This window comes from Cnephaeus nilssonii (assembly GCF_951640355.1).
Source record: "Cnephaeus nilssonii genome assembly, chromosome: 21".
NCBI lineage: Eukaryota > Metazoa > Chordata > Mammalia > Chiroptera > Vespertilionidae > Cnephaeus > Cnephaeus nilssonii.
Genome location: NC_137092.1, coordinates 24,973,168 through 25,033,949, shown reverse-complemented (window position 1 = coordinate 25,033,949; position 60,782 = coordinate 24,973,168). Strand labels below are relative to the sequence as shown.

Below are 60,782 nucleotides of genomic sequence, written 5' to 3'. Positions count from 1 at the left end.
GCTTACAACTACAGCTGTTGGCTATAATTGTGCTGGGAGGGCTCTGCCCTCCAAGCTGGGTCTTGCACGTGGCCACGAGAGGACTGTGCCCTCTCATTAGTCCAAGGCTTGGACCTGTCCAAACACTGTAGCCGCGTCCCACAGTAACAGAGGCTAAGCCCCAGGTAGGATATCTCTAAGTCACATGGCCTTTCTCTCTTCTTAGGGGCTACTTGTCAGGAAGACAGTCTTATGACTTAACAATCTATCCCATTGAGGAGTCCTTTTATGATTGCATGTTCCTTGATTAGTAAGTAATTGGGTCCCTCATGAAGTTCTCTAGTATATGTACTGCCTAGCCCAGTGGTTGGCAAACTCAGTCAATAGAGTGGCAAACCGCATGTGGCTCGAGAGCCGCAGTTTGCCGACCACTGGCCTAGCCCTTTACTCAGCGGAGACAGATAGCCAATCACTAACGATGCATTCTCCCCTTTTTAGATTGTCCTATATTCCCCAGTTCCCTGGTAAGTTAGATGTGAATGTGAGAGAAAGTGACGTACAGCCCCTCCGAGGCCTGGCCCACAAAAACCTTCCATGTGTCTCCCATATCTTTTTCTCCTTCCACCCACTGGAGTGGAGATGATTTCCAGGGTAACCCTTAAAAGTCACATGTTATAAATGGCAGGGCCTCTGGAATGACTGTGTGGAGGCTTTTCCATCCTACCAACTTTCTCCCCATTCAGCACGTTATGGGAACAAGAAAAACATCTATTGTGTTTGAGTTATGTACATTTTTAGGTCTATGTGATATAGTAGTTGATCTAATAGAATTAATACACCTTATTTTCTGGGCACTACTTAATTAAAGCAAGAGATTTGTAGAATATGTGATTGGGTGTGTCAAGACAGGATTATAAATTCACTTCCACAGAAGGTAAAGCTAAGTGATTAGACCTGTCAGTACCTGGCAGTGGCAGGGAGGGTCAATGTGGACAGGAGCAGAGTCCCTTTCTCAGCCACTTGGGTAGATGGCCAATTCAAGATCTTAATTTATTATATTTTAACTAGAGGCCCAGTGCACAAAAATTGTGCATGGGTAGGGTCCCTAGGCCTGGCTGGCGATCAGGGCTGATCTGTGGGGCGACTGGTAGGGTGATCAGGGGGCCCCTGCTGGCACCCACCTTGGCTGGCCTGGTGCCATCTGCTCACTGGCCTCGCCCCTTCCTCCCCCGCTGGTACCCGCCTTGGCCAGCCTGGGGCCTGTGTGCTGTGGGCATCCTGTGTTGAGCATCTGCCCCCTGGTGGTCAGTGCGCATCATAATGACAAGTCGTTCTGCCGTTTGGTCGATTTGCATATTAGGCTTTTATTATATAGTATGTATTGGAAAGTATGGGCAATGTACCACAAACTACTGATTTTACATTTATTTTATAGCCAATAAAAAGACAAAAATATTCATTATAATCCCCACCTTGCTCAGGGTGTTCCAGAAATAAATCCTTCTTCATGCTTAGGAGATAGTACCAGTGAAATCTCACAAAATACTCTCGTGGTTGGAAAGGGCCAGACAGATGCTCAGAAAAAGGACTTAAGGATGCTGACTCTAGGACTCCTTGCTCTTTCTGTGGCATTTTAGTTTCCATGGTTTTGGAACCTACACCCCAGGCTTAGAGTTGAACAAATTAGAAATTGACCACAGGCATCTAAGAATTATTCTTTATTAAAAACATGTTCATGAAAAGCCAAGGAATACAGAGGTGAGGCAGTGCCCAAGTCTCCTGAGCCGAGGTGGAAGGGCCTCTGGCTTTTCCAGCAATTCCCACTGGTGTTGTCATGACTCAATGGTCTGTTGCAATAGGCTGTGGAAAGGGGCAGAGGGACAGCTGGAATACAAAGACATGTGCACCACCCAGAGCCGTCCCAGCCTTGCCAAAACCCAAGTGCCCCCAAGGGAGTGTCTTGCAACATAGGTCCTGTTGAGAAAAGAGGTTGCAAACCAGGGGGTGATTGCAATAAACACCACTTGTGATAAACAGATTTGTAAGTTTAAATTTATTTTTTGAATGTCTATCTTCCTCACTAGACAATCAAGTCTATGAGGGCAGAGACTGTCACCACTGTACCCCAGTCCCTGGCATATAGGAGGTACTCAATAAATATATGTCGTAAGGATGGATGGATGGATGGATGGATGGATGGATGGATGGAAGGAAGGAAGGGTGACTTTTATCTAGCTCCAGTGTGAGTAGGAACATTCTTTGAGAGAGAGAGAGAGAGAGAGAGAGAGAGAGAGAGAGAACACACATGGGTGCAAATAATTTTTAATGTTTGAAGTGGGATTGAATTAGGACTAATACATCTTCCAGATAATATTGTACCTCTTTCAATGCCCAAGCTACATTTTTCTATTACTTTGAACCCAAAAGTGAATTCCCAGTGTTTGCTTTGCTAGTAGGAAATGCTGATAGGGTGATACCGTGGCATTGTCAGGAGAACAGATGCCACTCTCAGGTACAGAAGAACTTGAAGGTAGCAGGGCACGGCAGGCATCATTGCTCCAAATGGGCCAGGCTTGCAGCTTCTCACTCCATCGCTGCTCTCCTCTTCTAGCTTGAACTTGGAGTACATGCTTATGTACTGGGTGGTAAGTGGGAGGAACTCTGATCAACAAGAACACTGGACATTAGGAGTCAATAGTATTTTACTGGCCACAGTATGACTGGACTTCACTCTCTGTTCTGACACTGGGAAGAATTTTATGCATGAGCCAAGATAAAATATTTTCCTTTGGTCACATTACTCAAAGAATGAATAAGCTATCACCCAGCAGCACTTGTCCACACTCCAGGACTCAGTTGACGCCTATTCTGAGGCAATCATCTGCCCGTACATTTTGTCCTTCCATCCAGTCTACCCTTGGGATCCAGGTCCTTGATCAGTCTCCTACTCAATGCTATTTGCCTCATTATCCAGCATCAGAAAGCAAATAGTATCACATTGGTGCAATAAGACATTTGTCTGGCCAAGGTCTCAAGGGATGGAATCAGGTTCAGTTGACCTGAGCATGCCTTTCAACATGTTCAGACATCCACATCCCACCCCACCCACTTGAGATAGCTCCTGAGCCCTGAGGTCTGTGTCCCGAGAACCTCAGTTGAGAAATCACTACGGCAGCTTCACTGTTGCTCAAGAGCCTGGGTGTTATAGCAGCCTGGGGGCAGGTTGTCCCGAATGTTCTCCAAGTTTTTTACATCAGCAAGAATCCCATCTATGCTCGTCTCCAGCGAATGGAGTTGGCCTTGCTGGCGACGTGCCCTTTCCTCCAGATCGGACATCAAGGGCCGCAGCTGGTTGTTGATCTGAGTCTTGGCTCTGAAAAGCTTCTGCTCCAATGAAACCAGCCTCTCTTCATCCACACTGCCAGGCTGGTCTATTGGAGGGAATGAAAAAGGAGTTTAACAGAAAAGAGCTGTGGGTTAGATCCCCTTAAGCCCACATGGCCCTTCTGTACCTTTAACTAATTCTTCTTTCACTTGTCCAGAGCTAATAATATGCCATGCATTTATTTTTAAAAGGCTTATTTTAAATTATAAATAATCCAGAAAAAGTGCTGAGAGCACTAGCATAGTTACTGTGTTGTAAACAGTCTAATTCTGAGCTCTCCAGTTAAGCAATATGAAGCTTGGAATTCTCCTTCGATGTTAGAGTCAACAGTTCATGCTCTGAAGAGATAGGGGCTGAAGGTCCTATGGGACTGATCTCATCCTAGGATCAGAATCAACCCCACATTCTGCTTTCTGAACCACCCTTAGGCATTATCTTGCTGTTATCCATTGAAGGACCTGTCGAAACTGGCTGGGCTTCAGGCTTCATGGAGGCCAAGGTATGCTTTACTATTTGGAGGATGGGTTCCAGCTGTTAGGAAATGACGCAAGATTTCCTTCTGGCCTGAAACAGTGGGAATCTAGCTAGATATTGGTTTACTTCCAATATGAAACGTAGTCCCATTTGTTCAGGTATGTTCACCCGTAAGCAATCTAAAAGTGACATCAGCATGAAGGGCACCAGGCCAAACTCATTTGGCTTGAATAGGGTTGAGCAACCCTTGGTCATTTCAAAGTCAAGGTCAGGTGGCCTCACATATCTAAGCAGAGTGACAGTATTCGGTTGCATGGGTTTATTATACCTAGAGCAATTAAAATGCTATTGTTCCAGGACTGAGCAGAGCAAACAGAGTAGAAACAACACATAACAAAAATGGACCAATCCTTCACCTGGGGCAGGAGAGAGTTCACGAATTTCGGGTCGGTCCCTATGACATGCAGAGAATGTTAAGTAAGCGTGGGGATAAAATAACTATGTCCATGGGGAGGCAGCATGAGCTACTCCAAAACAGCAGGAGTGCTGGAGACAAGAGACCTCGGCTTGAATGCTGAGGGATCTGTGGGTCATTATTAACCTCTTTGAGCCTCAGTTTATACCTGTGTGAAATAAAAGAATAAAACCACCTCATAGGACCTTATAAAGACTTAAATGATATCATACCATGAAAGTACCTGGCATTGTGCCTAGCACATAGTAAATGTTTAATAGTTATCTATCTCTCTCTCCCCATTCTCTCATTTTCTCTTTAAAGGCCCCCCTTGGTTTCGTTACCTTTTTCAGAATACTAAACAAAGCTGCTAAAATCTCAACTGGATCGCATTTTTTACCCTTATAGGGTATTTTACTCTTAGGGGCCCTAATGGGATCACAAAGCAGACCCATAAGGATAACAACACAGATAATATTGGTCTCTCAGGGTGATGATGATACTCAGGGTGATTGATCCATTTTTGTTACGGTGTAGTTTCTACTCTATTTAAAGTTGTTCCATGGAACTAACAATGTAGAACTAGGCCTTTTCCAGAATGTGGCTGGTGTCTAATCAAATACCTAGTTGCTTGTCTGCTGTAGTCCAAGCTTGATCAAACAGGCCAAATGAGGGCCTGAAACAGTTCTACCTAAATCTAGAATTTTAATTCAAATCAGATGTCTTTTGGAGGGTTCTATGGAGAAAACTGATTTGTTGCCACACCGTGCCATCTAAACTATTTCATCCTAGAATGTTGCAGTATCTCATGGGCCTACCACCTTTATATTTCTTCTGGGTTATCCACCGGCAGCTCAAGTTGCTGCCGCCGCTTCCATCCAAGTATAACTGTGGTTTGAGGAGGGACACATAGCAGAGTCAGCAAGTGATTATTGACTTCCCAAACAGGGAGAAGCTTCCCCCTCACCACTTCCACTGCTTCAGAGAAGGCTCCATCATCTCTCTCCTCAGTTCCTTCTACAATCTCCTGAGCAGCCTCACTCTGCCTTCTGTCTAACCCGCCTTAACTCTCCTCTACACAGCCACCCAGTGATCTGTCGGAAATACACAGTGATGATGGTATTCCTCTGCTTAGAGCTGTCCACTAGCTTCTCAGAATCAAGGCCAGAGTCCTTAGCAGGACTTGCAAGCCATTCAAATCCTTCCTCCACTATTTACTTTGTGATCCATGAGACATTATTAATCAACCTGAGCTTCAATATACCTTCCCTATAAACATTCAGCTCTTTGACCTAGAGACTTTCACCTCTAAGAGCAAATGTGCTCAGTAACCCATTTTAGAGATGCTAACTAACATAGAGTCCAGAAAATGTACAGTATCTGGGCCTGGACAAAGCTAACTTCCTGATACCCTTAAGGAAAGTTGAGACTCCCATTCATCGGGACTCGTGGTTAGTCTTCTAGAAAAAGGCATGGAGTATGGGGTTGGAAGCTGGGGGTACTCCTACCTATTAGGTGTAGGATGCTGTCCAAGTTGTTAAGTGTATCTTGGATCGTAACTCCAGCATTCTTGGCTCTGTTATTAGCTCCTTGGGCTTCTGTAACCACCTAAGGAAAAACACATACAAACTCGTCTTGAAGGATGTTTTCCATATTGGCAAGTTTAAAGGGATCTCCCTTGGAAAGCTGTGGGAACTCACCATCTGTACGGCGTCCATATCCATGTCAAACTCCCGCTCTTTTCTGGCCAGCTCTCCTTCCACTTCCCTCATCTCACTCTTCAGAGTGGCCAGTCCCTTCTCCATGGCCAAGGCTCCATCTGCTGTCACATTGGCTTCCAAGTTCAGACTCTCTATCTCCTGGGAGAAGAAAAGGAGCCAGGGACGGAAGGAAAAAGAGGGGTGAGGCACAAAAACATTCCAAAGACAACTGCAGAAAAAATACAGCTGCAGCGAGGCCCTGATAGAATGAAGTGAACAAGGAGAGAGATAGACTTGGGGACATACCCTTTCCAAAGCTCTGCCTCAAACAAGTTAGTTTGGGGGTCTGTGCCTGGGGACTATGAGGGTCAACACTGAGACACTGCTTCCCTCGCAGGGCACTGATCACCAAATGGTGAACCCAATAGGAACGAGTTGGGATAACACAGAGGGTGGGAAACTCATCTCATTCTCTGTCATGTTCCTTTGCTGCCTTAGTCTTTTGCATGACTTTATTCCCCAAGAGAGTTGAGTACGGGGTGCAGAGAATGAATGGGCTACAGCTTTGAGTTTTGTTTTCATTTAGGACAAACCTTATCAACATCTTCGTCAATAGCTATTATTAAGCACCAAATTGCAGATGTCTCTGTGCTAGAAGCCATATAAGGGAGGCACATGAACTTGGTCTCTACCCTCAAGGGACCTAAAATTAGAGATTATTTTTACAAGTCATCAAGTGCTCCAAGAGTAAGGCCAGTCCAAATATCAAGAGTTCCCTCCGGGCTGTCTAGAGTTGCATTGGCTTTGTAGAAGTCATCCTTAAGTAACAACGATGAAGCTCTCTTCCAGCTGAGAAGCACTCCTAGTGGAGCATTTAATGTATGGGTTGTAAGTGTCACTAATCTGTCTCTCCCCATTACTAAAAGCTCCTGGGAGAGAAGGACTGGGTCTTTCTCATCTCCATATTCCCAGCCAAGCACAGCCTGGCCCACAGTGGGAGAAAAGAGAAAAATAAATAAGTGGAGCTTACATAGAACACAGAGACAAGGAACCTAGAACTCTAGAATGTCATAATCTTGAGTCAAAACACTGATGATCATTGTTATGAGTTGAATTGTGTGTGTCCCCCGCCCAAAAGAAGTCCTAGCCCCCAGTACCTCACAATATGAACTTATTTGAAATAGGGTTGTTGCAGATATAACTGGTTAAGATGAGGTCATATAGGAGTGAGCCCCCTAATCCAATATGACTGGTGTCCTTACAAGAAGAGTCAGAGACTTCTAGGAAGAAGAATCCCATGTGATGATAGAGGTAAGGACTGGAGCGATGCTGGTACAAACCAAGCAACACTAAGATTGACAGCTCTGTGGGAGAATACATTTGTGTTGTTTTAGGCCATCCTGTTTGTAGTACTTTGTTACAGCAGCTCTGGGAAACTAATGTAATAGTCTATATAAAAACAATCTTGGAACCTACAACCAAGATTACTCTACCCAGCAAAGCTATCATTCAGAATTGAACGTCAGATGAAGAGCTTCACAGACAAGAAAAAGCTAAAGGAGTTCATCACCACCAAACCAGGATTACATGAAATGCTGAAGGGTATTCTTTAAGAAGAGTAAGAAGAAAAAAAAGGTAAAGGTAAAAATTATGAACAACAAAAAAACATCAAATACATACCTACCAACAAGTGAATCTAAAAATCAAGTGAATAAAAAAATCTGAAGAACAGAATGGACTGGTGAATATAATAGAATCAGGGACATAGAAAGGGAGGCGACAGACAATTCTCAGGGGGAAGGGGGTCTGAGGGGTGCAGGAAGAGATTGGACAAAAATCTTACACCTATGGATGAAGACAGTGGCGGGGGGGGGGTAAGGGTATGGAGTGGGGTGGGGGAATCAGGTGGAGGGGAGCTAAGGTGGGGGGGAGAGGAACACCTGTAATAATCATCTGAACAATAAAGATTTATAAAAAAATAAATTAATTAAAAAAAACGAGAAAAAAAAAACAATCTTGGGTGGTTTTTTTCATGGTGTTGTCCAAAAAGGGAGTTGAAAATAGAAGATTCTAGCACTCAGTCAATGATGGACTGTGAGTCAACCAACAAAAGGGGTGCCCAGGTGGATCTGGAGCCACCATGGACCACAACAGGACTCTGAGCCCTGGAGGTCAAAAGGGTCCTTGAATGCTCTGGAATGCTCTTTCCCATTCCACATGAGCCTTGTGTTTGGAGCTGCTCGTGCTGGCCAGCATCTGGATTTCTCTTTACCTGTTCTATCTTGCTGCTGATCTCGAGGGCCTCCCTGGCTGCGTTCTTTGCCTTCTGGGCGTCAGCAGCGGCACTGCCCAGGGCTGCCTCTGCTTGCTGAGTCTGGTCACTGGCGTCGGTCACCTTCTGGCTGATGTAGGACAGTCTCTTCATGGCCTCTTCGGCTTCTGCTTTTCTGTCTCCAACCTGCAGGTCGAACTCTGAAATGAAGGTAAGGAAACATCGCCATGAAGATGAAAACAAACTTAACAACAACCAACTTACAAATGAAGATGAAAGGGGCTGAAGTTTTAAAGAAAAATCCCAGAAAGAGTGTTATTACTGCCTGGAAACGAGAGGGGTAGGGGGAGTTGTGGCTATTGCTCTTTCTTATCCAGGAGAAAGCATCTTAAAGGAAGCCTTGAAAAGACCACAATTTGTCCATTGTGAAGAGGAAATGACACTCAGCCTACCCGGGTCCCCATCACTGCAAGAATCTTAAGACCCCAAAGCAAATCAGAAGCAGATGGGATCTTTGAAGCCCAAAGTTTCAAGCCAGAGCCTTAAACTCTAAGCTGCCAATGACAGCAGTTGAGGGTTGGATTTTCTGTGAAGAATATCCCAGGTCTTTAGGAATTCTTTTGGTGTGTGTTTTGTTTTGTTGTTTTTTTAGTGAAGAAACCTGAAAGTTAACCAAAGCTCTAAGGCACAAACCTAAATTTCCTGGGACCTGGATGCTGTGACACAGCTTGCCCCATAATCACAACAAATTGACCTATACTGGATCCAACCAGGCTACAACAACAACAACAAAAAGAATGAGAAAGAAAAATATCTGTATGGTAGTGGGATGTTGGATCTGTGAGGGACCTTACAGATCACACAGCTTAACCTTCTTCCTTTAAAGAGAAAGTTGGGCTTTGTGACTTGCTTATGGCCACACAGCCAGCTCAGCCTGGTCATGGGGTCCAGCAGAGATCGGAACTCAAGCCTTGTGACATCTAGCTCAATTCTTTCCCCTGCATCAAATATTAATGAAAAAGTTTTCTTTATAAAGTTATTTATTAAGTGTCTATTAATACTCCCAATGTACCTATCACTTAGAGAGATATATGAGGATTCAAAATAAAGCAAAGTCATGGTTGCACTTTTAAAATGCTCAAGGGACCTGAATCATGAACGACTCACCTCTGAGGTTCTTTAAGATGTTCTCAACTTCATAAAAAGTGGCATTGCCCATACTTAGTGCTTCTTGGGCTCTGCTTTTAGCAAGGTTGGCCCGGGAAAGTAGCTGAGCTGATTGCTGTAAAAAGGCAGATAGAACAAGATTAGCGTAAATGTAACATATACCTGGGAAGTGCATTCCTGCAAGCAAAATCGTTCCAACACATTTCTCTTTGTGACAACAGAGTGCTGTGTGACTCACCTAAGAGTATAGTGGTGCTGGAGCAAACCCCTGCACAATCTGGGACAAAGCAAATACTATAAGCCAAGGACCCAAAAGGATCCCATTCAGAGACAGTCTCAACTCTAGACCATTATCAGAGATAAGAAGTTTTGCAAATCGTTTTAAACTCTGGATACTTCCTGAAGCCAAGATAGCAGACAGAGCTGGACCAAAATTGGACCCACAAGGCCTGGGTCCTATTCCTAGATTTGAGGGCTGATTCAGTGGGTGAAATTGAGCTAATTACATCAAGGTCTCTATATCTTAGTTACTTCCTCTGTATGTAGTGGTACCATGATCTTTTAGAGAGTTTCTATTTTTCCCCCCATATTTATTCACATGGCAGGCATTTAATGCATGTTTGTTGAGTGAGCGCATTAAAAAGATACCTGTCTCTCATTCTTTCCATTCTGTAAGAGCTGCCGGGTTTCTTCTTCCCAGTTTCCCAGATTGCTTTGCACACGCTTGAATTCATCCATATGCTTCGTCACCAGGCTTGAGAGAGAATCAGCTTTTTGTCTGATCCTCTTTGCTTCTTCCTGTGAGCAAAGGAAATGAATAAGTCAACTTTCTGCTCATCAGTTACCACACCAGTCTTCTTAGGACCTGCCATCATTGTTTGAAAACAACAACAACATGGGCCCAAAGTCTAACAGGCACAATGCCAAAGCAGATCTCCCCGCAGGCATCAAACAGGTCTTCTTTCTAAAACTTATCTTTAATTGTAGTTGACATATAATGTTAGTGTCAAGTGTATACCGTAGTGATTCAACCTAAAAAGTGATCACCATAATAAGTCTAGTAATCATCTGTCACCATACACTGCTATGACGATATTCGATTGTGTTCCCTATGATGTACATTACATCCTTATGACTTACTTTATAGCTGGAAGTTTGTACTCCTTAATCTCCTTCCCCTTTTCCACCCATACCACCATCCTCAAAGAGGTTTTGTGTCTGTTTTCGTTATATTTCATGTTTTATCATATATATATATATATATATTTTGTGGGAACCATTGAGAGGGCTTTTCGTGTAGGTAGAAAGCCAAATCTTCTTAATCTAAGTTCGGAATTGATGACAGAAATAACAAAAACTACAAATAACAAGAACACACGTCTTTTGAGTGGCTGGACATAGTATTATAGATTTCACCTAAATATAAGTATCAAATTTTATCTGTAATAATTTCCCACAGTTTTCAACAGTCCCCAAAAGTAGGGAAGAGATATGAAACCTTTATCCATAAATTGGTTCAGAATGTGAGCCGAGGCCTTTTCAAAGACCAAGATTGGGATTAAAGAACAAGGACAAGGGTAATGAGAAAGACACATACTCCTCCTAAATCTAAGCAAGAAAGGTCAGCATTGAGACAAACCTGAATGACTGAACGATATGATGGAACCACCCCCAGAGAAAACAGCACGGCTCGTCTTCTGCTCATCAGCACACAGGCGGGATGTCCTTACCTGCAAGGACTGATCAGTGACTCCCTGGAGCTGAGACATGGAATTGAGAAGGCGGAGACTATGTTGATAAGATTTATCTGCTTCGATGTCAGTCTGAGTGGCCTCCCTGGACAACTGCTGAGCCAGAGACTTCGTTTTCTCCAATCTGCAAAGGGGAAAGATAGAGGAGTTTGTGAGAATTCACTCTTTTTATTAAAAGCAAAAATCCATCGTGTTGTCTTAAAAGTATGTAGTTGGGGTTATCAGGAAAGCCAAATGAGGTTATGTGTCAAATATGTGCTCCTCTACCATCTAAACACAAGCCTTAAAATTGATATAGGTTGGCTAAGGACAATTCAATTCCTTTCCCAATTTTTTTTAACACATATAGGAATCCCTTATTTATTTTTAAATGTATTTTTATTGACTTCAGAGAGGGAGAGTGAGAGATAGAAACATCAATGATGAGAATCATTATCAGCTGCCTCCTGCACGCCCCCTACTGGCAATCGAGCCCACAACCCAGGCAATCGAGCCCACAACCCTTGACGGGAATCGAATCCAGGACCATTCAGTCCGCAGGCCGATGAGCCAAATCAGCTAGGGCGTTTCCCAATTCTTGATAATATAAATATATTGTTGTTATATCCTCCATTCCACTAGGTGGGTTTACTCACATACTCACATCCTTTAAACACTACAGAGGGTGGCCATATCTCCAAGCATGCAATATCTCAATCAAAACACACATTTTACTTAGATTAACCAACTTGTTCTTCTTCCAGCCTTAAAGGTATCTGTTTTGCCCTAAAGTAAGCCTTTCATTCTCTTGTCCCTCTTAATAGTTATATATTTTTTTAAAGAAACATAGTTTGCATTATGTCCCAACATTGCAGATGACATTGGTCCCGTGAGGACCCGCTGAAACATACTTTCCCACAAGCCCTTGCACCACGGAGCCGTCCAGGCTGCCGCTGCCGCCTCCTTCCCGAATAGCCTTGCGCGCCAGTGACAGAGCTTGTTTGGAATAATCTTCGGTTTCCCTTGCCAGCTGTTCCATGTTCCTGGCTGACTCCTCATGGCTGAAAGAATTAAATGAAGAATTTGGGTTTTCATGGCAAGAGCCTCCTTGAGGCCTTTTATTTAAATGAAGGGAGAGGAGCACGGGAACTGGTTTGGCTAGAAATGCCAAACAGAATTGACCCAGTTAGGTGGAATTAGAGGAACTGTCAAGAAACAGGAGGTGTTCTGCAGGAGTGGCCTCGTGTCATCGACTTTTGGGCGATCTTTTCCATTTATGGCATACCCAGGAGAGGCCTGGGGTGGGGCTCGGGATGGCTGGGAGCAGTAGCGAGGGGATAAAATATTGCATTTATAAGCTGTTTTCTGCAGGGGGAAAGCAAACAAAAACCCCAAAACCCTGGGTCTATTTCATTCAGGATGTAACCTTACTCATGTGCTACAACTCTAAACTGGGCCATTAGAGGGGGGACAAAACCAATCAATAAAAGTCCCCCACATGCTTTTGTCCTCCTGTTTCTGGAGAGTGATAAAAACAAACTCCGAGGCAGCTCATGCTACAAAACCCCAAGCCAGCCCCCTGTGCAGACTGAGTTCCATGTGGGATTAGCAGAGCAGTGGGCTCTGGGCAAAGCTCTGCAACATGGCAGCACAGTCAGGCAGGACGGAGGAGCTGCCTGAGGTCATGGGGCCCAGCAGAGCTGCTGATCAGGGGGAAGGCCCCCTCTGCAGACTCAGCGCCCGTCCCCCCACCCAGCCCCCCACCCCAGGCTGGCAGAGACTCGTGCTCCTTGTTCCCAGGCTCGCTGTGGGAGCTTGGGAGTCCCTCAAAGCTGCAGCGTGTTCTTTTCCAAGGGCGGATTCATTTCTTGGGGCCCAAGGACTCACATCTGACACACACCAAAGCCATGTCGTGAGTCACAGAAAAAGCTGGGAACACCCTGACCCCCAACTTCTGCCAAATGACCATGTCTAGTGGCCACCAACATACACGAAAAGGGAAGTGGTTAACAAATGAGCCCAGAGGTCATGAATATGGTGCTTGGGGAGGGAACGCCCTGCAGTGTTGTTCAAGTCTGGCCTGGCAGCGATGGTCAGAAGCAGGGGTCCCTCTCATCATGCTCACCTGGTTGCCAATCTCATGGCCTCCTGAGCCAGACTTTTAAAGTCATTTGGTCCCACGTAGTGGTCTGGGGAAGGGATGTTCTGTGAAAAAGGAAAATGGGTTAAGGCTTTGCCCTTGGCCATGAAGCCTAAGCAAGTTCGCATCTTCCTGTCAGAACCACTTGCCATTAGCCCCACGGCATTCTACACCATGCAACACAGAGTCCCAAGTCACCATGGTCATTACAATTAAAAAGAAGTATAGGCAAGAATAAGGTTGAAATTCGTGTTCAAAATAAATCTGGATAGGTAGAGATGCATTAAAAATATACACGTTTGTATTTTCATATGTATTCAAAGTCCAGTGGACTATATATCAAGTTATAATGGTGGTTATTTCTTAGTAATGCGATTACGGGGGGGGGGGGGGGGGAGGGGTTGTTTGTTTTCTAAATTTTCTACAATAAATTTTCCTCAGTATAATATCTGACTGTCTTCTAATTTCCTTTATTCTTCTGCCTTCTTTATTCTGAAATAGAAGTGCTCATTCAAATTTTTCCCTCCTACCATACTACAAACTACATCATCAAGATAACCATACTGACAACAATTTTTTCCCTTTACCTTATTTTTAAATCTTTCCCCCATTACCATTTATCCCTCATATACCTCTTCCACCTCCACCCAGCCCCACTAGCAACAATCTTTATTTCCCATTTTCAGAACCATGTTTCCATGCCCTCCTTCCTTTACTTTTCATTTGTTCTTTCATTTGTTTCTTCATTCATTCCTGCAGCAAACATCACAGCCACACACTGTGCCAGGGGTCTGAGAATGTGAATATGAACCCAGATCCTGCCCTCTGGGAGCTAACAAGCAAGAAGACAGGCAGAGGGCAGGGAGAAGAGACAGGCCCAAGAGGAAGACATGGTTAGCAAGAAATGAATCAGGGAGAATAACTTAGCGCAGTAAAATGGGAAACGGGGGGACGCTAAAGAACACAAAATTACGTGTGACTGTTTCAAGGGAGAGAAGTCCAACTCTCTGCCAGATGGACGAGAAAACCTGAGAAACAGCCAGTGAGCCAGTGATGCCTGCGGGCGGGTCCCCGACACAGCCGTGGTCTCAGCACCCTCAGCCAGCACCACCTACCGTGTTGTGCAGAGAAGACCTGCTCTCCTCCACGCTCAGGCGCAGCTGAGTGATGAGCCTCCGGGTGTCCTGAACTCGATTCTGATACTGACTGCCCAGGGCATGAAACCTCTCCACAGTCATCTTGAGCTCATCCAGGCGGTTCCGGTAGCTATTTTCTTGGCTCCTTGCCTTGGCCAACCGGAGGTTGAGAGACCGCATGGCCCCTGGATAGCAACAAGGAAAGGGAAGATGAGCTTTTTTGAAGTCAGCATGGTGATCAATCATAATAGAGGGCTGACAAAGGGACTTCGACTGGCCTATGGCAAGATGGTGCAAACCCAATAGATGAATGCATGCAACTGCTCTTTTATCTCCACCATCCATTTCCCAGAGAATGTCACAGACAGTCCTTGCCCCTCCGCAAGGGCTGGGCAGCGATACCCGCTGAACTGGTACCCACAGGAGAGTGTGAGACCTCGGGTGGCAATGCTTTCTAGGACTCTGCATTCTCTCCTGTCTGAAGGGAAAGTGGCCTCCATCACCTTCTGAAATCTGGGCTTCTCTCAGCATGTCCCGAAGGGCCTGCTCAGCCTGCTGCATCCTGCCTTCCAGCTCCGCGTTGGGTGCTCCTCCTCCTCCGCCCTGAGCCTTCGAAACCAGGTCCTCCAGGCTCTGGAGCTGCTGCGCAAACTGATCCATCTGAAGCCACACGGGGAAGAGGATCAGAACACATCATGGTCGGACACCAGGTATCCAGGGGATAAAAGCTAAAGGCCCAGAAATGCGTAGCAGGCCACAGTGGTCCAAAGTTCAGACTCTAGGCCTGGACTCCTGGCCCCGCTACTCACTAGCTGTGTGACCTTGGGCATGTCACTTCTTTATCCATAAGTGGGGATAATAATAATAATATCTCATAGAGTTATTACTTGGACTAAATATGTGTATAGTGCTTAGAACAGTGCCTGGAACAAAGAAAGTGCTATAGAGGGATGGTTAAATAGGTCAATTTTAAAACAGGCTGCCTGGCCTGTGTGGCTCAGTGGTTGAGCATCGACCTATAAGCCAGGAGTTCATGGTTCGATTCCCAGGTTTCAGGCTCAATCCTCAGTGGGGGGTGTGCAGGAGGCAGCTGATCAATGATTCTCTCTCATCATTGATGTTTCTATCTCTCTCTCCCTCCCTCTCCCTTCCTCTCTGACAACAATAAAAATATATTTTAGAAAAACAAGTTGACTTTGCCCTACATTTAGGGTTCTCTTTGGGCCCCTTCTTCCCCCACTCCTCATTCCAGTAAGATACTATTTAATAATTAACAACAACATAACTTCACTCTTCTCTGGAACATAAATGAGACATTTCTGGAAGCCATCTCTGTTTAGACAGCCTTGAGATCTTCTGGACTCCTCATATCTTTTGTGTGTTTATGTTTTTCTTCATTTGTCTTACAAGGACAGCCCTTGGGAAAAAAATCCTAGGAAGTGGCATATTATAGAGGGAAAATCACCGAACTCAAAGTCAGGGGCATGGGTGGGACTCCCAGGTCCACCTGACCGTGTGACTTTAAAAGGCTGCACATTTTTTGAGATTGTTTTCTCACTGAAAACTGAGGTCAGAATGCTTTTTCTCCCATCTTAACTAAGCTATCACAAATACCAAACAAGACAATATCTATAAAAGGGGTTTCCAAATGACACATGGAAGAACATAAATCAGAAGTGTTATTACTATTATAATTTTTTAATACAGTAATTTTTAAAGAAAAAATAGTAACCCTTCCCTCCACCCCCAAGGAGACTAGGCGGGTCCTAGAGCTATGGCAGAACCACCCAGTAGACACTGAAAGACGTTACTCATGAGGTGAGGGGTGGTTGGCATGCACACCTGAATCTTCACTTGATCATAGCAAGCTGGACAGCTGGTTAATGCTGCGTGCTCACAGTTGAGGCCACCAAATCCTGGCTTACAGACGCAGCTGCCATCGCTTCGACACTCCACAGGCTCAGAGCCCATTGGGTTACAGTTGCAAGCTAGAGACAAAAGACAAAACATTCCTATCACGCTAATTCCAGAAACTTGAGGTATAGCAAAATAAAAGGAAGATCAAGTCAGCATTCATACTGTGTCATTGATTCACGTTGGGTGAGATGCATCTCTGGGCTATGGCTCTAAGCACATCCCTAATACAGTTAGGTTTCAGGAATCATCTGGCAAGTTTGTTTGCTGTGTGTGGGGGTGAAGAAATATTACGACAGCCCATCCTTTCTAGTGGCACTTATTTTTCCCTCCTGTAAATTATAAGGCTGTTGGAGATTCAGGAGGCACTCTGACTTTGCTCACAAGGTGAACAGCATTTCTTTTCTGGGACTAATCTGTGCCAGATGTTGACTTCTTCTATTTCACAGATGAGGAATATGAGCTCAGAGAGGTTAAGTAACTTGTTCAAGGTCACACAGCAAGTAAATGGCCAGCTCAAAGGAGAACTTGAAAAGAGCCAATGCCCTTTTCCTTCTGTCCTGCTGCCTTTGGTGTATGAAATGCAGTTAAGAAAGCAATACCTTTAATCAGTCAAATTAATTGTGCACCTACTATGTGCCACATTCTATTCTAAAAACTGAGGATATAACAGAAGGCGAGACATCATTCTAATGGAGGTACAGTGATTCTCTGGGTTGCTCTATGTTCGGTGCTCACAAAATACTCAGTATCTATAATAACAAGAGCATATAAAGACCGGACGTCTTTCCGGATATCCTCCCAGACAACCTTGTGGATGAAGCTGGGGCTGCAAGGGAAGCCTGGGTCCCGGGTGCCTGCCGGTGGCTGGAGGGAAGCCTGGGTCTCGGGTGCCGGGTGCCGGAGGGAAGCCGGTACTGGCAGCCGGGGAAGGAAGGCCTACTCTTGCCCGAATTTCATGCATTGGGCCTCTAGTGTAGTAATAATTATATATCTTACTGCACTGTCATTATTTGCTTACATATCTGTATCTTCCTTATTAGCATATGAGCTCTTTGGGAGCTGGGACTGACTTACTCATCATTATAACCTTAGTATCAAGCTCCACGTTGGGTACCTGGTAGGTGCTTCATAAAAGATAGCTGAGTGAAGAAATGTATGGTCTAAAGCCAGTGAAATCCCTATTAATAGCCTCTTATAACTAGAATTATATAGTTTACAGTATACTTTCTCTATGTTGTCTTATCTTTGCGACCACTTTGAGTTAAAAATTATTCATCCATATGAGGAAACTGAAGCTCCGAGAAATTAATTGGTAGAATCAGAATACTGCAGCAGGTATGTTAAAAAACTGGACTGGAACTCAGTAGTGCCAATGCCACATGGGCTTTTCCCACCATGGGGTACTTTCTAGCACATCACAGCAAACCCACAGGTTGGGGTCAGGGCAGGTGGGATTTGTACCCCTGGGTAGAAACCCCGGGTTGCAAGCCCGGGTGGCACGGTGTTCCTTGGGCATTTCCGGGGTGGACACTCTGGTGTCCTCCAACCTGGGCCTCCAGAGCCACTCTGGACCTTGTAATAAGCAAGCTCCTAAGTTCTGGGCACCAGGCCTGGTCTGAGACCCTTGCGACCAAGGCGTGAGTCTGTGGTGAGGCCAGCTCCCTGGAATTGAACTTGCCTCTGGAATGTCACCTGGGCAGAGGTGGGACAGGAGGGCGGAGCCAGAGGCCCGGGCGGCACATCCTCGCTCTGATCTGAGCAGCATTAGGAACACCCCAGACAGCTGCTGCTTGGAAGCCGCGTCTCTTTAGGGGACGTTTGACCATTACCTTTCTACGCATCAATGACACCGACTTCCCGAGAGGGTCTCAACTACTTTACCGCCCACTCCCCGCCCCGCCTCAGCTTGTTCAGGCTTAGTGGCCAGTCATTTATTACTGTCCTATAACAGGTGCGCCAGCCACTTCCCTGCCTACCAGCCTTGGGACTGGGCAGAGCCCGGGGCCCCACGTTATCTCCTCTTCCACTTAGGAATGTAAACCTGACCTTGTTCACTTCTCCCACCTGGCTTTACCCATTCGACACCTGCCAGCTCTGTGCTCCAGCCCTGCTACCGGGGAACTGGTCCAAGGCAAGATAGGCAATGGATCTGGGCTGTTCATGGGCCAGCTGGTCAGAGAAACCGAAGTAGCATCGCAATACGACCTGCTGCTGGCCTTGCCAATTAGCACATTCTTACATGTGTACATACCAGCAAGCTTGCGTGTACACACACACACACACACCTGTTTGGGGACGCAGTCCTACCTCGACACTTGTCTGCTGGGTTGGGAGCCAAGGGATCCCCGAAGTAGCCTGCTTTGCACTGTTCGCAGTGGGCGCCGGCTGTGTTGTGGATGCACTTGAGACACCTGCCCGTCAGGCGGTCACAGTTCCCGGAGGCGCTGGGGTCCACGTTGTTGTTACACTGACAGGGCTGACAAGACCTCAATGGGCCACGTTCCCCAAAGGGGTCCCCAAAGTAGCCCTCGGCGCAGAGTTCGCAGCGGGCACCTGGAAGGAACAAATGGACAAGTCCCGGGGGTCATCCATCGGCAGCGAGACCAGACTCAGAGGCAGGAAGTACTCGTGGCGTCTACAGAAGCTTCCCCCCTGGGCCCCAGAACAACAGCCTCAGGAGCAGGCCCTGCCGAGGGGTTGGCTCTTGCTCTCCAGTGAACTAGATGGTGGGCGAAGCAGGCTTGGGGCAATACTCCCAAGGCTGCCGCTGACAAATGACCTCTCCTTTCAGACGGACATTTCCAAGGTCACTCCGTTTTCCTTCTTTACCTTGATTCATTTTTAAAAACTGAGCCAAAGCTTGTCTTTTGTCTGAAAACTTCATCTCCTAATTACAAACCTCCTAAGACAGCTCAGCTGTTTCCTCCCTGTACACCCAACCCTTCCTCAAGCCACTTCACCTCTCGGGCGTCGAAATTGTCATACTTTAGAATGAGCCCATTTAGTAATTATAATTCCCTAGAAATTCCTTGGAATAGAAGGTTGGTCCGCGAATTCATGGCATCAGGACAGGTGGCGCGGGCGCGGGCCTTACCAGTAACCCCGAGGGGGCAGTTGTTGCACACGACCTCCTCTGTCTCGGGCATCACTGAGCAGCTGAACCCGTTGCGACAGGGGCACGGCTTGCAGCTTCGGGGGTCGTGCGGATCATTGTAGAAACCAAGGGGGCAGTCGGCGCACCCGATGTCAGGACTTTCATCCCCTGAGTAACAGTCCCCTGGGAGGCAGAGGAAGAATGGAGACGCAGACATGAGCAGGGTAAAACTCTACACTTCCTGCGATACGGTGATGTCGGGGGGCGGGGGGGTCAGAGCTCAGTACCCAAAGCCTTCCTTTCTGAAGCTTTCCTCCACGCGTTGGAGAACTGGCATTCACCTTGGCCCTGGTACCAACTCTAAACATGGCTGAGAACCTGCATCTCCCCCTCACTCTCCCCCTTTCTCTCCTCTCCTTAGCTTCACACTGTGCCCCCGGCCCCCTCCCCCTGCCCTCACCATGTGTCCGTGTCCCAACATTCATCCAGGCCTTGGCACTGCCTTTGATCTCCCCATATAATTCTTGCAACTCGACACCAACTCCCCGCCCACCCCCAGCACTGAACCAGGACAGCCATTTCCTGTAACCCAGCACCTTTCCCACAACCTCGTGGCATTTCCACAATGAAAAGGATTGAGTGTCACAGAGCACCGTGTCCATCTTCCCCGACTCCAGCCCGACGTTCCTTAATCCTTTCTCATCTCTGAAAGGAGTTCAGGCTCAGGCATTCTCACACAGTTCTGGCTCATCCGCGGGAGACCCCAGTCACTGGCTGCACCCAGCCCCCTGGTCCAGGTGTTCATGTCACTCACCTGTGTCTGGGTCGCAGGTCCCGCCCCCTTGGCAGTTACATGGAATACAGGTGCCAAAGGGTCCCAGTCTGGGGGAGTCTCTTTTGTAGCCAGAAGCACAATCCTGGCAGAACTGCCCCTTGTACCCAACAGGACATACACATTGTTCAACCCAGGGGGCCGGGGCGCCAGAGATGGGGCGGGCCGAAATCAGGGTCACATTGTCCAGGTACCCAGTGCCTGCAGTTGAGAGAACAGGTCAGACAGAGCAGGTGGCAAGGTCTAAATAAAGATCGACAGGCAGGCCTCTCTTTGGGTTTGATCTTTCCTGACTCACTGTCATAGGGGGTGTTCCCTCACTCGGCCATGCATAGCCGTCGGTCATGACTGAGCACACAGGCTCGGGTCAGAAGAATCAGCGTTTAAATTCTGGCTCCCCCCTCACAGGCTGTGTGAACTGGGCGAGTCACATAACCTTTGCATGAATGTGTCTCCTCAGCTGTGGAAGTAACAGTGTGATCGACTGCACGTGTTTGCTGTGAAAATTAGATGAGACAACGCATATGGTATCATGTGCCCGGCACAGTAAAGACTCAATACGTTGTGAGGAAACACCTTTCTACGTCCTGTTTGATTCGCTGCATCGGTGACGTGGGAATGGGGCACACAGCCGAGGTTCCTTTTCACACGGGGGCCAAAAGCTGAAGGAACGCTCACTTCAATACCTTCAATCGGATTCTCAATAAACAGAACTAACAGACTATGTGATGATGGGCGAACGTGGTGGCACCGAGTGTAACCCCACAGGAAAAGCTGCCCAGGGGATAAAGGGTCTGCGTCACAGGCACGGTTTCCCAGCGGAGGGAATGGGCCCGTGTGTTGTCGACTGTCTTCCAATCACCAGCTTCCATCTAAATTCAGAGACTCTCTTTAGCAAGGCAGCATCAGTCACTCTTCATTGGTGCTGACACCTCTTTTGAGAGAAACATTCCTTTTTAACGACTTCTTCTAGAATCGAAAAATTCAACGCCGAGACACAACATTGAAACCATCGAGCAATTTATCTACTTGTTTGGGTGGCTGAACGTTAGCGCGCTGAAGCAAATGAAAGGCAAACCTAAGGGGGCTGGGATCCATTTCTCCCAGTCACTTACTGTATTCTCCGTAGGTAGCTCGGATCCAGAGGGCTGTGAGGTTCCGCAGTAACCTCCGGTACTCAAAGTAACTCAGCTGGGGGCTCCAGTTGCTGCTTGGATGTTCATTTAATCTGCAAGATTTAAATCCAAAGTCTTAAGGAGCCAACTCTTTTCAAGGCTTATCATTTGTACACCTGATACAAATTATGCCCCGGACCGGCCAAGCCCCTTCACAGTCTTGCTCAGAGAAGAGGCAAAGGGCCAGCAGCCATATCCTTGTAGGCACAACACGGAGCTTTCTCTCTCCGTGGGAAGCAAGCCCCACAGCACGTGATGGGGGGGGGGGGGCGGCATCCCCGCGCAGGAAGCAAGCTCCAGCGTTCGTGGCATCCAGTGCTGGGCCAAGGCCTCAGAGACCCCTTTCTAGTCTTGGTCACGCAAAACCCCATGTTAGAAACATCTCTGGGTTCAAGAAGTTCTGATCCTCAACTCAGACCCTCAAGAGCTACCATTCATTTTTTTTGTTTTTGTTGTTTAAATAATTTATCTGAGCACATTTCAAAAGTTAGTTTCCACCTTCTACATCTAATCTGTCCTATTTAGGCATCACAATGCCTCACTCCATCACATCACCAGCCCCTGAACTATTCTTTTTTTATGTTTTTTTGTTTGTTTGTTTCCTGGATTTGCTCTCCCAGGAACGACTCTGACCCTTTTGTTTCATTCACCGACTGGTTAAACAAAGTTAACTGTGCACTTGGTTGGCGCCAGAAGCTGTATTGGGATGCAAGACACAAGAGACACTGGGGTGAGGTGGTCAGCATCCAGCCAGGGGAGTCGTAGGTGAATAAATCATTATGACACAATGCAGCGAGGGCTATAACACATGCATGCACAGGCTGCTATAGAAACCCACGAGGTGACTGTCAACTCACCTGGGATTCTGGAAGGTTCACACAAAGGAAGAACCTATAAGCTGAATCTCAGAGAGTAAAGTGCCCCAGGCTGAGAAGGTGGGACTGGGTATTCCAGGTAGGAGGGCTGTGTGTGTACCACTGGCATACGTTGCACTCCGTTATTTAAGTACACACTGTGTGTGCACTGTGGGCCTTCTAACTCTATTTCCCTTACCGCTGCCCTGGGTTAGGCCTCTAGCAACTGTCGCTTGAACCACTGTGCGTGTGTTCGGATGATCCAGTTAAGGACTCCACTTGAACTATCCTCCACATGGTATTTGCACCAGCCTTCACACCTGATCATACCACTTCTTGACCTCCAGTGTCTCCGTAAGCTTTCCATTATTTTACAGGCATGGACAAGATCTCAGCACCTTGGCATGGCATACAAGGACCACCTTGTGGGTCCTTCCCCAGTCTTTTCAACCTTATCTGTCCATCTCCCTTATACATGCTGTGTAGCAGCCATAAACAGCTCTGCCAATCCCCCCCGTATTATGCCCTTCCACGCCCTCACCTATATCGACACGCACAGTTGCCTTGGTTTTGTCCCTGGGAAAGTCCTGCCCTTCTTTCTGGTCTCAGCCCACATGCTGCCTCCTCTGCAATGCTTTCTGTGACTCCTCCAGGCAGAACTGGGCACTCTTTTCTCTCCTCCCAAGTCCCCACGAGCATGCACACCGCTGAAGCAACTTTTGTACTGTACTCTGTTTGCTTGTTGACATGTTAATATATTCTACTAGACCATGAACTCTTGGAGGACAAAGACCATATTTCTTCATCTTGATTTCCAAGCTTCTAATCAATACTGAGCACTTAGAAGGCACAGCCCCTTTGCCCAACCTCTCTGTACCCAACATTCAAAATTGCCATTCCAGAAAATGAGCAACCCCCTTAGACGCAGGGCTGTCCGTGAGCTCACTCCTCCCACCTCTCTCTCTGACCTCACTTCTCAGTGTGTTCCTCTCCCCCACTCCACGCTCCACTCATGCGTAACTACTTGGAGTTCCCTAAATCACAACCTCCCTCAACATATTTTCTCTGCCTTGTTAACCTTTCCCCCTTTCTTTCCTTAGAGAGTTGCTCTTCACTGTCACATCTTCTTGAGACTCTTTCCTTGATCACTCCAGTGTGGGTTAGTTTTGCCTGTGTGTGTTCAAAACCCGTGTCCACCTTATCTATCTTACAAGCTGCACTGTAACCATTTGTTTATTTTTCTCTCCCATTAGCCTGTGAGAGGCTTGAGAGCGGGAGTCATGTCCTGTCTCAGCACATAACACCATGGCTGGTACATAAAAGGTGCTCAGAAAAGCTTGTTGAATGAACAAATGATGATTGAGCGAATGAATGAAGGAACCTGACTGCAATCACAGCTTGTTCTATTCGACCCACTGGTAGTCTCTCTTCTTACCTGAATGTGTAAGTCTTGGTGATCCCACAAGGCAGTGTCTTGCCAAGCGGCATTAAGGGAGCTGTGATCCGGAGACCAGCACCTTCCAGGATCACGTCGTGGGCAGATGGGTGTCTGCCTCCCCTGTCCACACGGTAGTCAAAAGACAGGCTTTGCCCATAGCTCACCTGTTGATTCCCGAGAAATTTGGCTGTGAAATAGAATTTGAAGAGATTGAGATCAGTGTGAAGCTGGAGAAGCAAACTAGGGAGCAAGTCTGCATTAATGTTGGCCATTCCTGTATTATCCACCCACCACCCTGCCCCAAACCACCTGTCAGAAGAGACAGTTCATGGTACTGGACATGGCCACACTGCTGTCGGCTACAAAGATGGGTTAGTTACGGAAATGCTAAAAAGGCCTAATTATCACACAGTTCCATCTATTCGATCAGTGCTCATGGACCACGGGTGGTCCTTGAGGTCCAAAAGGTTGGCGCCTGCTGTATCAGATGATTCATGGCATGGCCCTGTGACAGACCAGTATGTTAACATCCCAGGTATACCGGCAATAGTGCCATTCATTACCTAATGCTTTAGAGCAAGGGTGGGGAACCTTTGTTCTGCCACGGGCCATTTGTATTTATATCATTTGCGGGCCATACAGAATTATCAACTTAAAAATCAGCCTGCTACATTTGGTTAAACATTTAATTAACTCACCCCTAATGCCTTGACAGGGCCAGGCCAAATGATTTCACAGGCCTTACATGGCCCGTGGGCCGGATGCCTCCACTGTAGAGTTTACAGAATGCTTTCACAGACATTACATTTGATGGCAATAATACTTGGAGGTAGGCATCTCAATTCCCATTTAACAGCTGAGAGCACTGAAATTTGGAAGGTTAAGAGGACAACTCATCCAGGAATCACGTATCAGCTAAGGACGTGACTAGGATTAGCATCCTCACCAGAGCTTTACCATCCAGCTTTTCTATACCACTGATGATTTTTAAATCTATAAATGCTTAAAACTTTGAGAAATGCCTTGTTTTTGCTTTTCCATCTATTTCTCAACAGGCCCACAGATTTGACCACAGTCCCTATATCTTATCTTGGTGGGAAACCTAGAAACTTCCCCTTTGATTAAAGTAGGACCCTCATCCAGGGTCTGACGGCGTGGGCACCCATTCTGCTCTGTTGTGCCATGACTTTGTCAAATTGGGCTGAAGACCCAACCGTCGGCTGCAGATACTGCTGCCCTGAACACTAAGGGACATGGTTTCCCTTCTCCAACTCTGCTCCTCTATCCTCACTTCCTAGTCTTAAAGGTTGGCTTCTATAGGACAAACGCCATACATACCAGGAGCTACAAAATAGACAGGGTCCGATCGTCGTGCCGAGCTAAACACGTCCCGGTGGCGCTGTGACCAATGGAGCTTTGCAGGAGACCCATTTCTTTGGACAGCCCTCCAGCCGTCAACATCTGGAAGACAAATAAAACCACTCTGCATTCAGACAAACCATCTACTGAGATAAACAAGGCAAGATGTGCTTGCCAAAAAGTCCTAGCGGTGAGTAGCAAGTGGGGTTTTCTTAATATTTCCACCCTCATGTCCAGTCCTCAAAACTCCCCAGGCACCTCTCTGCTTGGGTCTCAACCTCATCTGCTCCGCCCACAGCAGCATGGACTTCTAGTCTTTGTGTCTCTTGTGAGAAAAGAGCACCTTTTCATCTGCCTGTAATTTGGAATATTATTTTATTGACATAAACAGTGTCTGGCCTTAGTGAGGAAAGAGGATCCAGTATGTTCAAAGGGAAATTCAGAGTTGGAATCATCTGGATCTCCCATATTTTTAAGGTGCTTTGTAGCTTGGGAACTAATTTCACATAAATGAACTCATTTAATGTATGTGAAAGGAGTATGATTAGTGAGTGTGAATTCCAGGAAGGAGCTCATAAGAGCCCCTCCCCCTGCACCCAATCCAATGAATGATTCTTTGTGGTTTTGAAACAGATGGGGATGGGAAATGAATCCCTGGTTTCTTTGTAGTGATTCTTTTAAGTTATTCATATACTGGTATGAGTAACCTGTTCAGCTATAACTTTTTCAAGATACCAGAGTCTGCCTGATTGGCCTGTAATAATAATAATGCACATTAGAAGCTAGAAGAGAGTTGCTAAAGGTGACTCCAGACTCCCATCCTGTGGATGGCCATGTGGTTATCTGTCAGCACAGAGCCCTGTACAATGTTAAAAACAGAAATTCTAGAAAACAGAGGACTTTACCCTGATGGAAGGTAGAGGTGATTTTATGGACGCTGTAGTCCCCAGAGCTGTGGCAGCTGGCCGAATGCCCATAGCAAAAACACTGGGTACAGCCCTCCGGGTTTCCTCCATCCAGGTGATAGTACCCTGGCCGACACCTGCAGGGGCGTTTTGGAAGTCAGGACAAGATTATAGGTTATTTCTTAGTCCATGTAGAGAATATGATGACTGATTTTTCTACTTTCTCTCCTACCCGGGCCTATTCATTCCCAGAGGGGGTAAATACAAATTATACATGCCATCCCCACTCCCAGACCACCTGGGGACAATCACACCGCCCCCATCTTCCCCACCCAGTGACAGAGCATGGGGAGCATTCACTTTCTCTCCCTCTGGTAGAGCAGAATCATGTGTGAATTGGTGGTTTGGAAACTTAGTGATTTCCCCATTCTTAGTGAGGAACTGAGTGGAGGTCATATGGGCAAGATGGGGTAGGGTAGGGCAGGGCTATGCAGAGGTGGACTCATCCTGGAGTAAGGGCTTAATGGGGACAAAGGGGTGAGGTGGGGGGCAGGAAAAGAAAGCAAATGCTCCAGTCCCAGCATCCACTTAGCCCCACTGACCCCCCTCCCCCAACCAGAGCACTAGGTGTTAGCTAGCATCCCTGCCCCTTGTACCCGGGCTCTGGCCCAGCGAGGAAAGGGGCGGGTGAGGCTAGGACAAAGGATGGCTAGAGACTCTCTACAGAAGCAAAGTGTGGGCTAGAGCTCCACCCCTCTCCCAGCCCGAGCTTTCCAGGGGCTTCTCTGAGGACCACAGCTGCCACCCAAGTCCCAGATGTTGGGGTCACAGAGAAGAGGGCAGGGGAAGCTAGGGAGGACTCATGTTTTTCTCTGTTCAAGTTTACTACATCCTTCTACATGAAATAACGATAGTTTCAAGTATCATTTATTTAACACTTCAAATGATATGCCAGGCCCCTGATGTGTGCTCTCTCATTTAATCCTCCCCACTTCCCTATGAGATAGCAATGGTTATTTCCAACTTTCTTAGGTGAAGAGACCAAGAGAGGGTAAGAAGCTTGTTCATTCAGCTGGTAAGTGGCTGAGGCAAGATGCAAACTCAAACACGTTTCTTTCTAATCCATGTGGTCTAACTCACTGGACCATAGGTCGGGAGTATGCTCATTGTGCAAAATCCCAGAAAAGCAAGTTGGCTGGGATGCTTCAGAGAACAGCAGTAAGTAAATAAGCATGGCTTTTTCTCTATAGGACAAGGGTTTTTTAAAAAAATCATGGTTTCTATGGAGGAAACTGTAGATTAAAAGAAATTTAAAAACAAGGAAGGAAAGAAGCAAGGAGGGAGGAAGGGAGGGAGGGAGGGAAGAAGGGAGGGAGGAAAGGAAGGAGGGAAGGAGGGAAGGAGGGAAGGAGGGAGGGAGGGAGGGAGGGAGGGAGGGAGGGAGGGAGGGAGGGAGGTCCTGAAAGGGCAGAGAGGGCATGACAAAGGAGGGGTGGAAAGTGAAGAGAATCAGGCAACACTAACTACTAGTGTTTACAGGAATGCATTTGCATAACAAATCATGAAGAAAAGTAAGGAAGCCATCACCCTAGAAGTCAGAATAGTGGTCGCTTCCAGGGAGGAGCGAGGAGGGTGGGTGTCCTTGGGATGCCACATTTTCAGCCAAGGGCTATTTCCTACAATTGGTGGTGCTGACAACATTGGTTTCATGTGGCTCTCTATTTCTGTGTTATATTTTGAAATTAAAAACGTTTTCAAGAAGTGACTCCTCTTTTAACTCTGAAGCTGCGTTTCCTTCTCCCCACCTCAGCAGCAAAGAACCCCCTTGAAAAGCGAGATTGGAATGTGCCTGGCATTTCCTCTGCCCAGGTAGGAGTGATTGGCAGGATGCCAAAGAACTGCTTTCTTACTTGTGAGGAAACGAGGAGGAAGCCTTTACCCCTGGGGCCTCGCCACAGCCCTCTGCTCGCCAGTCTCGGAGGGCGGGGAGAGGAGGACAGAGCTTTAGGTCTGAGCAGTGTCTACACAGGAATGTCCTACTGCAGCAGCTGAGGGTGGGTCTCTTCTCTTGGGGCCACCTGCCCAAGCTTGGCATGGGGCCTGCGTGCTCTTACATCTCCCCCGTTCATGTGTGTGCACGCAGCCACCATGCCATCCCTGGGCGGGTCCTTTTCTGCACACGATGGTTAAATATGGACATACACTGTGATATTCCCTCTTACAAGAATTTTCCCAACGTGTTTAATTAGGTCAGGCCTTTCCTGGGAGCAAGATGAGTCATGTGACCTCGTCACTGCACACCACCTGGTAGCTGAGCACCTGGGATTCGGAGCCAGCTGGCAAGGGCGCTCACTGGGGCCCTGTGCCTCTCCTGTGGTGCAAACGAAGAGAAAAAGCCACAGCCAAACGCATGGAGTCCAGTGAGATTTGGGGGCTCAATTGTATTCCTTTTTTAAGCTTTGTTTTTGAGGACAGAGGACAGGAAGAAGGTCATCAACATCTGTTAAGTGTCTCTTTCCCATAATTGCACTAGAGGATGATTTATGCTAGTGGCCAAGGGCCTCCCCCTGCTGTGTCCATAGGGCCCGCGTTCACAGACCTATCACAGCGCTCCCCGGTGACAGCCGGCTTACAGACACAGCGGCCTGAGTCACAGGGCCCCGAGACGCCAGCTGGGTCACAGTCACACGTGGGGTCTCTGGGAAAGAAGAAAACAAAAGTTAGGGATGTGTTTCCAAACGCTTTGCAACTTTACACATAAAGATCAAGTGCTCGTCAGCCAATGTCACCGACTTGAGCAAATCTTTCCTCTTCAGTGAGGCCTCTCTTAACTATCCCTGTCCACGCTCATGCCTCGCCGACTCTGTACAGACTCATTTGTCTATGCCTGAGCTACTCCAGTGTGGTCTGGGTAGCAGCCGGGCCATGACCTGTTTGCTACCTACCCCTAAAGAGAGGAGGTGCTTTGTGCCAGGATATAAGCCAAACTCATCACTAAGCTGTCTAGTTTGGTTGACTGTTTGGTTCAGTTGATTTTTTTTTTAAAGTATTTGTTTCTCCATTGTTTAATTCAATGACATCTGCTTTTATTATGATTAATTCCATCTATTTGCTATTTTAATTCATTTAGTTCTTTTCTTTGGGTAACCCTTTTATTGAGATACTAGAGGCCCAGTGCATGATTGAATCATGCACGTGTAGGGTCCCCTACACGCTTTTGCTTTTGATCGCGGGGGAGCCGGGTGCCTGTCCTCTGGTGCCGGAGCAGACAGGCACCCAGCTCCCCCGCTTTTGATGGTCCGCGGCGAGACGTGAGCTCACTGCCCCAGAGGCCCCTTCTGTTCCACAGCACAGCCATGGCGCAGATGCTGAGCTTGTGCCGCCACTGGCAACGCGAGCTCAGCGTCCTGCCGGCCCATTCGGCTACCCCAGCCACCCCGAGTCCCGCCCCCTGCGCCTCCCTCTGGCCCAATCGTGGGCGTAGCGGAGTGATGGTAATTTACATATTACCATTTTATTAGGTAGGATAATTCACAAGCTATGTAATTCACCCATTTAACATGTACAATAGTTTTTAGTAGATTCTCAGAGTTGAACATCCATCACCACAATTTTAGAATATTTTCATCACTCCAAAAAGAAGCCCGGTGCCCGTTAGCAATCCCGCTCCATGTCCTACCCCAGCCCGAGGCAGCCACTAGTCAGCTTCCTGTCTCTGTGGATGTGCCTCTTCTGCACATTTCCTATGAATGGAAGCATACAATATGTAGACTTTTGTGTCTGGCTTCTTTCACTTAGTATGTTTTCAAGGTCCATCCATGTCATGCCATGTATCAGTACTTTGTTTCTTTAGGGCTGAATAAAATCCTATCATGTGGGAATACTATACTTTGTTTATCCATTGAACATGTGTGTACTAGTTTCTGTGAAGATACATGTTTTCATATCTCTTGAGTGGAATTGCTGAGTTTGGCTGATTTTTTTTTTTTTTTTGGCAAGACTTTCTCAATAAAGTTCTTCATTATTTAATGTTGGCACAATCTCCTTGTCTTGTGCAGACCAGGGCTTTGACTAGCGATTGGTCCCTGACAGTCAAAGCATGGGTCTCTGTCACTCAGTCTGGAACACAATTATGTAGTTAGCTCATGGATCCAAAACCAAGTGTCATCTATACTCTACTGATCTGCTCCTCCTCTGACTGCCCTATGATCCCATCCAAATCCTGCCCAGACTTGAACTTGACTCCTTCCTCTCCCTTACATTCCTCATCCAACCAGCTGCCAAGTCCTATCAGGCTTCCTGAAGATTTCTTTGCCAATTTTCACCTTTAATTCCCATGGTCTCCTCCCTGTCTTAGCCCCTCCGTACTATTTATCTAGACCCTTTGATGGACATTATACAACATCCACTGGCTGCTAAGCCTGGGATACTAAGACATGGGGAATACCCCTGTTGTCTGGGAGTCTCAGGGACAGTAAAGCAGGGGGCAGCTGTAGTCGAGCTGGAACACCCTCTATGTGCCTCCTACAGGATGCAGCAGTGAACAAGACAGAGTCATAATGGGGCTCAGATTCTAGTGAGAGAGACAGACAGACGAGCACATATAGAAAATGAGAGATTTGAAGTAGAATAGCAGAGTCAGAACACGGAGGAGGGGGGACTGGACAGGGAAGGCCTCTGTGAGGAGATGGATGTGGTGGGGATGGAGCCCCAGGAAGCTCTGTGTGGCTGGGGTGGGGGGTGGGAAAGGGCAGTGCTCTAGGCCAAGGCCGAGGTCACCTACACTTGGCTCCTTTGGAGGAGGGAAGGAAGGCTAGTGCGGGGAGCCGGGGGGAGACTATGACTGAGGTTGGGGAAGGATCTCGCAGGGCCCTACTGGCTCTGATGAGAAGTCTGGACTCATTCTGAGTGGGAAAGGGAGCTAACAGAGGACTGCAAGCAGAGAAGTGATACGATCTACTTGTGTTTTAGGAAGGTTACGAAAAGGAGATGGGGCCCAGGGAAGGGTCTCTGAAGATCATCGAAAAGGGGCAGGGAGGCTGGAAGAGAACAATCTATGCAAAGGCCCAGAGGGTAAGAGAACATGGGAGAGTGATGACGGGGGCAGACCGAGCATGGCTGGAGGGATCTTCCCAAACCGGCAAGGGGACACACACCCTCCGCAGGCAGCCTTCTAACTAATGGCTTCACTGCCAAGCTCCCCCTCCTCTAAGCCACGCCAGCGCCCTGCCCGCTCTGCATCTCTGCGGACTGGATATGTGACTTATAATGCACGCTCCACCTTCTTCCAGAGAAGAATGTGAGGAGGGACAGAAGGTGCTTCAAACTAATGGAGATTAAAGTTATACACAAAAATTCTCTACTCCAAGCTCATTGGGTTGGAACAGGTCTCAGGTAGGAATCTGAAGATTCTTACCCCCATCGTTGTTCATCTAAAGGGGGCAATTGGCAGGGTGCAGAACATGGGTTCCTGAGCCAAGTCTCTGGGCTTGACTATTACATCCACCTTCCCTAGTAACGTGGGGCAATTTATTTAACCTCTCGTGGAATAAATTTCTTATCTTTAACATGAGTATAATGGTAATCCCAACTTCTTAAGGTTATTGTGAGGGTTGAGATAACCCACATGAAGTTCTCAAAGCAGTGTCTGGCACACAACAGGTGCTCAGGAACTGTAAGTGGTCACATGGTTAATGTAATTGTCACTATTCATGGCAGAGGCAGCAATGGTGGGCACGGTACTTACAGCAGCCTTTGGTCTTGGGTGCACCCGGCATCAGTGAGTGTGTGGAAGCCTGGCAGACATCGGTCACACCTGTCTCCTGTCACACCTGGCTTACAGCTGCACCGTCCAGAGTTGTCACATCGAGCGCTAAGAGAACCTGTAACCGACAAGGTAGGGGAAAGGGAAGAGGAGGAGAAAATAGGTAATTTATATGCTGTTAGAGAGCACTCGGGGGGACAATAAATACTATGCAATAACCACCACCTGCTCCCTCAAGCAATTCCCACATCACCTGAGCTTGCATCTGCCCACCAGGGAGAGTTTTAACAGCAAAGGATGTCTTCTCCCGGGAAATGAGTGGAAATTACTCCTGAAAGTGTTTTAATACATCTATCTGCCTCCTTTCAACACCAAGTAGTGTGTAAGCCACTGCTTTTTAAAAGTTTGTCAGATCCTCAAGATCTTCAGCAGGAGGACATCTGTGAATGGGCATGGCCTCCTGGCACAAGTGGGCAAGAGGAAGTGAGCCACATTCTCCCTTATTCCTGGCCGGCAAAAGCCGTCTTTGAAGGGTTAGTGTTTGAGTGGTGTGATTTTTTTAAAGAGGACAAAAAGGCCTCTTAATCAAAAATATCTTTAGCAACCTGGAGGGGCAGAAATTCTTGTTGTCGGAGCATCACGCCTTGAGAGGAACGAAGGACGTATGCCTCTTACCCGGTTTAGTGCACTAGAGTCCTTGCCCTGTGATTAATTTTTTATAGACATGCTCTTCCTTGTAACTGAGTCCTCTCAGAGGCAGCGTTGGTGAAAGACAAGGGGTGCTCAGGATTACAAGACGTGCCACTCCATCACCTCCGGAACCCATCACCTCGCCTTCTGCCTCCGAGTTCACCTGGACCCCGCCTCTCATCCTTGCCTCCCTACACTCCCGTCTCTATACAGAAGCCAGAGTGCTCTTTCTAAAATGGAATTCAGATTATATGATTTGTCTAAGTTCTCCGGTGGCTTCCCGCTATCAGCAGGATAACATGCAAACTCTGTACCATGGCCTGCAAGACTAAACCTCTCTTACCTCATCTCCTACCCGCCTTCCCTAGGCTCCAGCACCCAGCTCTTCACACTGTTCCTAGAAGGTGCTAAACTGCCTCCCTCCTCGGGGCATTTGCACTTGCTGCTCCCTCGGCCTGGAATGCTGTTGCCCCAGAACTTCCCTAAGTTGGCCCATTCTCAGCACTCAGGTGTTGATTAAATATTACTTCTCTAGAGAAATCTTCTCTGACCCTCATATCTAAAATATCCATCCCACCCCTACTCCAGTCCTTAGCCCTGCTTACTTAGGATGAGTTAGCTCATGTTCTCGGCTGTGTCTCCAGCACCCAGCACCGAGCCCGACCCAGAGAAGGGGCCCAGAAAGTCGCTGAAGTGATGCACACATGCCAAGAAAGAGAAGGGCTGTTGTGAAAGTGCGTAGGAGGGAGCCAAACAATGAGGTGGAAACTGGCTAGAGGTACACCTCACCTACTTTAAAATGTTCCTGTGGCTGGTAGAACTATAAAATAACCTGTATAGCTCCACTGTGATAATTAGGGTATCCATTCTCTAGCCAGCCAACAGAGCACTAACCAGTTGCTCCTTTAGAAAAAAAAAAAATCCGTTATCCTTCTATGAACTTTTAATTCACTAGTAGTTACAATTCAAATCAATAAAGGTATTGGATCTGTACCCATATAAAGGCTTTTATGCCACATATGGAACGTGAAATAAATTAGCCACATTCAGAGTTAGAGTCTATGAAAGATTCTATGTCAACTCTGGAAGACTTGGGGGACCTCAGGCATAATAGTCTAAAAGTGCATTTTTTGAGCACCCATGACATGCAAGACGCTGAGTTAGGCACTTTATATATATATATTAGCTCATGCTAGCTATCAGTGAATTAAATGCCAACAGAAGGATAAAAGGTCCATTTGTGGGTAACAGGGAACTATCAGACCTGCGGTTTAGAAAGAACTCTAGAGCAATCTGCAGGGAGGCTTGGGAAGGGGAAGACCAGCAGGCTCCCATGAAAGGAATCCGCCATGACGTGATAGCCTGGAGGAGAGAGGTCTGGGGAGGAGAAGAGGGAGGAAACCCTGGGAGAGCCACTGTGGATGTAGAAGGAACAGACTTTGGTGACTTTTGGGACATGGATAATGGGGGGTTGGGGAGACAGGGATCACATGGGTGGCACCAACGTCTTGGAGGGCACAACGAGATGGAATGGGATGCTATTTACCAAAGAGAAGGGAAAGGAAGAACAGGATCTGGGGTTGAATCATCAAGAGGAGATCGGGAGTTTAGTTTAGACATAGGAAACTTGAGTTTCTAGTGGCATATTAGGTGGGAATGTAATTCTGGAACTCAAGAAAGAGGCTGCAGATGAAGTTCACAGGCCAAACAAGGAAGCATGAGCTCACTCTGGGAGCAGATAGAGAGGGCAGGGTGAGTGCCTGGCTTAGAAATGGAGCCCCATTCATTAAGGAAAGAGGTGACCAGAGAGGGGAAGTCTCAGGACACAGGAAGGCCAGGAAGGAGAGTTTTGCAGGAGAGTTAAAGGAGGAGGAGGGTAGGATAGTTTTCAGGATCTAAGGCAGAGAACAATGAACAAGACGAGAATGAAGAGAGGTTGTTTGTTGGGTTTGACATTTAGAGACAGCCATGCTCTACCAACAGTAAACAGAGCTAAAAACAAACAAACAAAATTATACTCTAATAAGGAACATTCAACAGGAGAAATATCTCTTTAATATAATTGAGTTGTTTTTTTTAACACAAATGGGTGCCAATCTGGGACTCAGAAACATAATTTTTTCTATTCAAATGAATGGAACTTATGCTTTTGACTTTGGAAAACTCCTTCTACAGTTTTTCAGAAATGAATTAATCTTATAGGATGAAGAAGACTGTACTTTGCTTTTGGGTTTGACCCAAATAACCCCCAAATGGTACTCTATAAAATACCTTTCTGAGGGTTATTAACAGTCACCTCATAAAAATAGGCACTCTGTATTCCAAAGAGTTTGGGAAATAGTACAGACTAAATCTTGCAGAGATTTATAACGTAATACATTCAGTAGGCATAAAGCTTAACTTTGTAATGCCAGTGTTTCCAAACATCATTTGACATTCTTACAGGCAACACTTATTATTATCTAGAGGAACGCAGTGTTCCTTAGGACATTATATATAGATCACAGCTCTAGACGCTGGGGGGGGGGGGGGTGGTCATGAAAAGAGCCCAGGCTTTGAAGTCCAACAGATCTCACTTCAAATACCAGCTCTGCCACTTATTTGCTTGTGTCCTTGGGCAAACTGCTCATTCATCACTTCTTTGAAGAGGGGAAACAACCTGCACCTTGGAGAGCTGTCCTAAGACCTTGAACTGAAATACGTAAAGTGCCTAATTCAGTATCTGATGCATAGTAGGTGCGCAAGAATTGTAGTTTATACATTATCTCTAGGCCTCCTTCAAGCCTTGCCAAGTACACAGGCTCTTTCCATGAACAGGACGACTTTATTTCATGTTCCAAAACGTCCAAAGTGATAGCACTGCGTTTCCAAAGTGTCTCATTGATATAAAAGCACCTGTCCCAGTTCCTACATCAAGAGCTACTCTCAGGAGCTGTGAACAACTGGGTTTCAAGAACAGACGAGAAAAGCTTCCTGTTTCCAGTCTGTGTCCCAATAAGCACTTTCAGAACTTATGAACATATAGTCTACATGCATTTGAGGACTCAAGAAGGTATTCTAAAAGGATTATCGGTTATCAATTATCAATTATACCCTCTCGGTTTAAAATTTAAAATTTCCTGAAATTTAAACCGAGAGGGTATAATTCCTCTTGAGAACCCAATGGGTGTAAGAATACACTTGCATTTAAAAATGACATGACTATTATGGAATAATTCTATGTAATAATAATTAAGTAATTATTATTTAAGACATGTTTTAAATAATAACTCAAATGTTAGAGACTGAGTAGCCCACTGTCAGGTATGTAAAAAAAATGGTAAAATTAAGAGAACAAGTCTAATATCATTGATGTCCACACAGATCTCAAGAATTTAGGTGTCATGGGAGGAATAAACACACGTGCACACACAGTGAATTTCAAAGTATTTGCAAAAGGGTATCTGGGCTTATACATGTGGTTATAAGAATTAAAGATAATAGGCTGATTGCTGAGTCCACAAAGTTATCACATAAAAATAAGTCTAGTTGCTCTGATTATGAGAAACTGATGTGAAGTCCAAATCTGTAACAGCCTAGGGATTATTCATGCTGTTGGCTTCCTTTGCCATACATGGGATGATAGCATTATTTGGGAAGATGTAGTCTCCCACGTTTGAAACTGAATATACAACAAGGTCCCTTGTGAAGTTATTATTTGAAAGTGAAAAATATCCTTTGATTAAGAGGCTGAGAAATCACTTTGGGAATTAATCTTGTGCCACTGGTTTAGTGATCTGTGCAGCTCGGGCCCTGGAGCTTCAGTCTCTTCACATTTATAACGCTGGGTGGAGCGTGTAAATACATACATAAAGAACACACAGTATGAGAAAGTGTTCTGGAAAAACAGAAAGCATTACCCAGATCTTAGGAAATCATATGCATGATTTTTTTTTTCCTGACCTCTAATTATCTGCTGTTGATATTTTGATATTTTTCTTTCACACAGAGGGAGTAAAAGGGAATAGTTTCTGATCAGAACACCTGGGTTACAACTTTAGCTCCTGTAATCACTTGCTGGGAAATCTTAGGCCATGAATTAATTCTTCTAGCTCTCAGTTTCCCCACTGTTAAAAAAATATTTGAAAAATTTACTGCCAATTTCAGGATGTTAATAATAAAATATTAACAAATTGCTTTACTGAGGCTTCTTTCTAGGCTGGCATGTAATTGATTGGGACCCTGACCTCTGTCCTAATAAGAAAAACAATGACATTACTGTATTGAGTTGTCTAGCATGTGCTTAACAAACATCATTTCATCCTCACACGATCCTGTGATGTAAATAGCATGATCACCCTGTTGCAGATGAGGACACTGGGGGCAGCGAGACCTTAAGGGGCATGCCCAGCGGGACACACAGTAGTGGCAGTGCCAGGATTTGAACCCGGGTTGCCCGGCTCCAAAACCCATCGCTATACTCTACATTATGACCTTTGATGTCAGCACACCTGGGGCTGGAACCCACATAGCTCTACAACCTTCTACAAGTTTCATCTCCTTTCTCTCTAAGCCTCTGCTACTTCATTTGTAAAATGGAAATAATAATAGCATCCTCTTCACAAGGTGATTTGTGGGGATTACATTAATTACTGCATGAAAGCACCTAGCAAAGTGCCTGGTACAGAGAAAGCGAGTAATGCATGCTAGCTATCGTACAAGATGTAAGTCATTGGTGGGCTCCACCTTCTACCCGGCTGATCACCCTTAGTCTGGGATAGCTGTTCCCCAAAAAGAGTTAGGCTCATTGTTGCTGGATGGGCAATGGATTGCCAGTCCTTCGTCACCATGTCTCTGAGCACAGCAGCAGCCTCCTGTCCTACTTTGGGACAATAACCTTGTCCTCAGGCCAGGCTTTCCAGCGGAGCCAATTACATTTCTAATTACACTCTCACCAATCTTTTTGCTGGGATGATCCAACTCCAGTGACTCACAGTGAAGCTACATAACCTAAGGGGATGTGGGCTCTTCAGAGAGGTTAAATGCCCATTCAAATGGAATCACTTTTTTTTTTTTTTAGGGTTTCTTGATGAAATTCCTTGATTCTTAGGGAAAATTGTTAAATCCAAAAGATTCTGGATACTGATTCGCCACCACTAAGCTGAGCAAACCTGACTCAAACCACATCATCAGGGCAACTCTGGTGACTGGGAAGTGGTTGCTGGGATATGGGTCTGTATCACGACAGGGTCGCCCCTGTTTCCTATGAGGCTCCCCAATAGAATCTATGAGCAACTCATATCTGGACCACAATCTACTATTTTCAGATGCGTTGAGCTGCTGCTATGAATTGGTTCCATGCAGCTACACTGAGTCACTGCCACATATTTAGGCCATAGCCTTTAGGTGGCTTCATATTTATCATATTATCCTACTAAACACTTTCTTTTCTTTTTTTTTTTAAAATATATTTTATTGATTTTTCACAGAGAGGAAGGGAGAGGGATAGAGAGCTAGAAACATCAATGAGAGAGAGACATCGACCAGCTGCCTCCTGCACACCCCCACCAGGGGATGTGCCCGCAACCAATGTACATGCCCTTGACCGGAATCGAACCTGGGACCTTCCAGTCCACAGACCGATGCTCTATCCACTGAGCCAAACCGGTTTCGGCCTACTAAACACTTTCTAACAAAGAAGTGAACCAGACATTGCCAAGGTAATAGACAATAAGGTCAATGAGAAAGAAAAACTCAACTTATTCAGCAGAACTACCTGTCTCTCTTTATTTTTACTAGCTTGTCCTACTGTTTGCCCACAATGAATCCAGGGCATTGCGTGCGTCTGTGCACAAAACTCCCTACAGTTCTGTGAATATAGCTCCAGGTGGTATGGTCAGCAAAACAACAATAAACAGCCGGCCTATGAGCCAGCCACCCTGTTAGGTGCGTCCTATTTGTTAACTCTATTTTTTCTTGTTAACAACCATTTGAAAGACTACTTAATTGTCCATCTTTTCTACTGGTACCACGTTATATCCCTAGCACCTAGCATAGCACCAGAAACAGACGTTTCTAATCCTTTAGTGTTTTAGAGGCTGGGCAAAGGGATGGTTGCAGATATGAGAAGCTATCACTGGGAGAGTGTGAGCTTCCTTTGTCCAGGGGTCAAAGACTGTCACCTGCCAGGACAAGTAATCCTGGGCCTCTTGGTTCTAGAATTCAAATCAATGCGCCCTAAAGACACCAGCTGGTTCCTACAATTCAGACTTCAGAAAAACATATTTCTTTTCAGATTGAAACTGACACACACAAAAAAAGACCAGTGTCTGGTTAGATTCCCAGTTGTTCTAGAAGTTAAACACTTCTCTCCTGGCCTGTTGGCTTCTCCCTCCAACCCGCTCTCCCTCCCTCCCTCCCTCCCTCCCTCATTGCCTCCCTCCCCTTCTCCCTCTCCCTTTTCCCCAGCTACCTTTGGAGTTACAGTTGCAGGGTAAACAGCGGTCTCTTTCTCTCTGCCTGTAGAATCCTTCTTTGCACCGCTCGCAGTGAATGCCACCGGTGTTGTCATTGCAGTTGAGGCAGCGGAATCCATGCCCTGTCTGCCTGTGAAGTTCCCGATCAAAGACACATTGCTGGGACTTCCCATTGCAATCACACACTGGGGATCAGGCAAAGAAAAACATCGTTAGCAAAAAGCACAGAGACAATTCTCCCAGGTGCTGTATTATTAATGTAAGTTATGCATGGGGTCTACAGCTTAGTTCCAGCTACTTGATGGAGTAAGAGGAGGAAGTGAAAGGAGCCGGGTGAGGACTGTGAGAGTTCTCACTCATCTAAAGGAAGGAGCAGTTACACAGTGCTAGTGGGAGAACTTGAGTCCAGGGTTACCCAACTGTCCATTTCCTCAAAAGTCTTATGTGTTTTTATGTGAAAATTTCTGAATTAAATATTTGCAAGAAGTTCATTTTTAAAACCCCATGCAACCCTATAGAAAAAGTGTATGGGCTGGAGACCTGAGGACTACCAGCATGTGGACAGTGGCACAGCTGTCTAACAGCTGGTGGCTTCATCTTTTCAAGACACACAACACAGCATCTGTTCCTCCAGTGATGGTCCATGCTGAGGAGCTAATATTATGACTGTCTGGACAGGTATCTCCTGCCCCACTCACTGTGCCTGGCATGTCCCTCCCAAAGCCACGTATCAAAGAGAACCATAGCCCCATAAAGAATGACCTTTCCCAAGTGTCTGGGGAAGCTTACCCTGTGGATGTTCAAAAGAGACTCACGGAGTGACATCTCCATGTGGGACCTACACGGCCAATGAGGTAACACGTGGAAATACTTAGCATAGTACCTGGCACAGAGCAGATACTAAAAAATGTTTCATCACCACGTAGAAGAGAAAGATGATGAGCCTTGAGGTTAAAAGAATTGGATCAAATACTAGTTCTGCTAGTTCCTGAGGCAAATTACTTGAACTCTCTGAATCCTGGCTCTTCTCTTAGAAATGTACACGCATTACCTGCCTCCCTGGGCTGGTGAGAGGGTCCCACTGAGAAGAGAATATCTAGTACTTCGCCTACACTATTGTGTCCCTCCCTCCCTCCCTCCCTCCCATGGGACAGGCACTGCCTCGGATGGGAAAAGTGCAGCTCTGAAAGGCGAAGTCACTTGACCCAGTGGAGAGCTGGAATTTGAACCCGTCTGATGCCAAAACTCACTTTCTTTTCGCCAGGCACACTGTGTCTATGGGTCATGCAATCCTCCTGAGAGCCTGTTTCTAGAGGGCGCCTAGGGCCATGACTTACCCAGAGCACTGATAATAACTTCAACAAATATGCCCAGACGTACTGAGCAGCTGCCCCTTGCAAGCCGAGTCAGGCTCTGAAGACACAAAGGTGACTCCGCAAATCTTAGGAGCTTCCTAAGCGACTTCCTTACAACAGCTCCTAGAACTCACATGCTACTTTGGATGCCATCTAATCTAGGGCAAGTCAACTAACATCAATCCAGAGCCCACTCTATTCCCAGAACTTTAGGTGCATCAGCTCACAACAACACTTTAACCTGAGTTTTACTATCCCCATTTCACAGAAGGCTTAGAGGGAGTAGGTATCTTGCTCAAAATCAGACAGCTAAATGGGCTAAGATAAATTTGCTCCCAGGCCTGCCCAACCACAAAACCCTTACCTTTCCACTTGACTCCCACTTCTCAAGAATCTGGTTTACCACTGAACGTAGCATTCTTTTTATAAATTCAATTCCTTCTTGAATCCTTTCTAATCTAGTACAATCTCCTGTTCTTTTTTAGACAGTACTGGTTGTTATAAATTATTTTTTATAGAGTCTTAAATCTGTCTCCCTCCCTGTAATTTTTACCGTGTATTCTTGTTCTTCCTTGGAAAATCACACACACACACACACACACACACACACACACACACTCCTACTCTCTTTTTCATTTATCTATTTATTCATCAGACATTTATTTTAGACATTGTTCTATAAGGCACTACATCAGCCAAGCCTTTGAATATCTTAAGATAGTAGCTATAGCATCTCCCTCCTTCATCTTTTTTTCTTCAGGTTAAGCTGGAAGGCTGTCACCTCCAAGACCTCCAACCATTTCCCATGTGATGATTTCTGGATCCTTCTAGACTACCTGTCTAAGAACAAATTTTCAATATGTTTGTTTAAATGACCAGATTTATTACAGTATTTCGAGTGTGGTTTGAACAGCTCTGCTTCCAACAAGACCAGGTATTACAACTCCATGGTTGCAGCCTAACATTTCATTAAACTTACAGCCTATTAAATTTGTGCGCAAGTCAAGCTCCCAGGGCATTTCACAGAGCTGGTGCCAAGGCGAATCTTTCCCAGTGAACGCTTGTGTGACTGATGTTTTGGATCTCAAACAGATGTGCCACACAGCTGTCATGTGCTGTGAAATTTCTATCAAGTACATCGTGAGGCACGTAAAAGAGCTACATTCACCAGCCAACGATCCTTATGTGGTTACTCAGCCCTCTGTGCCCTGGATGCCTTTGGCGAGGAGTTGCAATTACAAACTTTTCATTGTGCCTTTCTTATTCTGAACAAACTTTTTGCTGGTGATAGTTAACTTCATAAAGACAGCTCATGATATATTTAATTTAGAGCAATACTTTAAAAATAGACAACCTTGTCATTATCTTTTTTTTTTTTTTACCACCTCCCTCTCCTTCTGTCCAAGCTCTATTCTGAAAGAACTATGTTCTTCCTTTAAAGTCACAGTCATCCTTGGAGATACATTACAGTTCCAGCAAGGGAGGTCTTCAACCAGCATCTCCACTCTGGAACTTGCCCAACAGGTTACAAACCTATTGTCAATCTACCTTCCTCTCTCTCACATGGTTTTTTGTCAACCCCCAAGGTCATGCTGGTTGGAGTGAAAGAACCTATGGGCCTCATGTCTGGGGAGTTCATTGGCCTCCTGTGTCTGCATTATGTGATAATTCCATGAAGACACTCTGTCCAGCCTTGTCTGCAGGACCTTGAAGTTACCAAACCGCACTGAGCTCAACACTTAGCTGCACTGCACTTAGCTCAGTATCTTCCCAACACTCACACCCAGAGAATGAGGGGAGTTTGCCCTTTTGCATGGAATGACCCCTTTTGTCACTGATGCATTTGCAACATGGCCTCTCTCAAATCATCTCCCAAATTTAGACTAACTTCCCGAAAACCAATTATTACTTAATCTCACTACTGAGAAAAAATCTTTATGCTTCCAATTTCAGATTATTCCTGCTACAGAGCTGAACAAAATGGGCCTCATACAGCTTGTGCCTGGCTGTCTTATTCTGTGACCAATTTCTGCCCAGCCACTACCATGGGCACACCACTGGTTGCCAAAGGGCGCTGCCAGGCTAGGAATAAGGCGACAGGGAGCAGAGGGGACTCTGCCGAAAGGGCTAAAGGGAGAAGCTGTACAACCCCCCTAGCCAATCTTGCCACAGAAACGATGCCTCCTGTAGATAGCATTCCCACTTAGATTCTTAAAGAAGAGAGACATTTCGCTTTATGTCTGAAATGTACTGATTTTTAAATATTGGCAGAAATATTTTTTAAATTTATTTGTGAAATGAAGCTGGGCAAATATCTTCACTTGATTCTGCTCTTCAAACAGGCCAAAAGCACTCTCATGCTTTAGAAAAGGAAAAATGAAGCCCTGGTATCTGGCTCAGTGTCTGTATTTAGTAGGTGTTTAATGCTTTTCAATGCACAAATGAATGAATGTTTTCTTAAACTTCAGGAAATTCCTAGATGTGTTTGTACCATTCAAAGGACCCCACGTGTTCCCACATGTCTGGATGTGCCTTAAAATACAAATACCGACATTTAGCAGACACTCTCTTCCCCGTTCCTGGAGGGGATGCTTTTCTCCACAGAAGCCCCGACTAAAACTAGCATTTTTTGATAATTTATAATACAATGACTTATTTAGATTAATAGACCTTAATACAAGGCTAGAATACACTTCAAAGAAGAGGACATTCTAAAAAGAATTTTAGTATACTTTCCTTCCTCTATGTTTAGTTTTGTTCAATTTTATGCCTAGAATTTTCTCATTTTCATTTTGTAATGTACTTGATATTTTTCCAAATTCTGGGCCAGCAGCAAATTTCATGACTATGTTCTCTAGTTTCCATCAGGGAGCCTTGATACAAAAGCAAGTGATGGAAGTGTAAAGATAAAGGTCTTGGACATTCCCTTTTTATTAACAGTCCATTCACTCAACAAATAGATAATAAGCATCTACTATATGCCAGGCCCTGTTCTAGGCACAGGGGGTAACAGGATATACGAAACCAATAGATATTGCAGCCCTCCTGGAGTTCTCATGCAAGTTGGAGGGAAAGAAAATAAATAAGAAATACAGAGAGAATCCTGAGAGTGATATTTGTTAAGGACAGCTACAGAAAACAGTGAAGGGAAATAAAAATTAGGGGATGGGTCAGGTGTGTAAGGAAGGAAGGGTTGAAAAGTGTCCTGTGCTGGTTTCCTATTTTATTTCTATTTTGATAGTGGTCTGTCTGTTCATGATCTCTGTCCATTTACCTAATGGGCACCATGTTTTTTATTATAAATTATCATGGCTTATTTATATAACAAAGGTAGCAAACTCTTTGCCTGTCATGTTGCAGATTTTCTTTGTCCCTCCTGATAAATCCCCTTTCTCGCCAAAGCGCCTCATTGATCGATTTTGTTTTACTGATTCTTGTTCCTTTCCCCCCCTCCTTGTTCTCTCCTTGGTCAATGAGCTATACACCTATTTCATTCCTTTAATAAACATCGCCTCATGCCTAACAGTGAGGCTGCACTTGGTGCTTAGACACTGGGACTTCGTGAAGAAGCAAGATTTCAGAAAGGGGAGTTGCCAAGGGTTTATTTTGTCAAATGTGATATTCTGTATATATTTACTTAATATATATTGGGTTTTGTCAAACACTCATCACATCATCCACGTTTTCCTCATTTCACCATGGACCTGGGACCTGGCCTTAAGGGATCATTGTACCAGAAAATACAGAAACAAATCTGACTGGGACCCTGAACAGACCTGAAGCCTCATAGGCTCTAGGAATCAAGACCGGCAGGCCCCCTCTCTCCCTGACTCTATCATGGGCGCCAGGTCCCATCCATTTCTCTTATTCGTCTCTTCATTTGTACTGCACTCTTTCCAAACTAGGGACCTCTCTTCAAGGTTTTGTCCCGTCCTCTCTTTGTCCCCTCACTCCAATGCCCAGAAATCCTTGTCTCTGTCGGCCGGGGTTCTCTCTACCAAGTTTACCCCGAGCCCTCCGTAAACACATCTAAAACCGAGTCATCTTACTCAGATTTTCACATATGTTTTCAGTCTAGTAAAGCGTGGGTGGTAATTGTGTCTGACTGAGCTGTATGCACCCTCTTCGGCACTTAAGCATTTATTATGATAATAACTATCATAGCACCTGACCCTCAAGGTGCTTCTTAGCAAAGCCCGCCAGGCAGCCAGACACAGGCTGATCCGCCCACCGCCACCCCCATCGCATCCCGAGACGCAGATCCAGGGAGCTGGAAACTCTGCGCCAGCAACGAGCAAGGTAGCAAGGTGTGCGGAACCCCTCGGGCTCCCTTCCCGCCACCACCCTCGTTCCAACACAGCTCCAACAGGTCGGGGCAGGAAGCGCGGGGGCAAAGGCTGTTTCCAAGCTGTATCCTTAGGAGAATGGAAGGAAACCGAAAATATTTCCTCGGGTTGTACTTGGGGCCAGGCCTGGGAATACTCAGCATCGGTGGCTGCAGTTCATCCAGACCTCATTGTAAATTTTCCATAGGAAATGCTGCAAACAATTACGAGAAATTTTCACAATTTGGCATACACCGAATCGTTTGTGCTAAGCAGATCCTCTTTCTTCTGTTCTACACTTAAAACACACGCTTTGCTATTCACCCGGGTGATCTCATTGGCATCTTCATGTAATTTAGGGAATCACCACGTTTTTAGTGCTCCAACAGTGACAACAAAATTAAAAATGCAAACTTCTTTCCAAACCCTGAAAATGTGGCTCCGCTGACCTCTGTAACTTGATCTCATTCCTGTTTCCCTCTCTTGTTCACTGGGCTCCACCACACAGACCCTCACAGGAATCTGGGATGCACCAAGCTCTTCCTTGCCATCACCAGGCCCTGATTGCTACTTCCTTTGCCTGGGGCTCTACCCTCTTCCACTCTCCTTAAACCCACAGGACAACCAGAGTGATCTTTTTAAAGAGCATAAATCAGATCATGTAGGGTGCCTGCTAATAACCTTCAACAGCTTCTCCCTCCTCTGAATGCCCACAGGACTTCATTCCTACCTCTCGCCCAGCATTTATTACTTTCTCTCCCATGTCATCACTATTTGTGTACATGACTTACTACCCCTTAAGCATTTCACACGTTTGCATCCCCACAGTACCTAACACCGAGCTAGGGACAGTGATTGTTGGATGGATGGATACATGAATGAATGGATGGATGGGTGAATAGAAGGGTAGATGGAAAAATGAATAAAAGGAGGAAAGGAGAAATGAAGGAAGTCTGACTCTTAAAAATGCTAAACAAGAACTCGAACATACAGAAATCTCCCAGAAGTCCAGGAACCCAATATGAAAATTTCTCAACACAATACATAGATTACATATATGGCATTCAGTGTAAAAAGCTAATGTTTCAACAACAACAAAATCCACAGTGAAATGGGAACAGAAAGAATTGTCAGAGGAACATGGTACTTTGAGGTAGAAGGAGTGTGGGATGTTCTTCCAGGTAGCTGCTTACACCACATGAACTATTTCTGTGCCAGGACTGCCTGCGCACCTGTGCTCTGTGAGCTTGGAGCTGCGAAGACCTTCTGCCTGTCATCTCAAAGGGCAGCAAGCTGCGGGCTGCACGGGAGGCCGGGAGGCAGGCTGGAGACCATGAGATCAGTTTGCAGAGATCTGGCAGCCTTGACAGGTAATGTACTTGGCTGGTGTGTGGGACTAGCTCATGAGCTAGGAATCTGAGTGTCGTGTTTGAACTTGACGGTGTGTGCTGGCTGCTATTACGTAGAGCTTTGCTGCTCTGGCTTCCATTTCTGCTGCTTAGTGCGCACTTATACTGATGCAGTTAAACAGCAGCAAGGGTATCAAACCAGTTACCTGTAAAGGACAAGTCCATGTATAAACCATGTAGAGATGCCATTCAATTCTCTTCCTTATTTAGAGGGAAGGTGTGTGCCCTGTGTTTCTTTTCTAGCATTTTGTGCCCCTCTCATCCCCTTTCTGGGACATTGAATCTTTTTCTCTCCTTTTGTGAGACTCTTTCTTCCCTTAAATAGCATGATGCCATTCTGTCAGATTTCTTCTTGGCTTCTGACCCCCACACAAGTCTGCGGGCTCCTCTCCTCACCCCAACTCTAAATGTTGATGTTCCTCAAGGCTCAGTCACTCTAGAATCTCTCACCCAAGCCAAGGCCTTCAGTAACCGTGACAGGTGTTGCCATGCTAAGATTCTTCCCTGGCCCAGACTTCATTCTCAGCTTGAGACCCTCACGCTCAGCCAACCGCTTTACATGCCCCACTGGTTATCTCAAAAGCTCGTTACATAAAACACGTTTAAAAGCAAAGTCAGCCCATCAAGTCAGAAAGCTGGAAGCTATCCTTATAGGTTCTCTATCTTTCTTACCTGCCCATACGCTGCTCACCACCACATTTTATGATACGACCCACTAACTAGCTCAAGTCCATCCAAGTGCACCTCCACTATGGCTACTCTAGACCAAACCCCAATCATCCCTTGCCTGCCATAGCTTTCTAACGGCATTCCCTGCAACATCTCTTTCCTCCCTCCACTCAGTAGTCACTAAACCTTTTCAAAGTACAAATTTTAGCACTACTGCTCTTCTTAAAACTCCATGATGCCTTCCCTTTACATACTTGTGGGGTAAAGACCAGAATTCCTTAACACGGCTTACAAAGATGTCCGTGTTCTAATCCTATATACTTTTCCAGCCTGATTTCCCCTAACACTTCCCACTGAGACATCTCCCCCTCTCCCATTCATTTCACTTATACTTCATTTTGTATCTTTACCCCCTCTGCTTCTTTAAATTCTTGCTTTGTAAAGGAAAGCATCATTGTGAGGAGAGGTGAGTTGGAACTAACAATCTTAACCGCCCTTTTCTGTTTCGTTTGTTCAAAGAAGTTACACTAACAATTAAACATTAATTTATCTTATTGAATGTCATTCCCTTTCTTGGAGTCAAAGAACTGGCCTCATGTAAACTGACAACCCTTTTATGCTCAAACATAGCAACTGTCACCTCCATGTAAATAGCTCGATTGAAAATGGTGAGTAAAATTAAAGTTGAGAATAGTATTCACTTTTTAAAAGATGACAAATGCCTGTTTTCAGAACAAAAGCAATGATTGAAAGTGTCCTTAAATATTCATTGCACCTGAAATGAATATAACATTATATGTCAACTGTAATTGAAAAAAATTATATAAATTTACAAAATCAAAGTCTCTAAATACTCAAAATGACAAGATGAGTATTTTTATTATACTAGAGGCCCAGTGCATAAAATTCATGCATGGGTAGAGTCCCTAGGCCTGGCCGGTGATCAGGGCCTATCAGGTTCCCTGTCTCCCTGCCTCCTCCTTCCCTTGCTCCCTTAGTGCCCTGCTGCCGCTGGTCGCCTGCCATGTTCCCAGCCACCCCCAGTGCACATCATAGTGAGGCGAGTGAACTCCCGGTCTCCCTGTCGAACTCCTGAGGAGACACTTTGCATATTAGCCTTTTATATATATATAGAAGATTACACTTACATGTGCTGATGAAAATGCTCCTAAGTACTGTCTAGTTTTAAAACCTCCTGTGTGAGATTTTTCTTCCCATGGTTTAAAATAGTACTCAATTTGGGTGAATATTTATAACAACATCTGAAAAGTTCTTTATTGAAACTGATCTTGAATTTTAGGTTTAAGGTGTGACTATCTGCTTTAGTTTTATCCTTTTAAGGTCTGTCACAATACGTCTTCTAATCAGAATAAGAAAATGGAACTGGCACGTCCCTCACAAGGAATTTTTTAACTGAGTTCAGTTTTCTCTCCCACAGTTTTCACCACTGCCTTCCCAAAAATGCAGTCAGAGCCACCGGTGCCACATCCTGCCTGATTCTTTTGTTTCCAGGACACATCAACGCCCAAGCAGGGTGAGTGAGGCTGCCAACGGGAAGTGCTCTGAGAAGAAGGACAACAGAGGTCAGGATTCTAATCATACGGGTCACTCTGAATGATAAAATGTGGGCCAAGCTTTCCAACTCTAAATAGTCTAAAGTTATCGAGAGTCAAGGAAACTAAGATCACCACATTTTTCTTTTGAAAGATGATGGCTTAAAAGAAGTCAACTATTTTCACTGAGTTTATAGCACTTTGTATTACAACCTAGACTTGGAAAAGGCTCAGGTGGACTTAGAGAACTCAGCCTAGTGACAATGACACCAGGAGACCACACCTGGAGATATCTTCCCCTAACTCCCCACCAGGTTCCGGCAGCCGGTGGGGAGAGGGAAAGAACGTCCCAGTGAACAGAGAGGTTGGGGACACTGATTTTTGTCTGACTAGCAAAGGAGTTGAGGGCAGAGGAGGAGGCTGAGGGCTCAGTCTGAGTTCAATGGTAAAGGGAAGAGAGGAGTAGGACACGCGATACAGAAGAGTCTCCCTTCTCTCACACCTGCACCTTTAAGGCTCCACTCTAAGGCAGCAGGTGTCAGCTACAGTATGAGACTCAGTTTGTGTTCATGGTAAGGATTCTATGTGAAAGTATTCATTCACCTATATGTAACCCCATGCATCTCTGACCACATAAATAGCAATTTCTGTATTTCCCCAAGTTCATCTATAAAGAAAAGCATTCCAATACAGAAATCACATTTGATTCCTAAGAAGCCTACTTAAGAAGCATTTTCTACCTGGCCCAGCAAAAGGTGTCATGTACCCTTTTACAAAGCAGCTGAGATAATGAAAATTAGAGAGTCCGGGACAGGTAGAAGTGACACCAAAATGAGGACCAAAAGGAAAGCAATCGTGCATGAGGCATATCTCTCTATATAAAAGGCTAATATGCAAAGTGTGCCCTCGGGATTTCGACCCGAGAGACTGGGAGTTCGATCACTTGCTATGATGTGCACTGACAACCAGGGGGCAGCGTGGAATGAAGGAAGGCCCCAGCTGGCAGCTGGAAGGCCCAAATCGGTCCTGATCACCGGCCAGGCCTAGGGACCCTACCCATGCACGAATTTTGTGCACCTGGCCTCTAGTGAATAAAGAAAAGCTTAAAAGGAAGTTCTAATTTGTACTGAAATTCTGATTTGTACTGACATTTTTGGAGTATACATTACAAATAGTATTTCAATCACCTAAATTTGTGTTTTGTTGGCTCCTTAAAAAAAGTTACCAAATAATTCTCCATCTTTAAACCCATCATTGCTTTTATAAACAATATATTCTTGCACATGGAGATTAGCCATAGATTTATTTTCATTTTTTTGCTATCACCACATCTCTTCACAAAGACGCACACATTTAGGTATGTGTGTGCTAACTATACACCACTATAGTTTCCAGTTTTGACAAAAAAACAGTGGTAATTCATGTACATTTACAATGTTGGGCAACTATGTGTGGAGTGCATTTATCACATCTTCCTTAATGATTCTTTTCTAAAAATAAACCCTTTTAAAAACAATAAATTAAAAATTTACTGCTTAAAGTCAGAAAATGAATTAAATGGCCTTTCAGGAGCCCAACCATTTTTAGATCCATAATTAGAAGTAAAAAATATTCCAAGAAGAGGTTGGACCATGAAGCCTTCTCCAGGGAGTGGAAGCCATGTGTCCTGTGTCTCCGTCAGACAAATGTGCTGCATCCCCACTGTCACTCCCCACGTCCAGTTGACTGTGACTTCCTCCCTATCTCCACGGATCTCACAGAGTGAAGATCACCTCCTACCATGTTCAACCCCCTTGATGAGGCTAGAGCAGACGCTTGGGTCGCTGTTGGACCCACTGCTTGCAAAGTGGACCAGTCTGTTTGAGATGAGAAACGATCTTTAAACATTAGGGATCTCCTTTTACCAAAAGCACAATGGGTAGTGATTTGAAACAGCAGTAAGCATGCGTAAAGATTGCGTTGTCAATGTTCTAGCCCAGTGGTCGGCAAACTCATTAGTCAACAGAGCCAAATATCAACAGTACAACAATTCAAATTTCTTTTGAGAGCCAAATTTTTTAAACTTAAACTTCTTCTAACGCCACTTCTTCAAAATAGACTCGCCCAGGCCGTGGTATTTTGTGGAAGAGGCACACTCAAGGGGCCAAAGAGCCGCATGTGGCTCGTGAGCCACAGTTTGCCGACCATGTCTAGCCGTAAACAGATATGACCCAGAAAGACTCCAAAACTTATACCTCTGGACACAAATATGCATCAACAGATTCAAAATGTCAACAATCATTGAAGAACAATGACTGATAAAACCCTGAAAAGCTTATTGCTATTTTAAACGTAAATTTTGAATTAATCAAAATTATATCTATTTTTCTGTCAGATCGGCAAAAAATATGTTTTTCGGTGTGCCCTGGAATTTTAGCAATTAGTTTATGTGTGCCATGAAATTTTAAAAAGTTTGAAAAATCACTGGCCTAGAAGCCTGAAGATGTCAGGGGGTGGAATTAATGTATGCCTTTGCTCACCTGACCTCCACCTGTCTTCTGATACGCAGCAGGGAGAACTCTTCTACTGATCAGTGTTGGAGGAAGAACCGTTCTTTTCCTCTTTCAAAACTGTGACATAAGAAGCACCCGTTTGTTGGGGAGGCACATACACAGACATGCAGTCACCCACAGACAGAAAAGATTTAGCTTTCGGCTTCGGATATGATGCAAATATTACATCATGTACCTGGGGTTATATTAGAAGACAGCCCAGTAATGATTCAGTAATCCACTAGGCCTAATTTGTGACTAAGTTAGAGTATTCCAGAATCTATGGGGCTCCTATAGACTGGTAATAGATGATTCAAGTCTTGTCCTGGCAAATTTCTTGGGGGAGGGGGGGCGGGGGGACGGGGAGGGAAGTCGTACAGTTGAGCTACTAAGAAACTTAAATGGGGGTAGTGCCCTCGGGGGGGGGGTCCCAGATCTGCCTCTTGCTTCAACAGTGTTTGGATGAACAGACCCAGGGACGCCTCTTCTCCCAGCCTCCAGCCACCCTCCTGCGTCTTATCCAGTCACCACCTTCAGCACCACCTCAGGGACCAGCCAACACACAGGCTTCTTTTCTACGTTAACCCCTTATTGCCGAACAACCATGAGCTCCCAAATTTGTCAGAATTATCCCCCTGAGGTGGAGGTTGCCATCAACCCCCTGGCCCCAGCCTCTGCGGGCGCCCACACCTACCTCTCTCCGGGCGAGTTGGCGGAGAAGAGGCGCGAGGGCTCTGAGCTGTCTGGTAAAGCTGCAAACCCAGCGCGGTGGCCGCCCTCTCCCCCAGGACGCGCTGAGGCCTCCCCCAGGTGAGCGGGCAGAACTCAGGGCGCCAGAGAGGCCGCCCTGGCCTTGGGGAGGAACCTGAACCAGGCCCTTGTGGACCTGCGTGCCCTGGTTCTCCCAACGCAGACCCTCAGCTCTGTGACTTCCGGGAGAACCACTTCCGGGTGAGGAGGTGAAACTCATCAGGAAGATGGGCCACACCTGGCTCCCCTCCGCAGGCTGCCGGCCCCCAGGCTAAGCTCCCCCTCCAGCACGACTAGGAGCCTGTGGAGCCCGGAGGCCTTTGAGGGGCCCCTCTGCATCCCCCACCCCCCTCCCCATGTCTGCCTTTTGCCTGAGCCTCTCCCGGAAACTACTGGCCATTCTTTTCACCACCCTGAAGCCCTCTTATATGCATTGGACCAAATGAAACAATAAAGCTTTTTGCAGAGAAAAAAAACTTAAATAGAACAAATATTCCCAGGATTGACACCTTAATTTCACGCTCCTGACTTTCCCATGAACACTGATCACAAATCAGCGTTCTTCCTCAGCTTCTCGGACCAGCGGAGCTAAACCAGTGGCTGCTCCCCCAATTCAGGACACCCAGAGTTTAAGCTGCATTGAAATTTCTAACTTACACTCCTACCGCATTCTAGACTCCTGTTTATTGTACACACTTGAATATAAGGTAAAGGTTTTTCTTTTTCAAATTTTTTTCTCTCTCAGGGGGAAAAATAGGTCACATTTAAGTCTTTTCACAATCTCTCATAGGGCACTTTTTAAAGGATTTTTTTAAAAACTAAAGAATAGTTTGGGGAAGACACATTAATTTGAAATGACTTCAATCAATATTTTGGATACCTATCAGTGAGAAAGAAGCCAAGCTATCGATCAAATGTACACTTAAGGATTTTTTTTTTTTAACCCTCACCTAAGGGCATGCTTAGAGAGAGGAAGGGAGAAGGAGGGAGGGGAGGAGAGAGAGAGAGAGAGAGAGAGAGAGAGAGAGAGAGAGAGAGAGAGAGAGAGGAGAGACATCAATTCATTGCCTCCTGTATATGCCCACACTGGGGACTGAACCCACAACCCAGGTATGTGCCCTGACTGGGAATTGAACCGGCAACCTTTAGGTGCATAGCACAATGCTCAAACAACTGAGCTACTTCAGCCAGGCAGGATGATTGTTAAATGTTTTTAAAATGGGGTACTTTCTAATGACAGCATCAGTAACAGACTCAGAGAGGGCTGTATCTCAAGCCACCTAGTCCAATGTGAAGAGGAAACTGTACTAAAGTGGCTTTGGGAATGCTAAAGATGAATGGAGAGAATTTTAATTAATTACTTCATGAAATGTGAATGAGCTAACCAATACTCCTAAGTTATTAGTTTATAAATTATGTGACTTTAAATATATTTGTGTCACTAATTTCCTAAATAGAACATAAAGAGACACATGACCATCTATATTTATTTTCATAATTAAGTTGCCTCAAACCCATTTTGTGTGTGTGTGTGTGAGAGAGGAGCGGAAGGGGGGAGATCTAACTATTAAGAAGTGAAAGACAATCCCACATGGGGTCATCTTATATTTGGTCATATTCCAGAGAGCAACGATTTGCTGAGTCTCTATGTGATGAGGACTGGTGGTGACAGAGGCAAGGAGAAGACATGATATTAAATCCTGTCTTGAAATTCTAATCTGCTTGGGTTCTTTGTCACTTGTTTCATTGGGTAAAGCTGAGGGCTCATTCCAGCCTAAGCACAAGGCTCTTCATCACCTATTTTTTAAAAATATATTTTTATTGATTTCAGAAAGAAAGAGAGAGAAAGAGAGGGAGAGAAACATCAATGATGAGAGGGAATTATTGATTGGCTGCCTCCCACACACTCCCTACTGGGGACTGAGCCCGCAACCTGGGCATGTGCCCTTGACCGGAATTGAACCCGGGACCCCTGAGTCCGCAGGCTGATGCTCTATCCTCTGAGCCAAACCGGCTAGGGCCTCATTGCCTTTTTTGAGTTAATTCAAGGAGCCTTCAAAAACCTCACCATTAAAACTCAGTAGGCAATATACAGGCCTTCAGTACTGTCAGGACAGTTAATTAGAACAATAATACTGAAACATAGTGAGTGCTTGAGAGGCACTGTGCAAAGTGCTCTACAAAGTGCTCATCTTAGAGATGAGGAACCTGAGTACCAGGTGTGGTAGCTTGCTAAGTCCCAGCACTGGTAAACGCCGGAGCTAGGATTTGAACCCAGGCAGTCTTACTCCAGAGCCTGCGCTCTTATGCATGATACTACTTGAACAATTTAAATAACAGAATCCATGAGAGTATAAACCTTCCCACGGGTCCTTTCCACTATCTATAGCACCTGTTAGCACCTCTTTTCCAGTACCAGGCCATGGGAAAAACCACATTGGTGACCTATAACACTTTTGGATTCTGAGCTCACTATTCTAGAACAATTGCCTCAAAACTTACCTGATGGCTGAATCCAACAGTGTATTTTAGTCCTCGTCTTTGTATATTCATATTTTTATATCTGAATACCAGTTGTTACTCCTACATTGTCGAAACTCTTATTAACTCGTTTCCTAACAAAACACACCACTTTCTTAACTCTTTTCTCCTCGGTGCTCATCCCTCCTGATTCTCCTTCATTGTTCTCCCATCCCCTTGTTAAGGGTTGAGGTTTCTGTTACCTCTGTCTCCCAGGTAGTCTCATCTACTGTCAAGGCTTTGCTTTCCACCTTTGGGCTCCCAACTGTATATTTCAAACTTTTCTTCTAAACTTCAAAATCGTAGTTCCAGCTGTTACCCTGGGCCTTTGGACATCTCTACTCTCATCTCAATCAAATTCAACAGGTCCCCCCAGGAATTCCATCCCTCCTCTTCACTGCTCAACCTTGCTCCCAAATCTCATACTTCTCTCACAGTCCTCATTTCCTTTCATGTTATCACTGTGTAAACAACCACACGACCTGAGCCTTGGACCCATCTTGGACTCATTCCTCACAATTTTCCCTTACTGGTATTCCCTAACACACACACTTAGTGGGTCACCAAATTCTTTCAATTGTACCTTCGAAATGTCTCTGTTACCTGTCTCATTTTTGCTCTTGCAATGGCCATTCACTGGCCTCTCCTAGCTCAACTCCACCCTGTAAGCCTCTGAGGGTGTGACCTTGCCTATATCCTGCTTACAAACCATCTGCAACCCTTTTTTGCCTACAGAACACCATCCCAACTGCACAGCCTGGCATGCAAGGCTCTTAGGGACCAGATTCTTGGCTACAGTTCTAGTCTCCTTCTAACCTCTTCTCCAGTCATACCTCCCCATGTGAACTCTGACCCAGACCATTGCAGCCACATGCCACATTCTCTCACACCAACTGTGAGCTCCTGGAGAGGAGTATTCCTCTTCCTGACTGATCTCCAGACATCCGAGTTCATGACACCTATAGGGTTGGCGTTAGACTTTTAAAAGAAAGAAGGTTCCAGGCGTTTTAAGGCACTTTACAATAATCTCTCATCCTTTCAGCAGCTCTACAGGGCTGCTCAGTACTGCTGCCTCCGTTTAACACGTGAGGAAGCAGACTCCGAGTGGCTGAGGTTACTTCTAAGGAAGTAGAGGAGTAAGTGAATGAGGTAAAATCTGAAGCCAGGTCAGGCTGCCTCTGAACCGCGTGCTTTAGCTGAGCCCATCCCTGAAAGTCTTGCTGATCACGTCTAACACCATAACTTCACCTTTGAGGGAACAACCTAGAAGCAATGTCATTGCTTTGGACGCACAGGTGCAGCCCAGAGGATGCACAGATGTGGGCGGCTTAAGGGAGATGGCAAAGTCCCATCCCTTCAGCCCAACTTCCGCTGCATTCCAGCATCCCAGGAGTGGACAAGCATGAGTGCTCCACCTGCACACCAAACTTCCCACACTCTCCCTGAACCCCAGGGCGATGCCTGTTGGAAAGGGAGTCTAATATCTTAAGCAGTCCGTCCCCAAAGAAGAGGGAGTTCTAGAAATGAGCCTGAACACTGCTTCTGACTTAACGGCCTGCACAGAATGCTCAGAGCTGGTCCGTCCTTGAGAAGGGACAGTCTAAGCTCTGTCCACTTGAGTCTGATTTCATTAAACAATTGATAAGATCCCACACATTTGTTTCCACTATCTAATGCTAACACATACACACACACACACACACACACACACACACGCGCACACACATACTCAACCACAGCCAAGGGGAAAATTGCTTCAATAATTACCCATTAGGTAAATATGTACCTAGTTTCCTTATTACTTTCGTAATGTGGTCCCAAAAATTCCAGTCTAAGAACCCTGAATCAAGTTCCAATTCCGTCTCTGCCAACAGCTGCCTCTATGGCTCTGTGCAAATCCATTTCCTCATTTTTTTAAGCCACCAGATTCTAGCAGTTGATCTATAAAAAGTCCTTGTATATTCCAATATTCAGAGACTATGCTTACTTTTACAATGTTTTTTCCACTGGCTTAAGACTACTTATCCCAACTCTGAGGGAACCGAACCTGCATGATCATTTTCATAAAGAGTTTTTTAAATGGAAGTCATGATGGATTGGAAGTTAATCCCAAAACTATTTTAGGGGGAAAAAAAAAAAAGAAAAAAAGGACCGTATCAGCGCTTTGAAACACATGCTAAAATATTCCTGCCATTCACATCCCTTCAGGCCAGCATCACCCAGACGGCACAATAATAAATGGAATATCTAAGATGATCCCACGTGCACATGAACATCATCTCATGTTCATTCATGCACACGTGCGAAAATGCCTCTTAGCCCCATTGAAATGATTGCTGGAATGCCATCAGGTGCAGGAAGCAATATAAACATGAAAACTCAGGGTAATTACCCAGTCAAGTGTCAGTGGTAAGACTAAGTGACAAGGAAAACACCCGTTATGTGTTGTCATAGCTGATACGTGCGTACAGTAAATGGTTGCTAGGCTGCCTGAAAGTTTTGTTTATATCAGCTGAACTTCTCAGGACATGACAGCCACTGGGAGCCCCAGATAAGATCCAATGATCTATGGCGTGTGTGCCAAATAAACGCCTGATGAATGATTGCTATATGAAAATACTATAAAAGGTAACATTAATCAAAAGCAAGGCCTCTTGAAGACTCAAAAGGCTCATTTTCCATCCCAAAGGTGAAACGGGAATTTCAGGAGGATTATGGAAGAGGTTCGTTTTCAAACTCTGTGGTGCTCCGTCACAGAAAACATTCGCACCAAAATCCCACCAACAAAAACACACAATGAGAAAAGCGTTTAGGCACCAACATATTACTCATTGCACAGGGGCCCCGGGGTCAAAAAAAAAGCAATCAAGGAGCATGCTCAAAGTAAGGAAAACCCTGGTTTGGCACACCTGTTGGCTTCCCAATTGTTTTTAAGTCAGACAGCTTTATATAGTAATGTTAGTCTTGTTGAAACCCCATCTCTGGAAAAGCCCAGATGGGGGTGGCAGGGAGGAGGAGGGAGCTCAGAGAGGTTCTGGGCGAAGCGGGCATCTTCCCAGGTGCATTCAGCCTCACCATCTGCACAGAAAGGCCAGTTCGCAGCCCAGGACTGCGAGCTTTCCTCCTGGAACCGACTCACCTTCCCTCCTGAAGGTGGCCCGGGCGGCAGGCAGGAGCAAGACGCAGAGGCAGCAGCTGAGCCAGAGGGCGGGCATGGCCGGGCGGGCTGGGCCGGGCCGGCGCGCCGTCCACCGCTGCAGGGGTCGCTGCCTGGTGCCTGGCGGGGCCGCTGGTTTTCACTCTGCACCCCGCTGTGCCTTCCTTTTCCTCGATCAGGTGGTTTTATCGACGCTTCTACCTGACTCAGTCCTGACAGGAAGAGAGCCTGCGTCTCAGGGTGTGACTCACCTGTGAATAAGGAGGACCCAGCCCTCGGGAGGCAGACAAACAGCACAAGCCGAGCTGTAAAAGCGCTCACCCCAGCCGCGGGCTCCCCCCGCGCGCACACCTGGCCGGGGCCAAGGGTGTGGTGCGGAGGCTGCGGCCCAGGGATCCTTCAGGAGGAATGTGCCAGGGCCCTCCTCCTCTCCCGGGGTGGTCCAGGGGTACAGAGGCAGCTAGCAGACCGCCCCTTCCTCAAACTGGGAGGTCCAGCCTCAAGTGCGCACACTCAGAAGTGAATTGGCAGCCCTGATCAGCTGTGGCCTCAGAGGCACCAAGGAGAACAGGCCAGTCGGAGAGTTACAACAGGGTCCTCTTCTCAGCTTCTTTCCGAAACACAGCAGCAGGATCCCAGCCCACCCAGTCTGCTGACACCTCCTTCCTTCCCTCACCATCATGGGCCAGGACCAACGGTTCCCCCCCCCCCCCCCCTGCGTCCCCATAACTTCCTGATCACTTGGGCTAGCAGCTCATGGAGTCCCCTGTGGACAGGTGGGCTTCCCTATGAAGGCTAGGGGGTATCCCTAATAACTGGTACAGCATCTAGCTCACAGTGGGTGCCAAATAAGTATTCTGTTGAATTGTGTAAGAAAGAGGATCCGGATTTATTACTCCTTTTACATCCTAGACCCTATTCTGTAGCCATCCTCTATGGACCCATTAGAAGAGGTTTGTTGAGACCCACTGTGCTAGGTGAAGTGAGTGAGAGCTAGAGAACGGAAAATGTTGGTGTGTCCAACATTGTCCCTTTCCTGTCCCTGCACCCTCTGCTCCTTGTATTTCCACCCATCAGGGCTGTGCAATGTCACACAGTCCAGCAGGACCAAGGAGCAAGCCCCCCCGAAATAAATCTGGAAGGTCAGTTTCATTTTAGCATAGATCATTATTGTTCATTATATCTTAAACGGTGGGATAGATATTTATATCTATCATCCTTTTTGGATAGTGATAATAGCCAACACATATATTGTACCTACTATTTGTCATCACTGTTATCAATCCCTTATACATAATAACCCTTTTGGTCTTCAAAACAACACTATGAAATAGGTGTACTATTCATTTCCCCTTTTTACAGATGATAAAACAGAGACTTGGAAAGATCAAGTCACACTGTGAATAAGTGGCAAAGCTAAGATTCAAAACCTGGCAATCTAGTTCCAGAGTCCATAAACCCTTTGTTAGGTCCGATTACAAAGCACAATAAAGAAGACAAATTCACAATATTGAATGAATTCAATATGCAGTCAATGGTTACTTGTCAACATCTATTACAACCCAAGCAGATTGTGGACTATTGGCCCACGTCAATAAAGCCAAACCACAATGGACTCTGAACAAAGAATTCTGGTTTTCCTCACAGGTTTGCTCGGAAAGAACCCCCAGAGGTCACCTGGACCTGGGTTAGAAAAATGGGCAGCAGGCCCCTGGGCACCAGGCCAGCCAGCAACCTCTTTCCTGTAAAGAGGATGCGCCAGTGTTTCTCAGTTCCTACCTCTTCTCGTGGCCTTGTTCTGGGCTTCTTCATGCATCTAAACGACCTGTCTGGCTCAGGCTTGCAACCTCCGCTCTGGCTTAATCTACCTCGCTCAGGGACAATAGCAGCCCGCTTTGCTAATTTGAAATTTTTTCTCTAGGGCACTACTGGGGTTAAGAGTATCCTAGTAGTCAAACATCAAGGCTCTGGACCAGAAACTCAGGGCCAAATCCTAGCTCTCATCAAGGCAGGTTACTTAGTTTTCTCTGAGCCTCAGTTTCTTCATCTGTAGAATGGGGATAATAATAGAACACTCACCCGGAAACGTTGATGGGGAAATGAAATGAGTTAATGACCTACCTAGAGCTCAGAGCACCATCAGACATAGAATGTACACTATATAAGTAAGCTGTAATAAAATGTTGTTGTTGTTGTTGTTGCTTTTATTATCACTAAGCACTGGCAGTTTTTCCTTGTTATAGTTACTAATGAATATATGAGAAAGATGGAAGTTTTTTTTTTTGCTTTAACCTTTTACTAATTGAAATTATTCACTCATAACGTTAAACTTCTGTGGAACTCTTGGTCTAACCCAGGTTTATGTCCTAACTATAAATATTTACCTGGAAGTTGTTAAGTAACTTGTATTTTTGCTATATACTAGTATCTGGAGATTTCCTTCACATTCAGATTTGCCTGACAAATGGCTCAAAATTTGTGCATTTACAACTTCATTTTAAATATGGCAGGGTGGGATCTTCTATTTCAAGGAAACTATAAAGGTCAGATGGATGTAAACATATTTTTATGACCAACTTCAATTAACACATGCTTTTCAAAAAGGCAACAAAAATCGATTTGCTTTTCCACATGACCCAAATAAATCTTTTTTAAAAAAATCCAAACGAAAGTCAATTTGATGTACATGTAGAAATGGTTAAGGTGGGAACTTTTATTATGTATACCTTATCACAAAAAAAATGTAGAAAAAACACAACAAAAAAGAATGAACTACTGATGCAAACAGGACATGGATAAATTTGAAAGCATTGTGCTAAGTGAAGGAAGCCAGGCGCAAAAACAAAAACATATTCTATGTGATCCTACTTACATGAAATTCTAAATGAGGTGAAACTATGAGGGAAAAAAAAAACAGTTCAGTGGAGACCAGAGATAGGGGACTGACTGCAGTGGAGCATGAGGATAATTTGTGGGGATGAAAGAAATATTCTGAAATATGACAGTGGTCAAAAATAATCCAATTGTACACTTAAAATAGATACCTTTGATTGTATATAAATTATACCTCAATAAAACTGGTATAAAAAATAAGAGAAAAAGCTCAAAAAAATCTACTTGATAATTAAGATGATACATTAATTCAAATGTGCAAATTCAAACCCAAAACCAGAAACAGCGTCTGCATAAGTCGTGACATGCACATCCCAGCACAGCACAGCACAGCACAGAGGGCGTCCAACCCTGAGTCTCGCTGCTTCTGATGAGCTCTCAGGAGCTCCAAGCAGAAGGCCATCTTGGGTCTCCAGGCAGAAATACCACCCAAGAATTGCAGGGCGACCCCTCTTCCGGAGACCTGCCTGTCTCGGCACTTTATAAAACTTAACAGATGCTTCTCTGGAATGTTTGCTTAGGAGCCTGCACTTCAAACTTGTCTTCGAATTCTGTTCTAGGAAGTCAGCCCTGGAATTTTCCTCTTATCGTCCCCCAAGTTGTCACGTTCATCTACAGGGTAAGCCCTGGGATCCGTGGGGACAATGTCCTATGCAGAAGTTCTCCAGTCCTGCAGACGGAAAGGTCCTGGGGCATTTCCA

The 60,782-nt window shown here is 45.7% G+C and overlaps 1 protein-coding gene across 1 annotated transcript; it reads right to left on the bottom strand.

Annotated features, from left to right (window-relative positions):
* Positions 1–1,365: 1,365 nt before the first annotated feature.
* LAMC2 (laminin subunit gamma 2) lies at positions 1,366–57,428 on the bottom strand. Its single transcript, XM_079761307.1, has 23 exons — positions 57,172–57,428; positions 38,917–39,105; positions 31,758–31,893; positions 28,611–28,709; positions 26,012–26,148; positions 25,086–25,208; positions 23,745–23,934; positions 21,396–21,508; positions 20,263–20,481; positions 19,449–19,631; positions 18,662–18,907; positions 16,280–16,425; positions 14,941–15,097; positions 14,417–14,622; positions 13,287–13,366; positions 12,073–12,222; positions 11,162–11,306; positions 10,080–10,229; positions 9,432–9,546; positions 8,265–8,464; positions 5,993–6,151; positions 5,801–5,900; positions 1,366–3,410 (listed from the first exon to the last, which is right to left on the bottom strand). Exons 1-23 carry the CDS (start codon positions 57,245–57,247, stop codon positions 3,157–3,159), a joined length of 3,573 nt encoding a protein of 1,190 aa, XP_079617433.1. The 5' UTR covers positions 57,248–57,428; the 3' UTR covers positions 1,366–3,156.
* Between the last annotated feature and the right edge of the window lie 3,354 nt (positions 57,429–60,782).

Coding starts and splice junctions, on each gene's coding strand:
- LAMC2 (XM_079761307.1), bottom strand. CDS start 57,247: ATGCCCGCCCTCTGGCTCAGCTGCTGCCTCTGCGTCTTGCTCCTGCCT. Junction 18,908..19,448: donor CTGCCCCCTCGGGGTTACTG/GTAAGGCCCGCG, acceptor TGTTCCTTCCAG/GTGCCCGCTGCGAACTCTGC. Junction 10,230..11,161: donor TCACTGATCAGTCCTTGCAG/GTAAGGACATCC, acceptor CTTTGCTCACAG/GAAGAAGCAAAGAGGATCAG.